This window comes from Gastrolobium bilobum, unplaced genomic scaffold (genome assembly GCF_033153095.1).
Source record: "Gastrolobium bilobum isolate Gb01-03AN ecotype WA unplaced genomic scaffold, APGP_CSIRO_Gbil_v1 utg21995, whole genome shotgun sequence".
Taxonomy (NCBI): domain Eukaryota; kingdom Viridiplantae; phylum Streptophyta; class Magnoliopsida; order Fabales; family Fabaceae; genus Gastrolobium; species Gastrolobium bilobum.
Window position 1 is genome coordinate 1 of NW_026898466.1, and position 53,936 is coordinate 53,936.

At 36.4% G+C, this 53,936-nt stretch overlaps 1 protein-coding gene, 1 non-coding gene and 1 pseudogene across 3 annotated transcripts; 1 reads left to right on the forward strand and 2 right to left on the reverse strand.

The window, feature by feature from the left end:
* Positions 1-10,023: 10,023 nt before the first annotated feature.
* On the reverse strand, positions 10,024-28,333 carry LOC133316522 (mRNA export factor GLE1-like; annotated as a pseudogene).
* A 1,411-nt stretch (positions 28,334-29,744) lies between these two features.
* LOC133316521 (ABC transporter F family member 3) lies at positions 29,745-38,686 on the reverse strand. Of its 2 annotated transcripts, XM_061518277.1 has the most exons (19): positions 38,314-38,684; positions 36,839-37,067; positions 36,523-36,738; positions 36,106-36,295; positions 35,795-36,003; positions 35,548-35,700; positions 35,223-35,351; positions 35,027-35,128; positions 34,772-34,918; positions 33,814-33,876; positions 33,567-33,613; positions 33,404-33,463; positions 33,218-33,300; positions 32,853-32,947; positions 32,032-32,118; positions 31,413-31,500; positions 31,136-31,221; positions 30,231-30,293; positions 29,745-30,143 (listed from the first exon to the last, which is right to left on the reverse strand). In XM_061518277.1, the coding sequence occupies exons 1-19, from the start codon at positions 38,460-38,462 to the stop codon at positions 30,021-30,023; spliced, it is 2,319 nt and encodes a 772-aa protein (XP_061374261.1). In that variant the 5' UTR covers positions 38,463-38,684; the 3' UTR covers positions 29,745-30,020. The 2 variants fall into 2 exon arrangements, 1 of the variants encoding a protein (XP_061374261.1); XR_009752219.1 differs by lacking the exons at positions 29,745-30,143; positions 30,231-30,293 and having other exon boundaries at positions 31,194-31,221; positions 31,643-32,118; positions 38,314-38,686.
* A 7,535-nt stretch (positions 38,687-46,221) lies between these two features.
* Positions 46,222-46,312, forward strand: LOC133316523 (small nucleolar RNA snoR27). The gene has a single exon (XR_009752220.1). It is a non-coding gene; the product is annotated as a small nucleolar RNA snoR27 (small nucleolar RNA).
* Positions 46,313-53,936: the final 7,624 nt, after the last annotated feature.

A 53,936-nucleotide genomic window follows, 5' to 3' on the forward strand; every position in this document is an offset into this window, starting at 1 on the left:
AATACAAGTATTTCATCTCATTGTTCATAGCCTGAGCAACACTTGATCAACAACATCTTCTAGTGCATTATCGTAACTAGTAGGATCAATATCACTCAACAAGAGACAACTTGAGAGTTAACAAGGTTCTCTCCCACTACGAATGTACTGCACTAAACCTTGTGTATTTATAGGTAAAACAAAGAGTGGGTCAAATGATGAATCTTCAATTTCTTGAGGATCTGCTTATCCTTGATATTGTTCCTTTACATGTGATACTAATATTTCATGTTGAATTTCCAATCATGGTTCTCTTGTTTGTTCACTTAGAGATATATTTATCCCCTCTTGAACAATCAAGGGAACAGTGGATGAAGCTTCTAGAGATTCTGGAAATTCTTGAGCTGAGATAAATCTCAACAAGAATAACATAACTTAAGAGCTTATGATTTCTTATGTAGTCCTCCTTTAAGAAAATCATGTGAGTGCTCACTTAGATTATCTTGTCCTTAAGACTAAATAAGAAATAATCCCTAGATCTCTTAGGGTAGCCAAAAGATATGCACTATTCCATACAAGGTTCCATCTTATTTGATTGTTGTTGTAGGATGTGTGCCGTAGCACCCTAAATCCGAATATGGTTTGATCTGGGCTTGCACCCTTTCCATAATTCTTTAGGTGTCTTTACAACAAACTTTGACGGAATCAAGTTAAGAAGGTACATTTCCTTCTCTTAGGCATCTCCCGTGAACAACATTGACAAAGATGAATAACTGAACATGGTCTTCACCAAGTCTAGAAATGTTTGATTTTTGTATACTGCAACTTCATTCAACTAACATGTTCCTAGAGTTGACAGTTACGAAAACTATCCCCTCTTAAATCAGGTAAGACCTGAACATACCAGACAGGTAGCCAACACTTTAGTCAGACCAAAGTGTTTTTGATTTGAACACCTACATGCTTTTCTACCTCAGACTAAACCTCTTGGAAATTTCCAAAAGCTTTAAACTTATGGCGCACTTGGTTCATCTGTCCAAATCCAGAGTAAACATTCATATAATGAAGTACTCATCACCTCCTCTAGTCTGAACGCTAATTGGTCCACATACATTAGTATGTACCAGTTCCAGTTGAATAGTTGCACAAACCTTTTTGGCCCTCGTAGGATTGCTTGGCCACTTTACCTTCCAAATAGGACTAACATGTAGCTGTTAGTTAAAAGATTCTTGAACTTTCAGTCCCTCTTTTAACTAAAACATGTTTTCTACTTGAGATAATGTGACTCAATCACAAAGGTCAAAGTTATGTTTCATTTGAAACTTTTATTTCTTTGGTGAAAATCCTTGTTCATCATCCTTTCCATTCAACACAAAAAATTTAGGGGGGGTATAGGACAAAGGTAATAAAGACTATTTAAACAATTACCAGAACAAACAAGGCGAAGATGAACTTCGGAATGTAACTGAGGAATCAATTGCATTGTCAAACCATGTTTTAACCAAAACAACTAACAAAAATTGAATTCCTCTTGAAATCTGGAACAAATAAACAGTCACCCAAAACCATAGTCTTATAAATAACTTGTCCTACTGCAAATGCAGACACAAGTTTCCATTTTTAAGCTTAAAATATCTATGTCCATTGCTGACAGGTATGTCATGTTTGAACTAATACAAAGAGTAACAAACATAATCAGTGATTCCTGAATCAATAATTCATTCACTGATCAGGCCTTGATATACCTATGTCTGGTTCTTTTCATCATCTTTGGGCAATTTTTCTTTCAGTATCCCTTCAGTCTGCACTTGAAGAACTTGCCTTGCGGCTTCTTCATAGCAACTGGTTTGACAACTGATAACCAAGTCATTTTGTTCTTGTTACCACCCTTGGGTTTCCCTTTGGATTTAACAAGACTCTTAGCAAAAGCTGCACCGATTGCATTCTGTCTAGCAGAGCTGCTAGACGCAGCAAACATGTCATTAAGAGTCTGAAGCATTTTTACTCCACTCTTAATCATGTACACTTGCTTCTGCAAGTATTTGGAAAGGCTGACAATAACATAGCAGCGAACTACCATATCTGCCATTTCCCAATTTGAGAAATGCATCTTAGTTTCCTTAGACGCATTCTCTGCAGGTTGCTATGGCCCTCGCATTGTCAGGATAAATTTTAGCTTCCATGTTTTAGAACAATATCAAAGATTTGCTTTTCACTTATTCATAGTTGGTACCATCTAGAGGTTTTCGACTCAAAATCATTTCTAAGATATTTTCTGAAAAAACATATAAAGCACACAATTACAAACAAATAATGCAATAAACAAACGAAGTGCAAGTAGATTATCATAACTACTCTTGTTTATTGTTAACAATCCTTCAGTTTATCTTTACAAGGCTTACGATGGACAAGTCACTTGTAAAAACCAAAATTGTTATTTGGGCCTTCAGTGCCATTGCTAGAGCCTCGATGAGAGAGTTAACAATTTTACCAAATTTGAATGTAATTAACCATTGTTTAATTTCAAAATTATCCTTAGTGTCTAAGCATTGCCGACGATGGGTCGTACAATACTTTACTAAAATTTTGAAATTATTAAGATTTAATCTAGTGAAATCTGATTATCCTTATCCGATGGGGCTTCAGCGATAAACATTTCACTAATAAACCCACAAATGGAGCCCGCAGGTTTTAAAATTAATTAATTTTTAAAACCTTCACCCATTCAACATTTTTGTTTGAGAATTTTCATAAGCCCTGTCGAATTCATTGTTTAATTTCAAAATTATCTTTAATAACTTAGTATTATCGACGATGGACTGTACAATACTTTATTAAAATTCTGAAATTATTAAGGCCCAATAAAATCCAATGATGCTAATTCGTTGGGGCCTCACATGATTATTTTATTGATAGGCCCACAATGCGCCTGGAGGTTAAATTAATTTCTTAATTTAAATCTCCTCCCATAATTATTTAGGTCCAATCTAATAAAATCCAATCATGCTTATTCGATGGGACTTCACATGATTATTTTATTAATGGTCCTTATAATGCGCTTGAAGGTTAAATTAATTTCTTAATTTAAATCTCCTTCCATTCAACATAAGCAATATTTTCCAATTTTCAAGAATTATTTAATTGAGAGTATCCTTTGTTTGATTTCAAAAACTATGTAAGCAAGAGCGCCGATGAACGTGCATCACTTAACTTATCTGAATTTTGAAATCATTAAGGTCCTAAAATCTGGTCATGATAGGCAGCGTGTGCATCACACAATCATGATACATGATTGTGGTATGCAGCGTGTGTTTAACACATGACCATTTTAGTAGACCCACAAATTACTCGCAAAATAAAAGAATTCTCTTAGGAAATTTTCTTACTAATTGTCTTGATTTTAAACTCCAAAAATTATCAATTTGATTATTCTAGATTTTACCAAAATCATAATAATTAAATTAATTTTCGAATAGGAAGTTTTTTATGTTATCAAAAAAAAAAAAAAATTAATTTTCGAAATTAATATAACCATTAATCTAGATTTTGTTTCCAAAATCATAATAATCATAATTTTATTTTACCGGAATATTTAAAATCAAAAACTACGCGCATATACTATCATACTAGTCGGTAATGACATAATAGTAAATATGCATGTATGACATGTGATCATGCAGCAATATGGCACCTTCCTATCCTATATGACATGTTATCACAAATATCATGTTAATCGCACATATAATTCATACCATTCAATAAAAGCATTAAATAATAAATCCTAATTACTTTAATCCATGACCTTCCTATTTTAAAGAAAATATAAAAATAAAAATAAAAATAAAATATTACAACTTTGGAATTTAACTTTCGCCTAGCCCATAGTATCTGTCTCAAGCCCCTTTAGGGTTTCATGGGCCCAAAAGCCCAAAGACCCAATCCTTTGGCGAGAAACCCTAGGACGCGAAAGAGGAACCCTAGCCGTCAGGTCTGTCGCGTCGTTACCCGAAGTCAAATCAGGCCGAAACTCCAGGGGAAGGACCAACACATAGAGACGAGTGCACCTCCGCCGGAACCACCCAAAAAGGTGGCCGGACGCTCCCTCACTCTCCCATTCTTTGCCGGAGAGTGGCGGCCACTCTCAGCCTCTTGTGGAGGCACGTGGCGGAGCGTCAAGTCTTCAATGGCGGAGATCCACCCACCGTTGCGTTTGTCTTTCCGTCCTCTTTCCAACCATATATTGATCGCCCCGTTTTGAGATCGAGAAGTCCTCGAAAAGACTCCGACAGTGCTGATTGCGCATCTTCCTCGCAGTTTCTCGATCTTGAATTTTTACAAAATATTGAAAAATACACAAAAATTCTGAAAAATTAAAAAAAGCAGCAAGGAGGAAACCTAATCATATGGGATTAGCCTCCTTGTTACAAATCGAGAAATACACGAGAGACCCTAACCATGGATTAAAACATGAGTTTCAATAACAGATACAGAATAAAGGTGCCATATTTTCAAAATCACAAAAATAAATCAATAAATCAAAGCTGATCTAAATCTCCATCACAATCCGGCTCTGATACCATTTGAAGGTATATCAACAGAAACGCGGAACCGCATCGTACCGATGTGATGAGGAATGAAGAACACCGCTTTGATTACCTGGAATGAAGCAACGAGTGTGAAAAATTCTCACGTTCAGTTCTCCTCCTCAAGCCTCACGATCTGCAGCAATGCACCACGAACGGTCGCAATTCCGCTCTACGGTTGATCTTCCAGGCTATGACTCAAGGGGATCAGGGAGTCGTGTGGGCAACCGTTCAGATGATGAACGTCTGCCTCTTTGGTCTGTTTCTGATGTCTGTAACCCTAGGAGGCACGAGAGAGAAAAAAGAGTTTATATACTCTGCCCAATCCAAGACTAACCCTAAGCTTCATGGGTTGAAATTAGTCTTTTGGGCTCACTCTCACTAAAGCTATTGGGCTTAAGTGAAAAGACATATTAAACCCAACAGAAATTACAAATTAGGATAAGAAACCCAAGCTTAGAAATGAACTATCGCAACCACGGAATATATTTGATTTTGAATTTGTTAAAAAATCGATTTTAAATTTGTTAAACAATCGATTTTGAAATTGATAACCGATTTATGGTTCATAACCGGTTTTGATTTAAATCCGGTTTTGAATTAAAACTGGTTTTAAATCAAAATCGGTTATAAACCATAAACCGGTTTTGGAATCGGTTTCAAACCGGTTTAGAAAATAAAAAACCGGTTTTAAAAGAAAAAAAACTGGTTCGGTTTGAAAATCAAACCATTTAAAACCAGTTCAGTTCGGTTTTTGTTAAAATCGGTTATGAACCGCTCCACACACACCCCTAGTTGAGATTATAGTGTTATTACGAGAGGTTGTGTCTCCTGAAAGCATAGCATGTATGTTGTGTTGAGATATTATGAGTTTCGTATTGATTGATAATAGATCAAGTGAAGAGTATATAAGTGAAAAGACGTATGAACCCAATGAAAAAATGGACAAACAAATCAGAAACGAAGAACGAGGAATGTATTCTCTTCTGCCATCTAGTTTTAGGGCCAGCCTCTCCCTCCTTCAAGCTAGGGTTAAAAAAGAAAGTAAGGGAGAGCGGGCTAGACAGCGAGTAAGACAACTAGGTCAATAGGAGCGAGCAATCCATCGAGTGGGAGAAAGACAGTTACACCAATGTCTGTGATCAAGCCAGAAAGAATAGCTTAATAGAGAGAGAATTTCTATACAGATATAAAGAAAAGGCTCACAGCAAGAGCATCTGGCAGGCGGGGTATCAGCAGTTGGGCCAAGCGAAACAACAACATCAGGATAACTCTTCCTAGTCGCATAACCAAAGAAGAGGCATTGTCTCAATGAGCACCACTTGAGAATGATATCGGATTGGGGCTAGAAGAAAGGGTTGAGTACTTGGGCCCTGAGGTGTAATCGGTTGAGGGCTAGTCGCATAACCAAAGAAGAGGCATTGTCTCAATGAGCACCGCTTGACTATGATATCAGAGTCGGATTGGGGCTAGAATAAGGGTTGAGTACTTGGGGCCTGAGGTGTAATCGGTTGAGGGTAGCATATCAATATTGAGTTTCACACTTAAGGAGAAGATTGTTGAAATATTCAAGTGTGATAAGTCTCACATTGATTGGTAATGGGCTAAATGAAGAATATATATAAGTGGAAGAATCTATGAATCCAATTAAAAATTTTGGTTGAAATATGATGTGCCTTAAGTTTTTTGGTTGAAATATGATATCGGATTCACTTAGTGTGATTAAATTAACTTAATCCATTAATGATATCCCCGCTACTAGCTTCTCCCTCAACCTGAAATTTGCAAAAAAATTAAACCTTAAAAAAGGAATCGTTTATATTTCTAGCCGAAGGAGGGAGAGATACTGTTATGTTTGTGTTTCCTAACTTTTACACGCAAAGAACCTTATTCCATCGATTGGGTTTTTTGGGTGACACTTTATACAGACACGTAGTTGATGTCTATTTTGAGACATAATATGAGCTTGATGTTATGAATCACACACCTAGTTCCTCTTCAAGTAAATTTCAAATTTTAATTCCATAATCATATATTAAAGATGTTTATCTAAAATTAAAAAAAAAAAAAATGTTTGCCGAAAAAAATATTCCTGTATAGGATTTGAGCTTTTTATGATCAATTAGACACCTAGTTGCTCTTTAAGTAAATATCAAAATTTAATTCAATAATAATATATTAAATATATTTATTTAATAATAAAAAATTTAATTCAATAATAATATATTAAATGTATGATTGCCAATTTTCCATACTCTTTAAATAATATAATAACATAATTACACCAATAACTAAATTATAAGATATATAATTAGATAGATCGATAGATGTTGAAATTCACACTTTTTTAATTTAATAATATTAACTAAGAGAACAGTATTTAAATGATACTCTTTACTTATTTTAAATTTACTCTATATTAAAGAATAATATAAAAAATAAAGTATATACTTTTATAATGTGATAAAATTAATCCAGTATAATCACTATTGTTAAAAGATTAAGATAATATAAATAGTTAAAAGATTAAAAAAAATAAATTGACAAGAAATATGTTAAAATATTAAATAAAAATTTAATCTTTTAACATATTTGTATATATGATAATTTTAGTAGAACAATTTGTATATATGTACCCAAAAAAATGATTTGTATATTATATGTTACAATTATAAATAAATACATAAATTATATTTTTTTATTCTTGTATACTGATTTGATTATTTTTTCTCATCATTTGAAGCAGGCTTTAATATTCTATCTTTATTGAATTGGAGTATTATAAATTATTATATATATATATATCTTAAAATAAATTACCATATTCAGTAATATAATTAAATTGACATTTTAATCAAAAACAAAATTGACATTAATTGTTAATTTTGTTTTTTTATATTTTCTCTTTTATTTTAACAAAAAATATTAAATATCCAAAAATTAAAATATAAAAAAAGAAATATCTCTGTTGTGGTGTAATTTCTTAGCATAGGTAATGGTGTTAGAATTTCTTTTTTAAAACTTCATTACAACACCCCCTCTTGACTCTTGGTCTTGAACAAAATAATATTTTTTAAGAAGTAAATAAAAAGAATCATCCTTTTTCAAAGACTTCTGACGTTACTTAGACCAGAGAAGCCCAAGATACAAAACAGTCAATTTTTTTTTTGGATCAAAGGAAACCAAAACAGTCATTGAAACCACAAAACCAGGCATGTCCCCTTGGTTTTGACCAAAATTAACTTTAATTTTGTCTATATGTTCAGTTTCACCACTTTAATTTACTCACTTCTAGTTCTAACAATTACTCCTATAAAGAATAAACACACACCAATTCTATCTTCGAGTAAGGGGTTGTTTAAGTGAAACAAGGCCATGGAAATTCCTAAATACCCACAAAACCAAACCGAACTTCATGCACCAAAACGTAAAATTTTGAAAGGGAAAAGAGCAAAGCTTTATTTAATCCGCCAATGCATAATCACGCTTCTTTGTTGGAAGGATAACAAGGATTAGCAAAACCATTACCCGGTAAGAAAAACACATATTACATTAATTCTATTTGTGTATTGTATTTATTATTCTAATGTAAATAAAATTGTTATAATACTGCAGGGGCGAGATACAAATTGTTATAAGGAAGAAGGATATCATATCAATGTTACATCTGCGAGATACAAATTAAGAAGTGGGCGTAACCTCTAATAAATGTCAAAGTCAATATATTATTATTCAACTAAGAGTAATTACTTAATTACCTTTATCCAACTCCTAATTATTATGATGTTTCAGCTGTCGTAAGAATTAAGCATGTGAGAAATATGATCACTTGGCACATTCAACGACTAGATTTACTTTTAACATTGTTAGTTACCCCCCGAGTTATCGTTTCGCAAGAAATTACAAAACAACAATTTGTACCCAAAAATAAAAAAGAAAATGATTAATTATAACTTTTGTTGGAAAATTAATCCTTTATCAACAAATATGCTTATTAATCCAGCGGTAGGTGACTTGTTACCTCAAATCTAAATGTAAGTTAAATCTTGATGGAATTGCCATTTTAGAGTGGTTAAATCTAAAGTGCAACGCAACCCCAATAAATAGATTATCCTATCAAACCTTTTTTTCTAAAAATAAAAATTATTTATAAATATTAATAAATATAGAATTGTAATTTGATTGATAGAAAATATGTAATTGTCAACCCCACCTTAAATAATTCTCCCAACAGTCTCCATTCCTTAACATCTCGCTTTCCTCCTCCTGTAGTCATTGTAAAGTTTACATGTACCATAACAGAAAATAAAAATCAGTTTTTCTTACTCTAAAACTCCTTGATAACACTAGTCCCTTAAAATAGAAGGGATTGATGGCGACTTGCTTAGGCAAAGGTTCAAAAGCATCGAATCTAAATCCAAATCAACCAGAGAACGGTATTCCAGAAATGGTATTAGTGGAGATGATGTTTTCTTTATGTATTTATTACACTTTCTCCATATTACGTAAAGTCAATATATTCTAAACTGTTAAATAAAATATAATAACTTCAATTATAAAGTTTGACTAAAATTATTTACTAATTCATTTAACCACTTTTATTCTTTTTATGAAATGATAAAATGCATTCAAAATGATATAATTATCCACATCCAATTTTTGAACTTCGTCTACAATAAATAGTCAATAATTTAACTTGCCTAGAAAAGGAATTTATAGTAATCAAAATGGCCATGGATATTACAAATCGATCCGGAACGATCGGGAATGTTTATCCGGTGGTTAGTAATTATATTTTAGATATGTATGCGCGTTGTGGTTTATAGAAAAAATGGTGCAAGAGGTAGCTGATCAGTGTTCATAGTAACAGAGACATGTAGTAAAAGGTATGAGGTGTGTGCACAGTGATATATAAGAAAATAGGGATTGGATTATGTGTACCTAAGAAGTTTAACCTTTTATTTATATGAGGACTATTGGGATAGGATAGAGGATCCTAGCACTTATCTCTTAGGCTTATCACTTAACTTAGGTTATTCCTTTTAGAAGTTATGAGCCCGTGGGAAGGTCCAGAACATGTGCCATCCAGAACATGTGCCATCCCAATCTGGCAGTTTGAGAACTCGAATTTATGGGCTGCAATGCTTCTTTGTTGGACCTCGGCTAGTGGTCGAGGTGTTTATGGCTGAATCCGTGTAATTTGATTTGCTTTCATAGGGAGGGTTGGAAAAAAATTCTTCTAAAAATCCTTTCATAGATACGGATACCTAATTTTTATTGAGTACAAATCCTACATTTTTTTAATCTAAACTCTTTACGGCAAGTTATTATTGAGTACAAATCCTACATTTTTTTAATCTAAACTCTTTACGGCAAGTTAACTGTAGATAAAATCAGATATAAACATGACTAACTCCTTGGAAAAAAGGATGACATTTGAAGTTATTTACTTACACATGAAAGTAGCCTCAACTGTCCTTTAAACAACTTCCTTTCTCCCTACACTATCTTCTACCAAAAAAAAAGCAACAGAGTTTTTTAACCTTCAAAAATGAACAGATGCATTTGACAACAAACTGGACAGTAGACTCTTTCCCTCTGGCTCTTGAAGGAACTTCTCATCTTCAATGTATGTCTGTATTTCTGCAACAGTCTTTGTCAACTCTGGTACTTGCAGTGATTTCAGCTGAACTAAAAAGTTCTCAGAGATGACTTTCAGCATCTTTAAGAATTGAGATTTATATCTTCTAAAAAGAGCAAATCCAGCCATCTGAAAAAGTAAGAATTTGTTAACATTAGAAGATGTATAATAACAAAGCACCTCAACATTCTACATTACTTACTTGCAAGAATGCATTGAGCGAAATAGCTGTATATTGATTGGCTGGGAGAGCATTCAAGAACCTTGCAAGCCATGCCCAACCTTCTTGCATGCCATGCAAATTTTGAACATTTGGAATTTCAGTCTGTTAAAAAGAAGCATGGAAAACAGATCAAATGAGATCAGTGAGATGAGAAACAGTAGTTGGCAAACTGCAAATATGGTCCATGTAAATTTGTTAAAATTCTGAGACAATCATGACATACCTGAACCAGTGCACCATACACCATCATGTATGATTCTAACCGCTCTAAGTAATGTTCTGTACTCTCCATGTTTCCATCATCTTTTCGATAACCAATACTTCTGAAGTATGCCTCTTTTGATTGAATGGTAGACTGACAGGGAAAAATTAAGAATCCAGATTCAACAGCGTAAGTATCCCCCATGTTCGTAAAATTATATAGTAAAGAACACATCTACGAGCATATATTATCATAATAAATAATTATCCTCCATCCATGAGTAATATTATATATTTTTAAGTTCAAATATTCAAGGCAGTGAAGAATTAGCAAATTAACTTTTCTTTTATATATCTATCATCCAATATTGCAAATTATGCTTTCCGCAGTAATTGATCTTTCTCTGTGGAAATGTCATTGTTACGTCAAAAAAGTTGGATAGCTAGCAAAACCTTATTGGCATTGCTTCTCTCATAGAGATAAAATGGACTCAAACCTCTTATTTAGGCAAAATGTGGTATAAAAAGGACGAATAAACGAATTTTAGGTAGCAAAAGTGTTTCTTACTTCAAATTGAGTTTAAAGAAAGTTAAAATATATTAACTCTCCTCAACAAATCAACTATACCACAATCTATTTAACATGAGGCTAGGAAACTAGACAAAAAGAATAAATGGCTCAATAATGTTCTCATGTTATATCAAGTTAGCTTTCTGTAAACCATGTGCTTTGGGACGGTGTATAGTGTAACATCCTGGGCGCTGACGAGGGCGGGGAGTGATCGCCGGTGCGAAAGGGCATGAACAAGGAGCGGCTCCTGGCAGGCTTCTAGGGACGGGGGTACATGAATGAATCGAATCAACACTCGAAAGAGAGGGATTCCAGAGACTGTGCTGGTATGGGACGGTACAGTTGGGAATGACTTATAAGAATTAATTGGTACTACCTATACTAACAAAATGCATCTACTTTTCGGTAGCCCGGATCGAAAGAACTCCACAGTTAAGCGTGCTTGACTTGGAGCAATTCAGGGATGGGTGACCTCCTGGGAAGTTTTCCCGGGAAGTGTGCGAGTGAGGACAAAGCACGCTGAAAAGTCTCGTGTTAGTGTGTGGGGACAGTCGTTGATCCTTGCAAGTTGCTAGGCGTGACAAGTGGTATCAGAGCAGGGCCTCACTTCCAGTACGGTGTGGTTCGAGGACGAACCAGGCGGAAGCTGGTGGGCATGTAACATCCCGGGCGCTGACGAGGGCGGGGAGTGATCGCCGGTGCAAAAGGGCATGGACAAGGAGCGGCTGGTATGGGACGGTACAGTTGGGAATGACTTATAAGAATTAATTGGTACTACCTATACTAACAAGATGCATCTACTTTTCGGTAGCCCGGATCGAAAGAACTCCACAGTTAAGCGTGCTTGACTTGGAGCAATTCAGGGATGGGTGACCTCCTGGGAAGTTTTCTCGGGAAGTGTGCGAGTGAGGACAAAGCACGCTGAAAAGTCTCGTGTTAGTGTGTGGGGACAGTCGTTGATCCTTGCAAGTTGCTAGGCGTGACATATGGGCAGGCCCTGTGAAACTCAGCCAGCAAAACATCCATTGTATGTGGGACCTGCCTTGCAAATGAAAAACAATTAAACCCAAAAGCAAATAAATTATTATTATTCCTTGAAGGCTTGATTCTATACCATCCTCCTAACTAATCCTAAAGGCTAGAAATTAAACTTGTACCTGAGATGTAACGAGAACAATGACATAGGCACTTGCAAAGGCAGTATCACGACGGATTTCACACCATGAAACAACCTGTAAAGTGCGTTGTCAGTTATCACAAACAACTTCATTTACTAACAACCATAGACGGGTAACCAAATTCTACCATATCTCGCTAGTTTTTGTTCCTCGTTTTGAATATTTTTAGCCAATTTCAGCCAAATGTTATTTGATCACAAATATTTCCAAATACCTCTTTTAAGGATTTTAAAACAAAAAGATTTTATACAGACTAGTCATAATTTAGAGCTTTAACATTTTAATTACTGTATACTTTTTCCTTTTATTTGCTATCTTCCATAATCCATATACCACTAATGCAAAAAATAAATAAATAAACCCAGTTGTAAGATTAGTCTATTGTTTGTCATATGATCTTTGTTCTAGTCCAATAAAGCAGAAAGAAACTATAACAAGAGAATGGCTAACCTTTTTAGCAAATATCTCAACGCCAATTGATTGAGGACATTGAGGATCATTCAAGAGTTTAATGAGATCACTTGCTTTTGACCTGCATAATGTTCAAAAGAGTAAATAGACGTGCAGTACTAATACCCTGTTTAAAGGATTTGGATTGCCTTTATTTGAAATAAAATTCTTGAACAAAATTTATTTCAAACATATATTCTTGTGTGTTTTTTGGCAGTTAAAACATTTCTTAAACAGTGTTGCAACAGAAACAGATGGACATAAAATTTTGTCCCTTAACAAAATTCAAGAAGTGCAAGAATGATAAATTGATGATCAGCATTATGCATAGTGAAATTAAAATATTCACTTCACCTAACGTTGTCTCTTGTGCCACTTATTTGCCTTATCAACCGGGAAATATGACTCTCGTGTCGGGTATAATCCTGAACAGATGTTGACACAAAGAAACAAGTCATCTCATCAAAATCAAGAGTGTGCTAATGGGCAAGTTAGTCTTCAAAGTGATGAAGGGCAGAAGCAGATTTCTTGTGATATAAAACAGTTCTGCAGACATTTCATGCCTCAGACATGTTGGTGCTAATAAAAACCATGAAAAATATACATTATATTATCTAGAACAACATTCAATTAAAAAAATATGATAACAAACAAAAGGCAAAATCAACAAATAATTCGTATTACTTATTGCATGTAGGATAATAAACTAACAGCCTTGAGATAAACAGATGCAATATCTAATTATTACCATGTTAGAACTTGATCTTATCACTTGGTTTCTCTCAGATAGCTCTTTCAGTTTCTGTAGTCTCCCATGCTCTAGATTTGAAGCACTTGCTGCAGCGCGGTATACATTACCTAAAGATTGTGTAGGCCAGGTGAAATCTCAGATGATAAAACAATATAAAAACTAAATAGTAAATTGATACGATCCAGTCCAAGCCTACTCAGGTATATAAAAGGGACAAGCACAGGAGGAATTGGGCTTCAACTAAAGGTGATCAGGGCCCAAATATCACTGAAGCAAAGGATGGTGACTCAGCAAATTCTGTTGCAACAAACTGAGTGCGCGCAAGGGAGTAAAGGGAAGGCTTAAAGGGAAGGCTGAGGAGAGAGGGAGGGCATCGAATAAAAAGGAGAGGAGAATTGAGACCTTGGGAGAGAGTGGAGCCTCTCCAATTGCTTCACATTATCTTTCTTTTCCTGCACTTTTTGATTTACATTGTTGTGTTGTTTCCTGTTTGAAAGAGGAGATTAATTGATCCTGATGGACAATTTGCCTCTGAGGATGAATTAGAAGTGTAATTGGAGCTTATCATTTTCAGTTATAATACAGATATGGACGTATTTCCTTCATAGAGCTGTGTTTCGTTTCTGATTTGAGTTGATTTACTGTTGATTGTTGTTGGTCTGTATCAATTTGTTGTTGGTCTGTATCAATTTGGTATCAGAGCTCCGATCTAGGAGCTCTGTGGGATGGTCGTGACTAGAAGCATGGAAAACCGTGTTGATACTATGGAGGAGAGGTTGCGCAGGACAGAGGCTCAAAACGTTGAAATACTAAGGAGAGTGGAAGCTGGCGAAGCGGGGGTGCTGGAGATCCTTCGGAGACTGGATGACATAACGAGACTCAGGGGAAATGATTCTCACGACGAGAATGACGGTTCTAATCGCTACACAACCGGACCGCCAGGACGGAGATACAATCCGGTTATGTCAACAACCAGGCGTTTGGAATTACCCTTGTTCCACGGAGAGGACGCGTACGGGTGGATAAACAAAGTAGAAAGGTACTTCAGTATCAACGGTGTAGCCGAAGAAGACAAGGTAGCTGCAGTGATGGTTACGTTGGAAGGCGAAGCCCTACAGTGGTACCTGTGGTGGGAAATCAACAACCCCAATGTGGGTTGGGAGTATTTCCGGCGAGAAGTCTTGAGCAGGTTCCAACTGGAAGCTCTAGATAACCCATATAGAGCTCTGTATTCCTTAAAGCAGACGGGAACGATGGCGGAGTTCAGGTGCGAGTTCGAGAAGATTATTGGTGCTTTGCGTTTTGAGGATGAAGAGCTTTTGAAGGGCGCGTGGATTAATGGCGTCCGGTGTAGCGTTCGTGAAGAGTTGATGATGACTCCCAACATAAGTTTATCAGAGATGATGAAGTATTCTCTGAAAATAGAGAAGAGGAATGATGCATTGAGGGACGAAGGCTTGGGGACAGGGAGAGGATTTGGGCCAACAGGAGCGGGCAGAGGAAATCAGGCCCAACGTAATTGGGCTGGCCAATACACCAATAGGGGAAACTGGAGCGGATCGGGCTTCACTAACCAATCCAATCCGGTTCGGGTCATGGGTCAAGCCCACTCAAATACCCTAAATCAACCTGCTAGGGCTCCAAACGAGGAGCAAACACGAACGACGGCCACAAAAGGGGCATCTGGCACCGTCAATACACACGGAGGGGCTGGACTCGCGACGGAGAGTCAAGCGAGTAGCAATCGACGTCTCTCACCAGCAGAAGCCAGGGAACGTCAGGCCAAGGGGCTGTGCTTTACCTGCAACGAACGGTGGAACCCCCAACATAGGTGCCCATTCAAGCATCTTCAGGTGATGATAGTCGAAGACAATGACTGTGTGGAGGGAGAAAAGCCGATGGAAGGGCCGACGATCCTTGAAGATACAGATCCACAAGGAGGAAACGAAGACGTAACTCCTCAGCTCTCGATGCAATGTTTGCTGGGGCTCTCTTCAAGCCAAACACTCAAGGCATGGGGAGAGATTCACGGGACTGGCGTCGTCGTGATGATTGACTGTGGGGCATCAAGCAACTTTATAGAGAGAGGAGTGGCTGAGCGACTGAAGCTACCAGTTACAGAGACCCAAACGTATAATGTAGAGGTGGGAGATGGCCACAAGGTTTGTTGTCAGGGGGTGTGTAAGGAAGTGAGTCTTTCACTTCAGGGAGCAAGGATCAACCAAGATCTTTACATTTTTGATCTGGGAAGCGCGGATGTGGTGTTGGGATTGGAGTGGCTCACTCAGCTTGGGGATATAAGAGCCAACTTCAAGGACTTGGTTCTGAGGTTCATGCAGGAGGGACAAGAGGTCGTCATCAAGGGGGATCCGACTTTGTTTCGTTCTGTAGCCTCCCTGAAGTCTGTGGTTAAGGCATTGCAAGACCACGGACAAGGTTTTTTTCTAAAATCTGAAGAAGAAGAGGGTCCAGATGGTGAAGAACCATGGGAGGAGTTGGAAGGCTTGTTGGTTTGGTTCGAAGATGTCTTCCAGAAGAAAAAGGGGCTGCCGCCGAAGAGGGAACACGACCATGCAATCAACCTGAAACCTGGGAGCACGGTGCCAAACATACGGCCATACAGGTACCTACCCACACTATCAAAAGTCTGAGATAGAAAATCTGGTGGCTGAGTTATTGGGTGATGGGTGGATTAGGCATAGTACCAGCCCCTATTCTAGTCCCATGATTTTGGTAAAGAAGAAAGACGGGAGCTGGAGGGTCTGTGTCGATTACAGAGCCCTGAATAAGCTGATTGTGCCTGATAAGTTTCCCATTCCGGTGGTGGATGAGTTGCTAGACGAGTTGGGGGGCTCAACAATTTTTTCCAAACTCGATCTGAAATCTGGATTCCATCAGATCAGGATGCGAGAAGAGGACATACCAAAAACCGCGTTTAGAACACACCAAGGACATTACGAGTACTTGGTGATGCCCTTCGGGTTAACAAACGCACCTTCCTCATTTCAAGCTCTTATGAATGATGTCCTTCGTCCATTTCTGAGGAAGTTCGCTTTGGTATTTTTTGATGATATAATGGTATACAGCAAGGGCAGAGCTGAACACTTGGAGCACCTGCGTCTGATCTTTGAGGCCCTAAGGTCAAATTCATTGGTGTGCAACAGGAAGAAGTGTAGTTTTGGAAAGAGTAAGATGGAATATTTGGGCCACGTTATAACAGCTCAAGGAGTCAGTGCTGATCCTAGTAAGGTTAAGGCTATGAGGGGATGGCCAATACCCAAAAATGTAAAGGGCCTGCGAGGTTTCTTAGGCTTGACAGGATATTATAGGCGGTTTGTGCAAGACTATGGGAAAGTTGCGAAACCATTAACAGAGTTGCTTAAGAAAGATGCATTCAAATGGAATGCAGAGGCGGAGAAAGCCTTTGAATTCTTAAAGGAGAAGATGAGTACCGTCCCTGTTCTTGCTTTGCCCAATTTCTCTAAGTTGTTTATTGTGGTCACAGATGCGTCAGGAAAAGGAATTGGGGCTGTCCTAATGCAGGACAACAGACCTATTGCGTTTCTAAGTCAAGGGTTCTCCCCAAGGGCACAAGGGAAGTCAATCTATGAGAAGGAACTTATGGCCATAGTCTTTGCCGTACAAAAGTGGAAGCATTACTTGATGGGGAGACATTTTGTCATAAAAACTGACCAGAAGAGTTTGAAATTCTTAACTGATCAGAAAGTATTGAATGAGGAGCAGCAGAAATGGGCAGTTAAGCTCATTGGATTTGATTTTGAGATCCACTACCATCCGGGCAAGGAAAATCACGTTGCTGATGCGCTCTCTAGACAAATGCAATTGTGCGGCATCACTAGATTGCAGCTGCCAATATTGGAGGACCTAGAGCTGGAATTACACAATGACAGTAAGATGAGAAGCATTATTCAAGCATTGTTAATTGGCAGTGACATTCATCAAGGATTTAAATTGGTCGAAGGCAAGTTGTACTACAATGAGAGGTTAGTTTTGCCTAAAAATTCTAAATTCATCTCTGTTTTGCTACATGAATTCCACGATTCCAGCTTTGGGGGGCATTCTGGATACTTTAGAACCTATAAAAGGTTGGCTGGGCTGGTTTATTGGGAAGGGATGAAGAGATGTATCAAGGAGTATGTGGCTGCATGCATCATTTGTCAGCAAAATAAAGCACAAAATCTGTCCCCAGCTGGGTTGTTGCAACCATTACCTATTCCAGAAAAGGTGTGGACTGACATTTCCATGGATTTTGTGGGAGGGCTGCCAAAATCTATGGGTTTCGATACAATATTGGTAGTTGTTGACCGCCTCACAAAATATGCGCACTTCCTCCCCCTTAGGCATCCATACACGGCCAAAGATGTTGCTGACCTATTCATCAAGGAGATAGTACGACTTCACGGGTTCCCATCAACCATTGTTTCAGATAGGGACCGGATCTTTATGAGCTCTTTTTGGACAGACCTATTCAAAAGTGCCGGTACTAAGTTGCACTATAGCACTGCTTACCATCCACAGACTAACGGTCAAACGGAGGTAGTAAACCGGTGTTTAGAGGTGTACTTACGTTGTTTCTGTGGACCTAGGCCTAAGCTGTGGCATAAATGGGTTCCTTGGGCTGAGTTTTGGTACAACTCAACCTACAAGGATGCCACGGGTATGACACCCTTCAAGGCCCTTTATGGTAGAGATTCCCCCCATCTGTTTAGAGGGGAAGGGTTTGCCTCTGCCGTGGATGCTCTGTCCAATTCTTTGCATGCCAGAGATGAAATTTTGCTCGAGCTGAAGCAAAATTTGGTCCAAGCCCAGAACCGTATGACTGTCCATGTCAACCAGCGTAGAAGGGACGTCCAGTTCGCTCCTGGTGACTATGTTTATCTACGGCTCCAGCCCTATCGGCTTAAAACAATTGCAAGGCGTGTTAACGAGAAATTGAGTCCCCGGTATTATGGTCCCTATGTTATCTTGGAGAAAATTGGAGCAGCTGCGTATAAGTTACAATTACCCAGAAGTTGTCAAGTCCACCCGGTTTTCCACGTCTCTTTACTCAAGAAGGCTGTCACTCCGGTTCTGAATGCACAACCTTTGCCTGAGGCCCTTTCTGAGAATTGGGAATTGATTGTGGAACCAGAAAAGTTGGTACAATGGAGATTGTCCAACACAGGGGAGCTTCAGGTGCTGGTCAAATGGCATCACTTGCCAGAATTTGAAAATACTTGGGAATCTTTTGCGGTCATTAATGGGCAGTTTCCTCACTTCCACCTTGAGGACAAGGTGCTTGCATTGGGGGGCAGTATTGATACGATCCAGTCCAAGCCTACTCAGGTATATAAAAGGGACAAGCACAGGAGGAATTGGGCTTCAACTAAAGGTGATCAGGGCCCAAATATCACTGAAGCAAAGGATGGTGACTCAGCAAATTCTGTTGCAACAAACTGAGTGCGCGCAAGGGAGTAAAGGGAAGGCTTAAAGGGAAGGCTGAGGAGAGAGGGAGGGCATCGAATAAAAAGGAGAGGAGAATTGAGACCTTGGGAGAGAGTGGAGCCTCTCCAATTGCTTCACATTATCTTTCTTTTCCTGCACTTTTTGATTTACATTGTTGTGTTGTTTCCTGTTTGAAAGAGGAGATTAATTGATCCTGATGGACAATTTGCCTCTGAGGATGAATTAGAAGTGTAATTGGAGCTTATCATTTTCAGTTATAATACAGATATGGACGTATTTCCTTCATAGAGCTGTGTTTCGTTTCTGATTTGAGTTGATTTACTGTTGATTGTTGTTGGTCTGTATCAATTTGTTGTTGGTCTGTATCATAAATACTAATACATAGATCTAGACATGCAATGCAAGGGAATACCCACATGCACTATAAATTAACACCAATTGCACCAAATCCTTACAACGTTAGAAGGGGTTCCATATTTCTATGGTTGTTTTACAGCAAAGATTTTAAATAAATAAAGTGTATGAAGGAAACTTTTGTAATTAACAATGTGGTGACTAATGATAAAATATAAGATTCAAAAGTCTTAAATGACACCAAATTTGTTGCTTATGCAGATAGCTTCATCAAATAATTGTTGATGACACAGGGAAGAAGTAAATTAATTTCACTAGCATAGAAATATAAGGGAAAAAAACAATTTTCCAACTAAATAATAGTCAAATAAAAAAGAGAAGGCAAAGAAAACAGGTAAACTTCAACATTGGCTAGTAAATTCTAAATGTGAAAGAATATGGAAAAAAACAAAGAAAACCAATACCAGATTCCTTGGTTTCAACATTCAATAGGCTTGATGCAGTATCTGCTGAAAACCGAGCAGCTTCTTGCTGGATCCCTCCAGAATTGACACTTTTGGAATTTTCAGTAACATTCCTTTATATAGCTTCCTTTTCTGCTCTTCTTTCAGCTTCTACTGCTGCTCTTTTTTCAGCTTCCACTTCTGCCCTTCTTTTGGATTCCAATGCAGCCTATTTTGCTTCCTCTGCTCTGAGTTTGGCCTGCGCCAACAAAATTGAAAAATAATGAATGAAAGAGCATTTGCGCTAAAGCTTATATAAAGAAGGTAAGTGTCAACTAACAAGATACACATAGTGGTGGACATGTGAATATCTGTGAAAATATTACCAAGTCATAGGCTAGTAGCAGGTCAAGCAAGGTACAATCCAAACCAATGCAACAATAAATTTATTTGAGGCAGTTTAGGACTCTCAAAACATCATTGTAACAAAAAAAAAAGTAAATAAAAAGAAAGAAATAGTAAACCAATAGACTTCATATAAAAAAACGTGCATTTGCAATTGTAAACAGGTGATAATTAACCTCATTAAGCATCGGCAGCTTCAACCCAAATGTAATTTGAAACATATATATACTTGAATATAAAATAATATGTTGTGTATTGATCTAATTTAGAGGGTTACAATATATAGAGACTCTAATGGGCTTAAGTGAAAGACCCAGACCTAATACAAACCTAATACAATCAGAATTAATTACAGACTAATCATATCTAATCATAATAATTACAGACTAATCATATCTAATCATATTTAATATATTCTAACACTCCCCCTCAAGCTGGTGCGTATATATTGTGAGCACCAAGCTTGTTACAAATATATTGAACCTGAGGACCTCTAAGAGCTTTAGTGAAGACATCCGCTAGTTGATCAGAGGAGTTGACGAAAGCAGTCTTGATTTCTCCTGACTGAATCTTTTCTCGAATGAAGTGACAATCAATCTCTATATGTTTGGTCCTCTCATGAAAGACAGGATTAGAGGATATATGTAGCGCAGCTTGATTATCACAGATGAGTGTCATGGGTTGTTTCTGTTCACAAAGATGAAGCTCCTGAATCAACTGCTTTAACCAGACTAACTCACAGGTAGCATTTGCCAGTGCACGATACTCAGCTTCTGCACTAGATCGATTCTTTCTCTTCCACGAAATTAAGTTTCCTCCAAAGAAGACACAATAGCCAGAAGTAGAGCGCCTGTCCGAGGGTGATCCTGCCCAATCAGCATCTGAATAACCACAAATTCCTGTATTTCCCTGATCTGAATACAACAAACCTTTTCCTGGTGCTCCTTTGATGTATCGGAGGATCCTCACAGCAGCATCCCAATGTGAATCACAAGGGGAATCAAGAAACTGAATCGCTGTACTAACAGCGAAAGAAATATCTGGCCTAGTCACAGTAAGATAGTTGAGCTTCCCAATTAGCCTCCGATAACGTCCAGGATCAGATAACGGCTCCCCCTGTCCGGGCAATAACTTGACATTAGGATCCATAGGTGTATCAACTGGTTTACTCCCCAACATACCAGTTTCTTCTAGGATATCCAAGGCATATTTCCTTTGACAGATAGAAATGCCCTGTCTGGATTACGCCACCTCAATTCCCAAGAAGTAACGCAGCTTCCCAAGGTCCTTTGTTTGAAATGTACTAAACAAATGTTGTTTTAACTGACGAATTCCGTCTTGATCACTTCCAGTGAGAATGATGTCGTCAACATAGACTAACAAATAGATACACTTATCAGGAGATGTAATCCTATAAAACACAGAATGGTCAACTTTACTGCGGATTAAGCCAAACGCCTGAACAGCAGAACTGAAGCGACTGAACCATGCTCGAGGAGACTGCTTGAGACCATATAAGGATTTCCGAAGACGACACACCTTTCCAGACTCCCCCTGAGCAACAAAACCAGGTGGTTGCTCCATGTAAACTTCTTCTTGTAAATCACCATGAAGAAAGGCATTTTTGATGTCAAGTTGAAGGAGTGGCCAGTGACGAACAGCAGCAAGGGCAAGAAAGAGGCGGACTGACGCCATCTTAGCGACCGGAGAAAATGTATCGCTATAATCAAGGCCAAAGATTTGAGTAAAACCCTTGGCAACTAAACGTGCCTTGAGACGATCAATATGGCCATCAGGTCCAACTTTCACAGTAAAAACCCAGCGACAACCAACTATAGACTTCTCTGGAGGAGCAGAAACAAGGTCCCAAGTGTCATTGGAATGAAGTGCAGTCATCTCATCAAGCATTGCTTGGCGCCACCCTGGATGGGAAAGTCCTTCACCTGTGGTCTTAGGAATAGAAATAGAAGAAAGACTAGAAACAAAGGTGAAATGAGGTGATGAAAGACGGTCATAACTCAAAAAGGTATAAAGAGGATAAGGGTTACGAGTAGTACGTGTACCTTTTCTTTGAGCAATGGGAAGAGTCTCTGATGAAGAATCCGGAGAGGAAGAAGCAACAGCAGTGGGCGATGAGTCAGCAAGAGTCGAGTCGACAGGAGGCACAGTTTTGCGACGCTGATAGGTGAGAAGTGGACGGTCCTCAGGTATAGAAGCAATAGGTTGCTCATCTGGAATAGAAGCACCTGCAGCTGGCAAAGACAAGTCAAGAAAAGGGACAGGATGTGCATGATCAGCCTGTGACATCTGAGATGGGATAGAATTAAAGGGTTGTTGATCAAGAAAAGTGACATCGAAACTAAGTAACGCTTAAGGTCGGGAGAATAACAACGATAACCCTTTTGAAGACGAGAATAACCAAGAAAGATACACTGAAGGCTTTGGATGTTAACTTATCCTTACCAGGAGTGAGATCATGAACAAAACAAGTACAACCAAAGCCATATGGAGTTAGAGGATAAAGAGGAACATCTGGAAGCAATAGATTATGAGGAATGTCATTGTGGAGCACAGATGAAGGCATGCGATTGATGAGAAAACAAGAGATGAGTATAGCATCTTCCCAGAAGTGAAGGGGAACCTGCATATGAATAAGAAGGGTACGGGCAGTTTCAATGAGATGTCTGTTTTTACGTTCAGGCACCCCATTTTGTTGTGGAGTGTGAGGACAAATAGTTTGATGTAAAGTACCTTGTGTGGCCAAGAAATTAGAAAAATCACTAGAAACATATTCCTTAGCATTATCACTACGTAGAATACGAATAGAAACACCAAATTGAGTATGGATCTCAGTAGAAAACTTTTTATAAATGGAAAATAACTCAGAACGATTTTTCATTAAATAGGTCCAAGTGCAACGGGAAAAATCATCAATAAAGGTAACGAAATACCGAAAACCTAATACAGACAAGGTACGACTTGGACCCTAGATATCTGAATGAACAAGAGAGAAAGGGGCATAAGCTCGTTTATTAACTCGACTGGCAAAAGAGGAGCGTGTATGCTTCCCTTGTTGACATGAAACACAATCTAAAGACTGAAGACCGGACAAAAGAGGAACCATTTTCTGCAACTTTGAAAGACTTGGATGACCAAGGCGACTGTGGATAAGTTGTGGAGATTCTGTGAGAGAGCATGCTACTGAAGGACGAGGCACATCCAGATAATAAAGCCCCCGTGACTCACGACCCACTCCAATCATTTTTCCCGTAGCCGGATCCTGCACAGAAACAGAATGGTTAGAGAAAGTAATGTGCAAGTGAGGGAGTGGATCAACTTACTAATAGAAATTAAGTTATAAGGGATGCCAGGAATGTAATAGACAAATGTCAGGGCCAAGGTAGAGGTCGGACGAGCTTGTCCAATCCCACGAACTGGGGCTTTGGTTCCATCCGCAAGGGTAAAAGACGGTAAATGATCAGAATAAGTAAGAGATGTAAAGAGTTCCTTATTACCACAGAGATGATCGGTAGCACCGGAGTCAAATATCCAAGTGCCAAGTGATGTAGAATGAGAAACACAAGCAACGGGATAACCAGTATAAGGCTGAGACTGAGGAGAAGCCTTCCTGAGAGGGGTTTGGAGTGCAGCATAGTCCGAACCTGAACCAAATGATGCATTGTCTGACTGAGCTATATTTGCAACAATAGAAGAAGAGTTAACCTCCGAGAGATCAGGAGATGCTGCTGCCATTTAAAGATAAAATATAAAAGCCGTAAACGAAGGCAAACGATATCCAATCAAGGAGAACCACGCGTCTAAAGTCAGACCCACAGAGAGACAATCACAGATCCAGAAAGGGGAGGAGAAGGCGAGCTTCTCTGTCCAAGACCGGCCGGAAAAAGCCGCCGGAGTAGTGCACACGCGCCGGTAGAAGGTGGCTAGTGAGGCCCACGCGCAGAGGAGGTGGGCAGCACGTGACGGCGCATGAGGGATGCGTTGGTGACCGGACCTCCACAGACTTGATCGCCGGGAGGAGACAGTCCTGATCGCGTGATGTCTGGTCTTAAAAGTCGTCGGAAAAACGTCTCCGGTGGCCTGAACAGTGGTCCTAGTGGCGGACGGTGTAACAGCCCCAAACCCTGTAGCATGATATTGTCCGCTTTGCCCCGCGCACAAGCACCGTCGAGCTCACGGTTTTGTTTCTTGGGACACCCCACAAAAGGCCTCACACTAGAAGAGGTATCCACACCCTTATAAGGCATGCTTCGTTCCCCTCTCCAACCGATGTGGGACATTACATCCTCCCCCACTGGGAATACAGCGTCCCCGCTGTACACACCGATCCAGGGCCAGGCTCTGATACCATAAATGTAACAGCCTCAAACCCTGTAGCATGATATTGTCCGCTTTGCCCCGCGCACAAGCACTGTCGAGCTCACGGTTTTGTTTCTTGGAACACCCCACAAAAGGCCTCACACTAGAAGAGGTATCCACACCCTTATAAGGCATGCTTCATTCCCCTCTCCAACCGATGTGGGACATTACAGACGGTGGTTCCGGTGACCGTCGACGGTGCTGACGCGTTTGGAAAATTACTCAGAAGCTGTTTACAGCCCTAGATGGCTTGCCGGAAGGACGCACGGCAAAAAAAGAGGACCCCTAAGCAGTGGGCTTAGGTTTTAAAGCAAAAACAAGGTTTCTAAGCGAAAGCGAGGGTCCTCAGAACAAAAGAGCTCTGATACCAACTTGAATATAAAATAATATTTTGTGTATTGATTTAATTTAGAGGGTTACAATATATAGAGACTCTAATGGGCTTAAGTGAAAGGCCCAGACCTAATACAAACCTAATACAATCAGAATTAATTACAGACTAATCATATCTAATCATAATAATTACAGACTAATCATATCTAATCATATTTAATATATTCTACCATATATTTTGCCAAATAATACAATCAACTAAAAGATAAAGTTACGGTACCTCTGCTTCAGCTTTAGCCTTTTCTTGCTGCTGTTTTTCCTCTTGTAAAGCAGCCTTTCTCTTGGCCTCTTCATAAGCTGCATCACTTCTTATTTTCCTTTCTTCTATTTGTGATTTGAGTTCACGGTCATGTTGAACAGCTGTCAAGTGATTATCAAGTGCTTCCGCACTACAAAAATTGGGAGATAAACATCAGTTTCTTCATTTTCAACTAGTTCAAACATAGCAACTATCTCACTAGAGAATAAAAGAAAAAGAGAAAAATGCTTAGGGGGTGGAGAACAAGTAGAAAACATACTATGCATGTCAAATTTAGTTATGAAAATGAGAAATAGCATCAATATAAAAGCACATTCAAGTTCAATAGTCATAAAAATGTATTCATCAAATAAAATCAGATTCCACAGCTTTAAATTAATGTGCATCCTGACGGTTTGTCTTCCTCCTATAAACAAATTAAACATGTATCCTTTCAACAGTATTTTTGTGAAACATATCATGCTCCAGCCCAAACAAATGGGAAAAAAAAATATTAATACTTAATGGATATCCACAAATGGCATGACACATTAACAAAATCATTTCATGCAAATAATCCATAGTTTAAAGCTCTCATAAAACACATTGATAACGTGAACATAATAATAGAGTAGCCTGCCTTGTCCATAACAATTCATAGTCATTGCTTATATTAAAGTCAGACAAGACAGATATGTGAAGGAAAGAATCATATTGCCTTGAAAAGTAAAAAGGGGATGAGGGTGGACTGTGACAACTTACATCCGACGCTGATATTGAGTGTCAAACTTTTTATCCAATTCCCGCCTTGTTTCTTTATATTTCTCAACTCGAAGAAGGGAAGAAGTAGAATTCTGACTTTCATTCACAAGAGCCATCTCCAGTGCTGAGATCTTATTCCTAATTTCATCCTGTCAATCCAGAAGATCAGAAACAAGTCTACTATACAGCGTAAAACAAAACCATGAGTTTGTTTTGCAATTCGCCATGCATGATATGGTGATAAAGAATGACAAGTTATTCAAATTGTAACTAAAATGTAAAACAGGTAACTAACACGATCACTCACCTTAACCCTGACCTGATGTTCATGGGTCAACTCAAACAAGGAACCCTCTATATCTCCCACTTCATCCATCAAGTAGGGTTGCATTTAAAACCAGAGGCAACGTCAGAATCATCATTGTCACTGAAACACCCAGGAAGTGCAAATTATTACTCTCAAAACACCCAATGGAGAAAAATTCAACTGAATCAACAAACAATATGAAGTTAGGGTTTAAAATTGACATTTTTATTATTCAAAATAGGTGAAGAAAGCTAGGGTTTCAGAAATAGACACCTCAGATAAAGTTCATCACAAGTAAAACGTTTGCCAGCAACAACTAAAGCTCTGTCATGATCATCATCATCCTCGCTCTTTATGTCCTCCATCTCATACTCATAGACACCCATTATGAAGGGTCTATCTTTGAAATTGGATATTGTTTTATCTAAAGGCCAGAGTTTGATAGAAGATGCAGCTAGCTTGATCTCCAAAGCATCAAGCTCGGAAACAAGAGCATCAAAGCTCCAATCAGTTTCAGGGTCAACAGCAACACCATCAACACTTTGGGAAAAACGAAGATGTAATTTCAAAGCTCCCCTGCAAATACGAATCAAAACCAGGGGGAATTGAAGCACGTGAAATTTATTTATTTTTTTAAAAAAAAAGAAAAGAAAAAGAAAAAATCTTACATTGTTCGATAACTGAAATGACGCTTTCCTTTCCGGCAAGAGGAGATTCGATTCGAATAGGGCAGAGCAGAGTTGCCTCCTAGGACACGGTAGTAGAGTTGCCTCCTAGGACATGGTAGTATGACGTTGTGCGGTGTCTTGTCGTAACTCTTAAGACAACTTCATTAATACAAAGCAAAGGAATAAATTCATTCAGCCATTTCAATGAAAATGCAAAAGTCATGTGAGGCGCCTACTTGAGATAACATGACGTCAATATCAATAATATACAATATACACGTTCATGTCAGGGAGGGGAGTTGTAAAAGATGAAGTCAATGAATGAAAAATTTGTAAGAGATATCCTTTGATTTTTTACATTTGTAATTATAACATTTCTATATTAAGTCATGCTGTCTATTCCATTTGGTAGAAGATGTGCCGTTGTCTGTCAATGTCTCTTCCTAATCATAATGAACTCAACCATCAGGTTAAGGTTACAAGATATCGTTGCAGTTCCACAACCACGTTGTAATTAAGCTAGGACTGTGTCTTGCTTTCATTCCAGCAAGCACAAGTGAAGATTTTAAAAGAAGTTTAACTAATCGACACCAACATTGGTTCAAGAAGATACATACAACCCCAAGATAATAAAATAATTTCAGTAACTTTTAAAAGATAAAACGCAGATGGAAAATAACATTCCCCGAAAACAGAAAAACGTCAAGAGATTTCAAAGGAGGAGTTGGGAATGATGCATACCGAGAAACGTTGTTGATCAGGGAATGCAGCAAGAGGCCTTATATGATACTTGAAGGTGAAAACACACAGCTCCAATTCAACCTGTTGCAAAACAACAAGGTTCAAAGGTAGGACACACTCACAATGTATTGAAAGCAGAGATTGATGTGTCTTTCACTAGAAAAAGCAAAATATAAAACTTTGATATCAATACTGTTATATTAATTAACGTTCGACAAAAAATTAGATTCACAAATACGAGAAATTGAATCAGCCTATACAAAAGCCAATAAATAACCGTTTCATCAGCAGATAAAATCAATCAAGAATTGCGCATCACTAAAACAAGAAAGACCATTACTATTTACTGGTGTAAGAACCAAGTAGAACAATCAATGATTCACGATAATCAGGATCTGCCAAATCCACAAACTGAAAGGTGTTGTTTTATCGTGCGTTACCGTTACTGGCGAACGTGTACAGTCACACATACATAGGCCTAGCGTTTCAAAAGTGAGGGGAAAAAAGATATAGAGAGAGAGGGATGGAAAAGAGAAAAAAAGAAGGAGGCGTGAACCTGAGACTGAGAAGAAGATCGTTGGGAATGGCCGCAATCCTTGTTCGAGTAGCGCCGTGGTTACCGTTGAGACTTGAGAGAGCACAAGCGAGTGTAGTGCCTATTCTTTCTTTTTTTTGATATTTGTGTAGTGCCTATTCTACATATGTAAAGGATCCGGCCCATTAGTCCAATTTCTTTAGTTCTTTAATAAGTTATAAAAAAAAACTATTTATAAATATTAGTACAGATTTATTTGATTTTATTTCTTTTGCACCTTAAAATATGAGTGTCATCTATTTAATGAGCAGTATATAAATAATCCAAATGTTTGAGCAATTTATTTAATGCGACCTATAATTTATTTTTTTATTCATTGGTTGCTATAGTAATTTAACATTTCTATTGTCGAATAGTGTTCATCCTAAATAATTTATAATTGTTTTTTTTCTTTGGGTCTTTGTAGGGTGCCGGATGTGTCGCTCTTTGCCCTAGGAAAGCAAGATAGGAAAAAAAAATAGCGGAAATTTTTTGGCTGCATTAACTGTTGTGCAATGTTTTGGATTTTGTCGCATTTTTACTTCATTGAAAATTTGGGCAATTATGTTATAAAAAAAAAAAAAAAAAAATTGGGCAATTTGTTATTTTCAAGCGTGAATGCTGTAGTTTTTCCAAGTTCAAAAATACCACAAAATAGCATGATAATTCTTTTCTATTTCAGATATTTCTCAAGTAGTATGTATGTTTTTTTGTTCCTTTATATTTATAACTTTATGTTTATATCCCCAGCATATTAAAATTTAGAGCTTCACATCATGATGAAGGTGTTGATTTACCCGAGACGATAATTAACCAACCACGGCCAACAACAATTTCATTCTTTTTTCTCAAGCATCGCACAGGTAATTCACTAGTAATGGTAACTTGACTAACGTAAAATATATAATTTTCAATCCCGCCTTAAATAATTCTCTGAACTGTCCCAGTTCCTTCTCTCGCTTTCCTCTTCATGTAGTCATGGTCTCATGGACTCATGGTAAAGTTTACATGTACAGTAAGAGAAAATAAAAATCAATTTTTCTTGATAATATAGAGAATAACATTACTTTAAAACTCCTTGATAACACCAGTCCGTTAAAATAAAACGTATTGATGTGCTTAGGCAAAGGTTCAAAAGCATCAAATATAAATCCAAATCAGCCAGAGAACGGTATTCCAGAAATGGTATTGTTGTAAATGATATTTCTTTATGTATTTGTTACACTTTACCCATATTTAAGTATACTCAACTAATATATTTTAATCTATTACATAATATATAACAAGAATTAATGTTTCTCGTAATGCAGAGATAATTTTATCTCTTACAAACACATAAAAATATGTAAAATCCATGTAAAGCCGTATGAAAAGAAGAAGAAAAAAAAAAAAAAACCCACACTTTAACGTGTATGTAGAAGATAAAATTATATCCTCCAATTAATACCTACATAATAACTTCAATTACAAAGTTATGACTAAAATAATTTCATATAAAATTATTTACTAATTAATTTAACCAATTATTTTGTTTATGAAATGATAAAATGCATTCAAATGGTCTTACTTATGCATACTTTTGATAAATTGCAAACTTGTATATTCCCATCTATGACGGCTGAGATGAACAGCACAAAAATGTCGTCCAGGTATTCTTTAGTTAGGAAAGGAAGGTAGTATCTATCCCCAAAATATGTTAACTACAACTCATTTTCCTACGATGACTGGAGTATCTTCTTATAATCATGGAAGTTTCCTTGGAATGGGGACACTCTTCCTTCGGATACAACCCATAGCTCGTCCACGCTTCCAGAGATAAGGTGCTCATCGTGACTTACCTGGCAAAACGCAGATATAAAATTGTTTAGAGCATCTAATCAAATAACATTAAAAGAATACGGTGTCACTGGGAGAACTGAACATACCATGAGAATGCCTCCTTGGAACATCACCAGACCTTGAATTAGCGCCTCAACAGCATCCAAGTCCTACAACATATTACGTTCTCAGTCAATTTTGGATCTATATTCTATTGTCACTTGATGAAGTCAAATACATGGTACATGCTGTAATGTAACTTCATTGCAAGGATCAATTTGTTACAGAGCAGGAGACGAATTCACTCGTATTTGAAAGGATTTGATTGTGGCATTGCCACCTGCTGAGGTGTCACACCATCACAATGAAGTGCTATACTAGGTCATAAAACAATATGTAATATATATTTTATACAAGTCCATTAGTCTAATCTCATTAGATCATGCATTGAGCAGTGTGTGCCTAGCAACCATGATCCTAGTGCAAGACTCCAAGAAATCCTCCTGAAGTTGAAATTTCCTATCTACATCAATTTGTGAACTTCGTTTATGCCAAATAGTCAATAGTTTAACAGGCCCCATAAAGGAATTTGCGGTAGTCAAAATGCCCAGGAATATCACTATAAGAGATTTTAATCTTCTCACTATAGCTCTTACATGATCTTGCCATTTAGGAGATAAACCAGCAATTAGAACTTATCAGAATGTGGGACCCTGTGCACGAAACGTAGGTTTCTTCGTAAAGGGCATCGAGTCTATCTACTTAAAATGACAAGGTCAGGTTAGCAGCTTAATTGAGAAGATCCAAATGTCCCTATAGGATCTTCAGCTATTTTCTTCTCACACAAGTTGTTCACATACCATTTTAAAAGAGAGCAGATAACAGAAACAAGACCAAAAACCAATAATAATAGATTCAGCATACTTTCCCTGCAACAAAATATGATACTAAACTAGTAGCTAGAGGTCCAATAACCGACCAATAAGCAATAAAGAATGTTGGAGAAACCTACCAGATGATTGGATGGCTCGTCAAGCAATATTATGTGTGGCTTCTTAAAAGTTATCTTTGCAAATGCAACCCTGCTTTTCTGACCACCTAATAAAGCATTCAAAAAAGTCATTTCAATTCGTAACAGAAAGCCACATCTAAATATCCATAGCAACTCACAACAATCATTGAGTATCCTGACATATTATTGCAGTTCTGAAAGATCATCAAACTAAAATCTTATAAAAATTCATGAATTATATGTATGACGATGACAGCATGAACTACGATGAAAATACCTGACAAGGTATACATCGGCTGAAGTGCAAGATTTCCCGTTACACCAAAAGAACCTAAGTGGGCTCGAAGCTTCTGGTCTGGAACACCCTGCAGAAAATTTAAATAGGCAAATTTAATAATACAATTGCAAATACAGGCACTGAATAATTTTTAAGAAACAGCATGTTACATCCTAACATCCACAATTTTGATCTGATCCCCACCCCTTCCAAAAAAGGTAAATTGTCACCTTGGCAACAGAAATCATAACATATGCAACCAAAAGAAGAACTCCAGCATTTATCCAGGAATGAGAAAATTATCAGCTTCTCATATACGCAACTGTGGCTAGTATTTTGCTCATCTTTGCATTATTTCTAAGGTTTCAAATTCTCAAAACATGCAGCAGCGACATATTGATCGAGGTGGCTACCACAACTGCATTTAACACACAATTGCAGACCACAATGGCCCATAATGTGACCGTGACCACAATTTTAAACATTGACTCTTCCATCAAAAAAATTAGTGATTAGAAGGAAACTCAGGTTATAGTCAATCAAGAATCATTCAATTGAAGATAACTTCTAAAAAACACTAAGAAAACCAGTTAACTATCTCTGCAAACAAGGAACTTACAGGATAGCAGCGCATCATATACAGAAGAGGATTTGAGGATAAGTCAAGTCCATCAACATGGTGCTGACTGAACACTGCTATACGAACCTGAAGCCAATGAAAATGTCTGATTAATGATCCAGAATAATATCAAAGCATGAAAAGAGATCAAGTACAGATGTGTTGCCATTCTGATAATTTCTAGTTCCTTAGTGTCATGTAGTGAAATGCAATTGCTTAGTTTATTTATCTTTTCCAACATTACCTTTTCAAATCCTACATAAACAGGTTTTAAAATTTACATAGGCAGACAAATACTAAGAATTTATCCGTGGACATTATCATGGATAAAAAATAGAGCCAACACAGGTGAAACACTGATTACAGAGTCATGTAAGAAGTAGAAATTGAAGTATAAAACATTTGAAACCATATGATAAGAACTGGATCAAATTACCAAATAACAGAAGCAAACAAGAGATCTTTTGGCCCAGAAAAGGATCTGGATTTTCTATATATTTTAACAAGAAAAGAAATTACAGAATTCAAGTACAAGAACAGTAAACGACTCAAAAGAAGAAAAGCTAAAGTTCAGCAAATTCGAGAGGTGCTGAAACTCTTCCAAGTTCCCAATCCAATTCCATCCCACCCTCTTACATGTTTCCCTCCTTGATATAATTATCCTAACTAACTGCCTCAATCATTCTCTCTCTACTAACAGAATTGTTCTCTAGAATATTCTATTGCAATAGGTGAGTCAGCAGATAGGGGTTGTATCACCATATCATGGAGATCAGGCAAAATGAAGTAACTTTTATTAGTTAACAATGTGATAAAGTTACCTTAGCAGAACGGAAGACTGTCCCAGAACTGGGCTGTAATTCCCCAGCAATTAACTTAAGTATAGTTGATTTGCCAATGCCATTTGGACCAACCACTGCAAACATAGAGGATATATTCTTTAACACATAAAAAAATATGGCAGATTCATGTTAACCCACATACATGGGTTTATTTAATACTAGTTTGCCAAAAGATGCAAACCAGGAATGACATGTCCACCACATTGTTATTGTACAAAGCAGTGTAATCATAATAATGAATACTAGACAATGCTAATATAAATTGAATCAAAATATCATAGAAATGTATCAAGGATTTAAAAGGTAGGAGAAATCATTTCTAGGACTAGGATAAGCATTCTTACTTGCAACACGGCTGTCAAGATCAATCCCAAAGTTCAAATTTCTAAATAGAATGGGCCCCCCAGGATAACCAAATGATGCATCACTGTACACACAGTTTAGGTAAGAGATAAGACCTAAATCCTGTGTATGACAAACATTATATTTATGTAACAAAAGGTGAGTGAAAGAAGGGACTAATGTTCTACCTGAAACTTATTATCGGTGGGCCTGGTCTATCATCTGGAGTGGGGAACTCAAACTTGTAGCTATATCCGACCAGAAAAAATATAGTTAAAAAATTAAACAGAGCTAAACAGAGAGATATACACATTTTTATGCTATAAGTGATAAAAGAATAGTAGTTCATACTCAGGATCATTAACAATTTCATCAACATGGCCCATTCGTTCCAAAGCCTGAAATATTTTTCCACAAAAATCAAAAAAAGAAAGGTCTTATTAGATATGAAATTTTCAGTTCCAAGGATTTCAACAAACTGAAAAACTATTAAAACAGAAAGCAGCTGAACAATACAAAGAGAGCATGCCACACACTCGTATGCACACAACTTTTGGGCATTTGATTTCTAAGAAGGTAAACTGACAATAACAAGTACCTTGATTCTAGATTGAACAAGTGATGCCCTCTTGGCATTATAGCGGAACTTGTCAATGAAGGTCTGGTAGAAACGTAAAACATCACGTCAGATCTCAAATAGAATCTTGAATAAAATGCTACACATCCACAACAAGTTCTGCAAATTCCAAACCTCAGCAATCTTTTCATGGGATCATAAATGGAAAACTGTTAGAATATTTTAGATATTTATGGTACCATATCATGAGAGGTCGAGCCTTAGAGCAATAGTAAAGCTGCTCCTTGTGATCGGGAGGTCACGGGTTCGAGTTTGAAAAACTTCTTTTCAATTGATACTCACCTCTACCCTTGCAAGTCAGAGAACCTTGTGCACCAGGGTTTGCCCTTTGTGGTACCATATTATGTATGTATGACAAAGGGCCTGTTTGTTTATGCTTTTTCTTAGAAAAAAGTTGTTTTTTTTTTTTTTAAAAAAATGTCTAAAAAAACGTTATGAAAATTGGCTAGGTTTTTTGATTAAAAGGAAAAAGCCCCAAAATATTGGTAATGGTATCAGATGACAGATAGAAAATTAGTTTACTACTAAAGTTCTAACTTCTAACACAAACTGGCCTATCTAATAAATGTAATACAATATATATTGACAAATTTACCCCACTTAGTGGGATGAAGCTTGGTGGTTGTGTACACTACCAAATTAATGCGCAAAGTTCTAAATGAAAAGCCAGTAAACTAGTATGACTGACCAATAGTTCCTAGGCTACTAGCATCACAATAATCTAAAGAAAAATAAAGTCACATGCAATGGGCTAAGTACAATATTTACAATTAAACCAAGACTATTAGCTCCAATCACCATGGAAGTGACTACACTGCCTTAGTAATAGTACAATGCAAAAAAATTAAGAATTAGGTAGAAAGAAACAAAATAAATTATCAATATAAAAAAGGATAACTTTAACAGTGAAAAGTTATACCTGCATATGAGATCTTGCTTTTTCATTTGCCTCTAATGCTTTTTGCTGGTTTTTAATTTGTTCTTCTCGGGTCTTCTCAAAATTATCATAATTTCCTTTATAAGTAGTCAGCTTTTGGTTTTGTAAGTGAATTATATCAGTAACCACCTGGTGATACAGTTAACAAGAGAAGTAAAAAATATGCTGGGAATACATTTAGAGAAAGCATTAAATCAACAAAACACCTAATTGAAGAAAGATAAGCCAATATATTACCAGGTTTAAAAATTCTCTAGCATGAGAAACAACAATAAATGTTTTTGGCCATTTAACCAAGTATGATTCAAGCCATAAGACAGCATGGAGATCAAGATGATTCTGCAATAAGAAAATAAAAATAAATAAATAAATCTGAAATTCTATAAAATAAGGCATCCATGAATCAAGGAAGAAACTTAGAATGATGAGTCACCGTAGGCTCATCAAGAAGTAATATATCAGGCTCTATAAACAGTGCGCGAGCAAGAGCTATTCGCATCCGCCATCCTCCAGAAAAAGTTTTTGTTGCCTTCCTCTGCATCTCAGTAGTGAAACTTAGACCCTGAAAATACCCTCGATGAGTAACATAATGATTTTGGAAAATTGATTGTCCAATAAATAAGGCAAAGTGAAAGACAAATTAGCATAAAAATAAGTTATAATTCAGAATTCAAAAAGCTCCAAATGGATAATGAGATAGGAAGAATTTCCAATTTATGACTTTAATAAATTATGACACAAATCATTAATGAACTCACCGCAAGTATCGATGCTGCCCGTGACTCTGCAGAATCAGCATCAATGAACTCAAGCCTCTTGTATATTTCCTCAAGCCTTTGTGAAATAGCATCTTTACCAACCCCTCCATTCAAATTATCATTGCCCTTTCCAATTTTCTCCTCAGATTCCCTCTAACAAACAACCACAAAATTTTCAGTTGTCCCATTTTTGAGAGCATATACAATTTGTAAGCAAAACAACACATAAGGAAACAGTCTATTCAACCTGTTTGGCAAGTAATTGAGCTTCTTCCTGCAGAAGCTGAGTTCTCTCAATGTCAGAATTAAGAACACACTGCAAGGCAGTTATATCATCACCAACAACTTCTTGCTCCACATGCAATATCTGACAATTCCTAGGAATACCATCAATAGCATGCATGGCCATGTGCCTGAGGAAAGTCGTTTTTCCTGTCCCATTTCTTCCAACAAGACCTGCGCATATTCCATAAAAACACTTTCATTTTAAGACTACCATCTTCTAGTCCAAGTCCACAGCAAAAATATAGTTAACAAGAGCAACAATGAAAACTCAACCATAATGCCTTCCAAAAGAAAGTGTGACGGAACCATCAACAATGAGATCACGGCCACCAACAGATATATTGAAACCCTCCATATGAATGTCCTTGACAGTATGTCCACCACTGTTATCATGCGTAACACATACAACAGGCATACCCGCCCGCGCTGCTTCCATCTCCGCTAAATGCATTTGAAATTGTGCCTGTATAAATCATCACTTACAATGATTAGCATTGTTACCATGTAACAAATTTGTAACATGCTCTATTCATGTATCTTACAAATTCAACCTAAAGTTACTTATTATAAATCCTTACACTTCCTAGACCCTGTATATGGAGCATTATAGCACTAAGTTGTCCTTTTATATACTATATAGTCAATAAATCCATCAAGAAAAAAGGGGAAAAAAAGAATTTAAATTTGAACCTCTCTCTGGCGTTCATCTTTTCTCTTTCTCCTTTCTAGCTTTAAACGATCGCGTTCCGATAGAAGAGGACCATCAACGGGTTCAGGCTTCTTCTTAGGAGCTACACCATCGTCCATTCCCTCGTTCATTCTAAACGGCGCCGCAAGGCTTCGCACCGTTGGTTTCGCTTTCACCAAACCATGCTTCCCGAACTTGTCAGATAGCTTGCTACATACCTGAATCAATAACAATAATTACACCAAAAAATGGTTAATTAATGTGGTTATTGCTTCAAAAGCATTAATAAATTGATTTGATTTGAAATTGGGAACTGACAGTGCGACAGTGAGAGGAATCGTCGACGCAGCCGGCGGCGACGAGAAGTTCTCCGAGGGCTTCGAAAGCGCCTTCGCCGTCGAGTCCGAAATCGAAGTCATCGTCTGCGAGGACGTTAACGATGTAATCAACGATTGGCTCATCCACGTCGATAATCCTTTGTCCCAAAACGTCGTTCACCACTGACCTCGCCACCTCTGTCATCTTCTTTCTCACCCAAAACCTACCACTGAGTATTCACGATACTGAGTAACCAATTCACACTTTTTTTTTTTTTTTTTTACTCTAAATGGAGTTTTGTGAATAAAAAAAAAATATTGAGATTTGAGACAACTTTACGGGTGTGTTTGGTACAAGAGAAAATTTTTTTTTATCCGGAAATCACAATTACTGGAAATTCATGTAGAAATTGAGTTTACCTGGAATGTTATGAAAAAGTTGTTTGGTTCGCCAAAATATTACCGGGAATATTGGGTAAGGATTATTGATTCTATGTTTGGTTTAGAATGAAGTATTAATGTTATTACAAAAATAACCCCTACATATTTTTAGTTTCAAAATTGGTACACGTATTATATTACAAAGATAAAGGTTGGATCCGATTCATGCCACTTCATTCTGATCCTGGCAACTTTTTTTTGCGGTGGTGCTAGTGCTGGTGCTGGAGCCTCCTCAGGTTCGCGACGAAGCTTGCGACGCCTCCTCCATCTCCCAAACCTTTGTCGTTAAAAACCTGATAAAGAACATGATCTTGTGGCTCTGTTTCTCCGATTTGGTTCTCCCCATCGTTTATGGATCTGGATTCTAGAGACTTCCATTCTCATTGCTTGTGCTCTCTCTTAAAGTTTTGCTCCCGAGGTTGAAATTTTTTTTGCTGATCTATTCTGATTGATCTGTTCTTCCAGGTGTTGATTCATTCCCACCCCGTCCCCTAATTTTTTTTATGTGTTGATATGTGTTGGGGGTATTTTAGTCTCAAAAAGAGTTCTTCTGGTTTCCCTTCTTTGGTAATCGTCAATTCCCACATTATTTTTGGTAATCAAAACAGTAACTTTCATTTGTAAATTAGATTACCGGTAAACCTTGGATATCCGGGAACTCGGTTTTGTATCCTTGTACCAAACATGGTAATATACGATTCACTATTCTACTCGAGTTAATCACATCTAAATAACTCGTATCCACATTTAATAACAAATATACATATGGATTGGTTAAAAAATAAAAGGAAAAATGTTAAATGAATAAATTAAAATTAGAATGTTATTAGCTACTACTAAAGATCGATGTTATTAAAATTAGAATGGATCGGTCGGTTTAACCCAAAAACTGATCATTTAATTAGTCTATGTAATATAATAGATCGGTCTTGTTCATATGTAATCAAGTGTGAATTGGATAGATTTAGTTAAAATTGGTGTTCTAGGGCCATGTTTGTTGAGGGACATAAATATAAGAAAAGAAAGAAAGCAAACCTGGTGTGTTGTCCACCACTCCAATTCGTTGCTTGACGATTTGTCACACGCATTGTGTTTCGTGAAGATGATGGCAACGAATGTGAAGATGGTGAATAAACAGAGGCGCCGGAAACGGAGTCCACCCGTTCACCGGAGGCGATCACCATGAAGAAGAAAAGAAAAAGCAACACTTTTTGCGTGTACAGAATTTCAAGCTCACTAAAAACCCTAGAAATCTATTATATGCAGGAGAGAAAGATCGAATGGAACTACAGATAAGAACCACGACGGAAAAAAGTGAGCTTCATCTAAGTATAGTAGTAAAGGAAAAAGGGAATGGTTAAATTTAGGAAAGTTCATGAAAGTATGATGTTCTTAACTCCTTTCAAGCGTTTTCATTAATCCTCCTTTGCAAATCTTGATTTTCTCAACACTTGAGTGACTCTGATTGGGCTATCTTGGATATTATTGAGGACTTCAAGATTGAGATATTTTCTTGTTTTTCCAAAGCTAACGCTTGCTTTAAAGAAACGTGGACTTTTCAACTTGTATAGAATTAATGTTATTTATACTTTCGAACTTTTATATAGAATAAATGCTAGGCTTAAATATCATTATTTCAATGACTCAAACAATAAAAAAATATATAATATATCTATTTGGTTTCATTGATTTAACTATTGACCACTGATCCAATATCTCGACCAAGTCGATGACCGGGTAGGCTTATAACATTTCTAAATACTCTTTAACTAGTTTTCCTTAGGCATTTAGTATGAAGAGAAGTATTTATAATTTCTCAAATAAAAAAATTTCAAGTATATTTTGTAAATCATACATAGACTAATACTATTGTTGTAATTGAAGGTTTTGCCCTTTAAGAAACGATAAGCAACAACAACAGAGACCACAAAGTAAAGGCTCAAAGACACTGTGAAAACCTCACAAGCTCATGTGGATCATCTACCTAAGGTGCCTATAAACTTGTGATGCAATAACATGTATCATGGCTAGTAGTGTCATGCTCATTTAGGAGTAAGGATGAATATGCTTTGGACTATTCATGAATTACTTCAAATTGATAGGTTAATTATTAGGTTAAGTTCATTTGTTTAATTATAATAATGAACTCAAACTTAATTAATAAGGGGTTATTCCAACTTAACCAATAATATCGCATTCAAATCATGTGTATGCACTGTTAACTCTCCAAGTGAGAGTTAATTTTGAACATAATTAAGTGAAAATGCAGCCTAAATTAATCATAAAATACCTCAAAGCCTGATTAATATGATGTGAAATTGCTTGATACATGTTTCTAAGGGTTTTGACAAGTCTAAGTGTTAATTAGATAAATATGACTAATATATTATGGTTTGAACAGTTAACTTTATTGAGTTGCTATTTTGCAAAATTATGTTGCAAGCTTGCAGTAGAGCCTGAACAATGTCGTAGCATAAGGAACTTAAGCGAGATGGTGCGCAACGAGGATTGATAACATAAAGATAAAGATAAGGCTATAATTTGAATTCAAATGACGCTTGATCGAAGGATAAACGTTTCTAACCTAAGATATTGTTTTAAAGGAAAATAGCTCCTCCCAGTCCAAAATTCAGAAGCGATTATCAAGAGCAATGTTATTAAAATCGGCCCGATCCTTGATCCGGTCGAGGTACTGGGTCATTGGGTCACTAGTTCAACCAGTGGAACCGCATGACCCGGTAATTATATGCAATTCTATAATTTATATTAAAAAATTATAAACATACTCAAATATATAAAAAAATGATAAAAATTTCAAATATTTTAATATAAAAAATAATAAATCACACATTATTATCCAATAAAGGATCAAACAAAAATATAATGATTGTGATACGGGGCTTCAGGTTCAGTAAATGACATCTCTAACTATAAATCAAATCAAAATTTCATGCATAGTGCATAATTGAGATAATATTAGTGTTGTAGGTACACAATCTATGTACGTCAATAAGAAAAAATTACTCAAATATGCCCATTATGATTTTTTTTTTAAAAAAAAACACTTTTTAGGAAAAAAATTGGGACAGGGCCGGGTCACCGATTTTCACAAAAAACGGTCGGGTCGCACAGGTTCTGATGCATGGTTTGGTCCGTTGCTTCCCGGACTGGTTATATGATCGATTTACCGGTTTGCAAATCGACTCGATCGGGCCGGGCCAGTTTTATTAACATTGATCAAAAGAACATCAAGAAGCTAATCAAAAACAAGATAAGGCAGAAAAAAGGTACAAAAGTTAGAAGATAAGTCCCCAGAACTGGAATTTGAATTAGAACTCCATATTTCAAGTTATAAATCATACTTGGAGTTAAAGTTAAGCATATATAAGAACACCTAGCCTACATAACGTTGGAGAGAAATTCGCAAAGAAGACGAAGGAAGAACACAGAGGAGTTAGAGATAAATTCACACAAGAGAGGAGTTAGAAGGAAGCATCACTTTTTGTTGTATCAGGGCAGTAAGTGGGTCATCTCATGTGTTAATTAACATGATCATGTCATATGGAAAAATCATAATCATACAAAGGTGGATCAACAGTGATAAGGGAAGAAAGAGAAAAATATCGAAGGTAGTTACAAAATCATCACCATTAATTCACCTTTGTATGGTTAGGATTCTTCGACATGACATGGTCATGTTAAATAAAACATGAGAGGATCCATTTCAATCAGGGCATAAGCATAGCTTGCGCCCGGCTATTGCAAAGCAACACTATTTATAGTTTTACTTGTGCTTTCCTTACGAGTTCTTCATCTTTTGTACTTGTTTTCTTTTGTTTATCATGAGCTAAACGTATCATTGGCTAGGTGATAGAGTACTCATGCTATAGTTGAGTTTGATGCCTAAACTATGTTATGTAACTGTTCAGTTGTTTAATGAGTGAGCTTTTATTCAATCTTGTGTGCTTGCTGGAAAGCGTATGCATCATGCATAAGGGGGCTGATGCTGGAAAGTATTCGAACCCTAACCCTTATCAGATGTCGTACTCCTACTTGTTGGACTGAGGTAGGTGACAAAGAGATTTGGTCCGGATTTTGTGCAGGAGACTACATTGCAGATTGAAATGATAAGAGAAAAACTTAAACAGGCACAGAATCAGCAAAAGAGTTATTATGATAATAGATACAGACCACTGGAATTCGAATAAGGTGACCATGTATTTAAACGCGCATAACAGCTTAAAACTGTTATTTCTCCGAACGACCGGAAAACTTTGGATTCATCTGATCAAGGACAATTAAAAGATAATGGTTAATGTTAAAAATTAGAGTTTCTAAATAGTTTAAGAAATTATGGACATTTAGCGGAATAAGCGGAAGATTGGAATTATTTTGAATCGCGTGAGATGGCGGTGGGACCCACCCCACTTAAGTGAGCTTAAGACACCTAAGCCCAATCACTATTCATCATCACCTTCACTCATTCTCTCTCTCTAAACCCGCAGTTTTCAAAAAAAAAGAGGGGAGAGACTTTGGTTGATTCCTTGGTGATTTAGCCACCAAATCCAAGAAAGTTTGTCATCAAACTTCAAGTAAACGATCATCCGAACACAACCATATCATCCACAAGCCTTGAAACTCACTAAATTTGGATAAATTCCACATTTACAGCTGCGACCAAGTGAAGGTTTTTGAGGTTCTTGGAGTTGATTGATCCTTCAATGCTTTGGTATGTTGTGGAGGAGTCTTTGGCCTTGCTTGTGAGTTAGTTTCCACATTTTTAATTGGTTGATTTGGTGAATTTGAATTTTGTGACCTAGGGTATGCATGTATGGGTTGATGTAGTTAGAGAGCTCAAATTGAAAATGTGTATTAGATAAAAGTGGCTTAGAATGATGTTTTAGAGTGATTGAACTCATAAAATTATTGAGAAATTATTTGGTAACTTAGGCAATTTTGATGTTGATATTCATGACTTTGTGAAATGGCTTGGTTGTAGGATTGTGTAATTGAGTTGTGAAGTATTTGTATGAGTTGATTATAGGATTGTATGATGTGTGGAAGTGTGAAATTGGATTGAATACCCTAGGCATATGACCATGAACAATTCAGCCATTTGAGGGCATATATGGTTTGATGATGTAAAAATTGTATACTTGATGTTGTGTGGTTGTGAATGGTGTTTAAATGAGTTGTATGTTGAGCGGATGCATTGAATTGGAAGGAAAAATATTTGGAGTGTGTGAGTGTGTGCATTCGGCCTAAATAAGGTGATTTGAGGAGAATGGTGTTATGGTGGATTTGGATGAAAAATAGGGCTTGAATAAGTGTTGTGGTAACCTTGGATGTTAATGGTAAATTGAAATAAAATTAAGAAAATGGTTTGGTAAATTTAAGGCCATTGGCCGAACCTATGCTTGTGGGGGAGTGATTTTTGGTGCTTTATGATTAGTTGGTTGCATCTTGTATTGATGATCTTTGTGTGATCATTGTAGTTTGCCTCCCATGGACGTAAATTCGGAGCTTTGAACTTGGTGGGTTGCCTTTGATCCTTGACCAATGGGATTGTGGTAAGTTGTTATGAATATATGCATGAATACTTTAATAAGCATGTATATGTCTTGGTTGATTATAATTGTAATGGAAATGGCCTATGTATAGGCATTTCTTGTGAACAAAGCTCGGTGGTACTGTGAGTTGGAGCTACCAAGAGAGAGATTTCATCAGGTAATCCCTTGGTACTGGGGTTTAGTCCCCGTCTGTGCTCCATCATGCCCTTTGGGGATAATGGTTGGAAATGTATATTAATAGTATATTATGACATGCTCATGCATTATTGTATGTATAGTGATACATAGGATGTACCATGTCTTTGGCCAGTAGATTGTTGCCTTCGGGCGTTATGGACTTCCACTGGATAGGTCTCTATGAGGGAGTTCCAGTTGACCTGAGGTCATGGAGTTGTTATCCATTGAGGAGCACTCTAGGAATGTCTCGGGTGTATATGGATAGAGGATGCCTTGATTGATGTTCTGGGAACACTTCCTTGGATGAGAACCCGTAGGAATGTTGCGTGGCTTTGGCATCGACCATTCCAGCTTAATCGTATTTTTACTTCCTATGCTTCTCTACTTCACTAAATCCCTTTTCTTTATCCCTTTTTAGATGTTGTGGTATATTGTTAATGTACATCTAAGTGAGTCATTGGGTGGAGTAATCTACAGAACCTCTGGGTTACTTAGATATATCAGTATATCTCACCCCGTTTTGGAGACTTTATTTCAGGTAGTAGCAGCGGGACTGGAGCGGCGAGCAAGAAGCCCATAGGATGAGCATGAGAGCTTAGAGCCCATTTTGCATTTTCTGGCCATTTGGTCTAGATTAGACTTAGGACATGAACATTGTATGTTGATCTATGATTATTCATATTGTCATCTTTGTTCATGTCATATTTTGTCTAAGTTTAGTTGACGGTTTATCATGTTTTATTTGAGGAATTATTATGTTGTAATTGGAGATGTAAATTGTATTATGTTTCATTGGAGAACTTGCAATTTGTAATATTGGGACCTTGTGTAATCTTGAAGCATGATATATGTTGAAAGGGCAATAGGCCTATTTTAGGATATGATTTATATTTTATGTCTAAAGAATGCATGTAATTGAATCAAAGTGATTGAAATTATTTAAGTTTTATAATTTAAGAAATGAAATGTAAAGTGAGCAAATGGATATAAATTGTGATGGGTTGTAAGAGCACCAAGGCATTGTTGGTCCTTGAGTGCCACTCGTGTCTATTAGGTACCCTTGATGATAGTTAACACACTTTTACAAAAGTGGGATATGTTGGAAAAACAAAGGAGATGCTGCCGAAATTTCTATAAAATGGCAGATTTTGGGAGAGCATATCTCCCTCCACAGAAGTCCAATAGGGACTTGCCATACACCATTTCGAAGATTGAGATGTCAACTACCTTCTGTCAAAATTTGAGAATCATAGGAGTAGCATGCTGCCCTGTAGAAGCCATTGGACACAGACTGTCCAGAAATCCCTTGCACTTGGGGCTGTCGTGACCTGCTTTTGGGAAAATTATTCCTGCCTCAATTCTTAGATAAATTAGGTGCATGATATGTCAAATTGAAGATTGAGGTGTCTAGTTTACTGTATAAAGATTTGAGAGAAATTGGTGGAGTGGCTTGTCCGAAATCGTTGAAAGGGTGACGGCTATTTGGAGCTCTGTTTGAGGTTGACTGGCAGATTTGCTTGTCCAACTTCAAACGGTGATAACCGGAGCAAACAAGAACTTTTGGGAGCATGTTATAGCTTGTTGGAAAGATAATTAAGTCTAGAATAACATACTAAAAGATGAAAAGTTCATGACAAGTGGATTGTCTGCAGTATCCAAAATACTGAACCATATTCGGATAGGTAAAAACTGTAAAAATGATATTTTGGCTAAGTGGGTTTATGGAAATCCCTTAGGGGGCGTTTGGTAGAGGAGAATTTTTTTTGGCATCGGGAATTATGATTATTGGGAATATGATAAAAATATTCTTTTCATGGGAATGTTTCAAAAAAGTTGTTTGGTAGGCTAAAATATTATCGGGAATTTTGGTTTATTTTCCTGAGAGGCTGTTTGGTTGATGATGAAATCTTGCTGGGAAAATGGGAGAGTTTTACGAAAATAACCTCATAAATTAAGTGTGTAGACACCGTTAGAAACAAAAACACGAGTGAGCAAAAAAGAGTAATTTTGTAGGTTTTATTCTTCCAGCATTGCATCCATATTCATCTTGAATATTCTAAGTTCGTGATTTTTGTACTCCACTCGTACTCGTGGTAAGTGTTTTGTGCATTTCCATATCCCCATTTTCTGTTGTCTCTTTCCTTTACAACCTTTTTTCATCGATATGGAGTTACTATGTTACAAGGCATATGGAACATCTTGTCAGGTGTGTTGAAATGTTGCCGACAGCTACCCATTGAGCCAAAATGCATACGAGATAGTTGGTTGATTGAAGGCATTGGTAGAGGAGTTTGCAAACAAATTATCTTGGAGATTTTGATGTTCCCACCAACACTAGAAGAAGAAAAAGTTGGAAATATTTTCTAGCGAAGTCTTGGAAATATGTATTGAGTGTCTTATTTTTACTGTTTATTAGCTTCTATGGTCTTAGTGTGACCATCTTAATAATTTATCTGTATATGAGCCACCAATCTTTTTGTGATTCCAATACTTTTCATTCCTGAATAAAAGATGCATTCAATTGCCATTTCATTTGTAGAGTCAATCATTTTATTGTGTCTTATTTATCTTCTATATATTTTTCTCGACTTATTACTTCATTACTTTTTAGTCCTCTAGGTTGTTGCTATAAGTTTGCTAGCTTGTCCATACAGGGTGCCAACTGCCAAGAAAATAATGTGATCAGCTTTTACATGTATTAGTCTTTTATACTTCCAAAGGCTAACAATGTGATCCTTTTGGCACTGAGAAGTAAATATCAAATCCAATCTCCTAACCATTCCAATTATATCTAGCAGGAAAAGCCTCGAGAATGACTCTTGTGTCCATAACATCCAACATAGTATGAGAAGGTCTTGCTCGAATTATATTTCATTCCAGCTTCAGCTATTTGTTTCCGGATGGCTAACTTAAGGTCTGCAGCAATGTTATGCAGTTCGTCAGGAATACTCTTTCCATCCCAATAACTATTGAGTCAAACTTAATAAGTTTAAAAATACCCAACTGTGAATACCTCATATAACCAATTCAAATTTGTTTAAAAATATTTCATACAAATCCAATTGGATTCAAATGATGACAAAACCAACAAAAAAATAGTATTGATAGTAGGTACAATCTGTGGGTTCAACACAGCCAAATAACTATTATATCCAGCTGGAAATCTATGGTTACTTGCAAAGTCTATGGTTAGATTTAATGATCAGTGATGTTACTCAGAAACTTACTTTATCTATCTGTAACTTCCTATGGGAATAGAAAATGACCAGAACTTACTGAGATCCCTTTGACATCTGCATTCTTATCTTGTTATATATATTATTTTGAATAAGTAATGTCATGCAGGTTTTTTGCTGTGATTTTGTGGAATTGAATATCTTATACCATCGCAGACTAAGAATCATGTACTCCACAAATATAAGTCACAATTTGTACTCCACAAAAACTGAGTTCTGCAATGAATGAAGTGGTAGGACTAAGACATGGTAAATGGAATGGTACCAACCATACATAACCAACTTTAACCTCATAACCAGCTATGGAAATGCATCTGTACCAGCCATATAATTGACCAAGTGATTTGATATTGGAGTAGTTGGTACTGATAATTCATAGGTATCTTATCATTAATAATACACGGTTACATAGTGGAAGGGCAGTGAATATCCAATATTTTCTATACATTTTCAAGATAGAAAATTACTATATACATCACATTCTTCAGATCCACGAATACATGACACAATGACTAGCTTTGTAAAAAAAATAAGGAAAAAACATTATTCATATTGCACTCCATTTTGAAGTTGGATATTCAACTGCAGTAGCACCAAGAACAATTAATTCCAGCAGCAAATTTTGGATATTTTCATCTGCATTTTGCTCACCATCTTTTGGGTATTTTAAATAGATTGTGCTCTTCCTCATGATCTTCTGTATATGCAAGTACCAATGTCCTCAAGAAAGCATGTGCTTATTCATTCATGAGCTGCTTGTATGTAAGCACGGAAATAGGGACTAAGAACCTGCAAATATACAACAGGAAGTCATTATAAGAACACGTGGAAAAGCAAAGTGAGTTTATGGAATAATAAAGATTCTGTTAATTATCTGGCTGTATATGTATCTGTTTGACCATCCTTTTCTTTAATTCATCCCTCTTCACATTCGTGCTGAGTGTTGAGTGTTTAACCCAGTAGGGATGGATTACGCGGCCAACAAAACAAAACAGAACACAATGACTTTGGAATCATTGTTCTACAAAACACAAACAGGTACCGAGCTAATGATGTACACTTATCAAAACAAAAAATGCAATGGATGCCAACCACTTAAACCCAGTCAATAAATTAAATACATATCAACCAAAATATTAATAAAATAAGTTATCTTAAAATAAAGATGGAAGAAAATTTTTAATTAAATAAAGAAACAACACCAATATGTAACCCCTCCACATTTCAGATTTGTAAAAATAACACTTCAAAAATTGGACACAGACAGTGAGAAAATGGGGTCAAAGTGAAGATCCAATTCAAAAATCAAGTTAACTCATCAACATTTTTGTTGCATCTGCAAGCGGTGGGTTGGATGAACGAGGCAAAGAACGCATAAAATAACAAATAGAGTGAAAAACAAATGAACTTCTGCAAATAAGGTTCCAAACCAACCATAAACCCCACATAAATCACAAAACACAAACCATGGACACAGCTCGCGACGTCGGAGACAAGAAAACTCACGAGATCTAAGGAGGTGAGTATGTCGAAGGAGGTGAGTAGACAAGCTTTTCACATCCACAGCAGCTGCTCACAGTACAACATCGACGATATTTTCTGATGAAGAAAGAGAGACCACTTGGATAGACCAGCTGTCAAAATGGAAGGGCAGACATGTCCGAAAATTTTAGACTACAATTCCTTGTTTCCGATAATTCACAAATACCACACCTTCAGAGGTAATTTCAGAACAGAAACTAGATCACAATTTCTTGACAACTTCATTTCCTGGGTAGACTGGATGCCAGGGCAAATAATGAAAAAATCTCCTACCAAACATGGGTAAAGGCGATACCCACATTACCTTTCCTGGCATTTTCACAAACATACCTATGCCAAACAGGCCCTTAGTGACTTGAGAGAAGTATTGTATGATAGTTAGACAATTGTTTTAATTATTTCGTGTTTAATTTTCAGTTATGATTACAATTTTTATTTATTACGCTTTATTATTGTTTTAAATGCTCGCGTAGCTAAAAGGAAATAGTTTACTCGCATTTTTATAAATGAATTGTTGTGATTGTAACTGCGCTTAATATCATAATCAATGTTAACAATATCGGTACGTAACAGGCTGTTACATAAGGTTGGCTGAAGTGCCAACATAAAATAAACATATTTTGTTACTCTTTAATTTTTGTTATTTTAAAAGGATCAGCAGAGCTCAGACAACTTGTTAATCCTATCATTTCGGGTTATTTTAGCTGCGACAACTTGATAATCCAAAACTTTCAAATTCATTAAAATAAGTTTCCTTAAAATTATTTTAAAAACTAAAATCAACTAACACACAAATATTTTTTACATAACGACGTAGCTTTGAGTTTCATATTATACTGAGGGATACGTCGGAGCGGGACCTTTCCTGTTAAGCCCAATTTTTTTTCCTAATTTAATTTTCTTTCTAAATAACAAATTCTATTTAATTTAATTCTTTAGGGTAAAACAAATATTTTGAAAATTTATTAATAATTCGTATAATTAATTTAAGGTAATTATTTTTTAAAAAATAGATGGTGTAGGGTGCTAACACCTTTCCTACTCGTAACTTACTCTCAAATCCATTTTTATTTTCAAAGACCAGTTTTCTTAAACAAAAAAGTTTTTTCCAATATTTTTCCTAATAAACCTTGGTGGCGACTCCATTATTTTTTATTATCAATTTTTCGTCGTCACGTCACAATTCAGTTACAACACACATGGTGAGAGAAAGTGGCAATGAAAAAAAAAGGCATGTTTGTTCATGCTTTTTCTTAAAAGCATAAGCATTTGATCATGCTAATATTGAGATTAATTTTTTTTAGTATTTACTCTTTTTATGAATTAAATATTTTTAATACCTACCACTAAATACTAATGTTATTAAAGTCAATATGAATCGATCAGTTTATATAATAACCCAAATAATCAAATTACATTTAATTAGAAATTAATGTCTAATTAGAAGATTAATTGAGTGAAAATTCTAAAATTAGGGTTAAATCCCCGCCGACGGTAAAATGATAATTTGGCAAAAACTGTGTGGACTTGGGCTAACTTTGCAAAATACACTCCACTAAGCCCATAAAATTTGGGAATCAAATTAGAATTAGGATAATTAGATGAAACATGTAATTAAACGAATAAAGTCACTTTTTGGGACAAAAGTGCAATTAGTGGATGTTCCTGGTAAAAAAACAATTATACAAAAGTTACCTGAAACTTTAAAATACTATAGTGTCATACTATTAAATAACTTTGGTGAATGTTAGATGATTTAAATCATGGATTGGAGGTGAATTATGTTAGGAATGTGACTTCCATACTCAAGAGGGGGGTGAATTGAGTATTACAAGATTTTCGCAAAAGCCCCCTTCTAGTTTCTAAATAATCATTTCAAGTACACTTTGACATATGAAACGCTAATTTATTTAATTTAAATAATTTACAGCGTGTAGTGACTAAATAACAGAAAAATAGATCAGGTAAATATTTGATGAGATATGAATTTAAATATGCTCAAATGATTAATCAATGCTTATGCAAGAGATAAGGGATAGAGAGATTTGCAAACTTGATATATCCTGGTTCGGTCACTACCACTGTCCAGACTGAAGTCGCTCGATCAAATCTTTCACTAACGGTCAAGCTTCACGGGTGCTTGACAAACCTTTACAAATTCCCAAGACTTCTGTCTCTTGGTAGACTAACAAGGGTTCACTCCCCTTTCCAAGACTTCTGTCTCTTGGCAGACCAACACAAGGGTTCACTCCCCTTTTGATTCAAGAAGTAAGATGAAGGTGATAAAGAGTGGATATGTACTCTCAAAGTACAGATATTACAAATTGAAGAACTAGTAGGTGTATAGCCTAACAACAAAGATAAGCTCAAGTCTATGCAATGATCAAAATGAGTAATATGTGAGCAAAAGCACGCTAGAATGAGTGATAAAGACTTGGTGAATGATCAATGACCGAATTATATGTATTTGAGATGTTAGGGGGGTTTATATAGGCACCCAATTCGAAAACTAGCTGTTTATAGCCGTTTAAAACAGTAGATATCCGGATATTCATCGAACACATATCCGGATATGTGATTGTAGCCGTTTATAGCCGTTTAAAATAGTAGATATCCGGATATTCATCGCGCACGTATCCAGATATGTGATATCCGGATATTTAGTATCAGATATCCGGAGATTGATATCCAGATATTCTTTGTCAGATATCCGGATATTTCATGGCGGTGACCTTTTTACACATTTTCGAAAATTCCTTTCTTTCAATATGGTTTCTATGACTTGTAAAGCATATGATTGGTTATGGAAATCAACTAGAAAAATATATTTTATGTAAGTACTCTTTCCAAACCAATTTTGAACGATCTAAACCACTTGATTTGACTTTTCTTAACGGATGTATAAGGCCATGAATATGTAACTGTTATAATGCCATGATTCATTTTTTTTTGCTTAAGTCATTTGAAAAACCTTTAGATGCATGTTTGACTTGTTAGTTCAAGATTCATTTATGCATTTGATGATGTGTATGACTTGAGCTTATGCAATGCTATAATATTATACACCTTTACACATTTTCCTAAGTCCTAGATAAATATACCATTGAGATCTTGGACTTGACTTGATGCTTGGCTTGCATGTTTCTTGATTTGATTTCTTTTGGATGTTGCTTCACCTTCAAGCAATCTTCTTTGACTTGTTTGTTATCATCAAAACTATGCTGACGTGGAATCATCAATAGTATCATCGTGGCAGCCACATCATCACTTTGATTCTTCAATATTCAAAGTTTTTCTAATTATTCCTTGTTGCTCTTTATCCAATGATCTTGCCACTTTGATATGACATCACTCTTCTTGTGTGGCTACATCATACATCTTCAATATCCATATTGGTTGATGCTTTTTGCTCTTGATCAAAGCTATTCTCTTTTTGTTGTTGCCACTTTGTCATCATCAAAACATACCTTGTATCTACAATCTCCCCCTTTTTGATGATGACAAACTTAAAATTGAGAAAGGGTTAGTATAACAAATATTCCTAAATAATGTATATCATACTCCCTCTCAATTTATGAATGGTTTCAAATCAACATATATGTATATGGTGGAAGAATATAATTTTCTCAATTTTCATATTTTTCTCCCCCTTTGGCAACATCAAAAAGCATAAATCAAGATAAGCACGCAAACTTGTGAGCAACAAAATTTCATTGAATATGTTAATAAAGAACACTTGTTATTTTGCACAATAATATCAAAGCAACTATCAAAGCTCCCCCTTAATCCATGAATGGTTTCAAAGACAAAAGTATGGAAATTCTAGGGTCAACAAACCTCATTTTTACCTTTTTAGTGCATTTTCCCTCTTTCATCTTTGATTTTACCTTTTTGCCACATGTTAGGTAGAAGTGTATTATCTTTTCTCAATTAGCACTTATTCTCCTTCTTTGGCAACATCAATGGCATTGAATAGTTCAAGATATATAACAAAGCATTCAAATGATTCAAGTAAATGCAAATATGCTTTGGAAGTGGATTTAAATCTTCAAGTGTTCAATATATCATAAATCCAACATAAATTATCCATTCAAGTCAAAACATCCAAATATAAGCATATGGTCCAAGTACAAAGCATTTATATCACAAAGATCTAGGATATCCAATTAATAATGCAATACGAAGCATCAAATCCTAGTTGAACATTGTATAGAATATGGCAAAAGATATGACAAATGATTTTATCCAATTTTTGAAGCATCAAATAATATGTGCAAGTTGAAGGCATATGACTAACATGACTTTGATAATAGCAAGCATAAGATTCGTAGACATGTATTAAGCAAGTGGCTTTAATAGCATAAATCATTCAACATATCTAATTTATAGCAATATCATGTCATATGCAAGCAAATAGAGAGATTAGGGACTTAGCTAATTTATGGAGTATTTTGCAAATTAAACCTTTTTGAAGTATCTCCAATATCGTTATTCTCCATTCCTTTGTAAGCTCTTGGCTTTGTTCTTGTTGTTGAGGTGAATTTTCAATTATGACTTCCTTTCTCCTCTTTTTCACTTTTGTTTATCACCAAAAGATGTAGGTCAACTTTCCTACAATATAATCATCACAAACATCCTTTCTAGGCATAATGGAATTAGTCTCTTTAAAAACAAAAATTATTGACTCTTCCATTGTCATAATTATTTTATAAGCCAAGTGATGGATATAACAAATAAATGCTAGGCTCCCCCTCAAATCATGCATACTAGTAAAATATAAGTCATATGATTACACATGCATGTATTAAGAGAAATGTATCCATTGTTATGCATGATATGAAAGGCACTTGAATCAAATAATTAATAACAATAAGTTATAAGAATTTTCTTAAACAAAAAAGTTGAACTTTTCCTTTTTGAAACACAAAATAGATCAAATGAAGTATGTTTGGCAAAACCATATAAGCACATTATCATAAATAAGAGCTGGGCAAAATGTACTTTCTCTTAATCCATTAAGTATAGACATTCTTAAACTTAATCCTCATTTCAAAAAGAATTTAAGAAAGATAAAGACTTTTTCCATTTAAGAAAGCATATTCTTTGAGTGTAATCAAAAGAATATTGAAACATCTCTCCTCTTTTTCTCATTAGTTAAAAAGCCTTGAAATAATATAAAAAATTTGAAGACTAAGACTCATCTTTTGAATTTTCAAATGTTCACATTTGCAAATCATTTCAAAATATTGATGTTTGGAACTTCATTAAATTTTCTCTCAATATTTGATAGCACTTTTCAAAGCAAGTAGAGAGACTATTATATTTATATAATGTATCCAAACATTTTTCCAATTTTCAAGATAACAAAAAGGTGAAAGATGCTTTCAACATCTTGAAATAGTTCTCAAGGGTATAAGGTTTTCAAAAGCTTCTCTCAAATGACATAAAAGGTTTTTATTCAAAATCAAGTCAAAAGCTCATTTCATAACAAAAAGGTTTTCATACGAATTGTATCACTTAGAAGCAAGATGATTATTGATTAAAGTTCCATCTTAATGAAATATGCTATTGGAATCAAAATATGTATATATTCAAACAAGGTTTACTCTTATATGCAATGACAAAAATTCAAGAAATAAGATCTAATTATACATTTTTGTCATGCTAACCATATTTCTCATGTAAGGAAGGAACAAGTATCATATCATTCATACTATAGAATTCCATAAGAGTTAGGGATAGTGATACTTATCGAGATCAAATATGATGTGACGCTCCTTATGCATGGTGATCCTAGCCACTTGAGCTTTCTTCCTTTGAGTTTTCCATTTGTGAGCAAGTGAAGAAAGTCTCTTTTGGTGCTCTTCATTCATCTCTTTCTTTGTCCACATATGCTTGGCACTTCAATATTTGGTTGCCATATTTGATTACCAATTGTAGAATTAACTCTTAAAGCTTTTCAAATCAAAGGTTAGCAACAAATATCATTTAAACACATCTCCAAGCATAATCTTGGTTACATATATCAAGCAATTGATACAAGAATATATTTAATTTCCCGATCTTCAAGTTAGCATATGATACATTTAAGCACATAATAAAGAAGTGAAATCATTTTTGTGCATGTATAACT

Excerpts from the sequence above, each read along its gene's own strand:
- LOC133316521 (XM_061518277.1), bottom strand. The coding sequence starts at position 38,462 with ATGGTGATCGCCTCCGGTGAACGGGTGGACTCCGTTTCCGGCGCCTCT. Across the intron at positions 36,296-36,522 it reads AAGATGAACGCCAGAGAGAG|GCACAATTTCAAATGCATTT; the intron begins GTTCAAATTTAA and ends TGATTTATACAG. Across the intron at positions 35,701-35,794 it reads CTCAATTACTTGCCAAACAG|AGGGAATCTGAGGAGAAAAT; the intron begins GTTGAATAGACT and ends GTTGTTTGTTAG.